Source organism: Medicago sativa, chromosome 5 (assembly GCF_051527215.1).
Source record: "Medicago sativa cultivar Bolivia chromosome 5, Bolivia_mono, whole genome shotgun sequence".
Classification (NCBI taxonomy): Eukaryota; Viridiplantae; Streptophyta; class Magnoliopsida; order Fabales; family Fabaceae; genus Medicago; species Medicago sativa.
The window spans coordinates 21,519,372-21,577,358 of record NC_140753.1 but is presented as its reverse complement, the minus strand read 5'-3'; the positions used below and the strand labels follow the sequence as shown (position 1 = coordinate 21,577,358).

Below are 57,987 nucleotides of genomic sequence, written 5' to 3'. Positions count from 1 at the left end.
AACCTCCAAACACTGAGCAAGCTTTAAAATGGTTATATAAAGCTTCCGAAGGTGGGAATATCCGGGCCCAGTACCAACTTGCTCTCTGTCTTCATCGAGCTAGTGGGAATAGAAGCAATATAAGAGAAGCGGTTAGTGCTCTATTCATTTTCTGTACTACAATTTTTAACTACAAATAATCAGGGAGGGGTTAAAAGCTGGGAAATCTGCATGGTTTAATGTTTGAGAATTGACATATAGTATTGCATATATCTGGTTCTTTTATTATCATAATATTATATTCCTATTTTTTATGTTAACATTTTTTCTCCTGGAATAGGTCAAGTGGTATACGAAAGCTGCAGAAGGCGGGTATATGCGTGCTATGTACAATATATCCTTGTGCTACTCTTTTGGGGAAGGACTGGCTCGCAATCATCAAATAGCAAGAAAGTGGATGAAGCGGGCTGCAGATCGTGGTCATACTAAAGCTCAATTTGAGCATGGACTTGCTCTTTATTCTGTAAGTATTTATCCCTTTGCGCTATACCTCTACTCATAATATGTGCCAGAGAATAGTTCAAACAGTCAAAATGTCTCTTATGAAAACTTGGCATCATGGTATCGTTTTAGAATTTATAATCTTGCCGCACTAATTTGTTTTTTAAGCTTGTTAATTAGAAACTGCGGTCATTTGGCAGTCATTTTTTGTTTGGCTTTCTCGTCTACGTTGGTTCTACTCAATGTTTCTTGGTCGCATCGAACTCTATGTTTCAGACCGTTGTTAAGCTAGTTTTCAATAGATATAGGCATACACTCTGACTAGTGCAAAATCTGATTTTAAGTAGTGCTTATTTATTTGAGGTTATATTTCAATTCAGCATTCAGACATTTGTCGTTCCAAGTTTTGCAATCAGTTGTCTCAGATTTTCTATTGGTTGAATTTATTTTGACAATCTTATCTGGAATTAGGTTATACTATCGGAATAGTTTTCAGCAATAACTAAAAGTTATGGTAATGATTATTGACAACTTAAAGGTTCTAATATTAAGTCTGATACGGGGGACAGTATCTGAGACTTCACTATTTAATGTTAGATTATGATGTCTTTCTAATGGAGGTATTAAATTATATCTGCACAGGAGGGAGACATGATGAAGGCTTTGGTGTACTCGGAACTTGCTAGTCGCGCTGGTGAAAAGGGTGCTGCTCATGTAAAGAATGCAATTGTTCATCGGATTTCTGCTGCTTCACACAGTCATGCCATGCATCTAGCTGATAGTTGGCGTGCTTTGCCATCAAATTGAGCTAAATCTTGTATCATTTGTGAACAAGAAGTTGCATTACTTTTACCGTGCATCATACGGCCGAAGTGGTCTTCCTGTATCTAATGTCTAACTTATAGTTTGTGTTCTGTTCGACAAATATAAATCATAGTGTATCTCAAGATATTCTTCCTTAAAAAAGGCTACATGTATCTATAGATGTTTTATAACATGAACTGTTGACAAATTCTTCTTCAGATCATAATAGAACTGTGCAGAGTAGAATATAAACAGCTTTTTGTCTATCCTTTTCATATATGATTGCAGCTTCTTTATGTTATACAGGGAGGATCATTGCTAATGCTCAACCAACCATGTTCAGTTTTGTTTATGATTGTTAATATTACAAGGAGAATATCTATATTCTGTTGCACAAAAAATAAGATATGACTGACTGATAACCATAAGTCTGTCCCTGCTGTTGGTACATGATTGGGTTTGAGATTTGAATGTCATAAGTTTTAGATTTATGTCCTGTAATGATTTTATTCATCTATTGATGAAGGGTGTTCTTTAGAGGAGGTGAGAATTACGTATTTATGATTTTATAATAGTTGATTGAGATATATATGACTAACAAGGTTCAATAAAATGCATGCAAACAACAATAAATCGAAATATCGAATTCTTTACTCTGGGAAAACGAATGCTACTGGTGATGGTTGTTTGATGAGGGCTGGTAGAGTGACAGTTCATCGTGAATATGGGTAATTTCTCATTCCGCCTTCGTATATTATCCAAATCTGTCAAAATACGCTGCTGAAAGCGTGCTTCCTGTAACTGGGTTTGGCAGCAAAAAGACTTTTCTCCTCCCAGTCTCATGCCTCCTTCAGCACCAAACCATGATCTGGTAGTCTCGCAGCCACTATGGTTGGTGGAGTATATATGGGATTCACATTGTTGGCGTTTCTTTGGGAATGCAATTCTTTAACTTAAAAAAATGATTTTAATTGAAGTAAATTATATCAGAAACAAAATGATATATCTATCCTTATCTAAATATCACAAACTGACACAATATCTCAAAGCATCCCAGTGAAAGTCATGCCTAACACATTCAGCCTAAGACGAAAGAACCTGCAAATCATATATTTCTTATGCCTCCACAAAAGAGCTAATCAAGATTGAGTACACTTACACACAAAAAAAAAAAAAAAAAAAAAAGACACAAAATTTTAATGGTAAGTTAACCAATGAAAATAGTAATTATCTCTTGCCAAATATATTTTCTATAGATATATTTATCTTGCCAATGAAAATAGTGGAAGCAGCATGTATATAATAGCAATTGGAGTATCATAAGCTCCTTAATGCAAACATATTCCAGTAACAAGTACAACCAAAGAACTCTAATAAGTAGGATTTGGAACAATTCTCACTTTCAATGCAATAAAGCAAAATAAAATCAAAAGCATCCAAACAGAATTGTTATCGAGCCACAATGGTAGTCCACCTTAGAATTCATACTAAAGACCACCATCCTCGTTTATTTTACTAGAAGACTAAATGTTCTCCAAACTACCAAACAAAATGGTTGCATATAATTAGAATAGAAACTAATGAAAAACACAAATAATTAGAGTAACTACTTAAATTCAAATGAAAGTTTGCATCCTAGAGAAATTCTTGGGCAGGAGGATAACTCTCCTATAATTTGACTCTTTTCCAAAAGCATCCCATTTGAAGGGTAAGTAGTAATGTTGATTGTCATGTCTTGTAAAAGTCTCGCGTTCTGCAAAATATATGCTGCAAATCGAATATCATTTCCACAGTCTTGAAAGTTTAAAATAGTACATGATCGGAGGTGAGACGAAACACATTCAAGAGACAAACTTGGACATTTCCAATCTCGGGATAAACTTAAGAACCGCTATCAAAGAAGAAGAAAAAATAGCATTTATTAAAATATACGATGCAAATAACAAGCAAACACAAATACAACTCCACAAACCTTTTTTATGAAAAGAATTTCAAGCTTGGGACAATTCTGGAGCAATTCTACTACACCATCCCAGCCATGAAAGATGGAATTAAACTGTAGTTTAATGTAAATTAAGTTTCGAAACACTGAAATGCTTTTGAAAGTATCCATTTCTGTGTGGTTTATGCATAGAAACTCGACATTATCAATTACATTACTCGGAACATCAACCGGATCAATTTCCGCTAACCAATTTAGACAAGGACAAGGATTTAAACTCTTCCAACACATTGTTGTCATCCCGTTTCATAGAGATAAGATAAATATGCAAATCTTCTAGAATATGACAACCGCAAAGAAGTTTCCTGAAATCATTTTGGTTTGTGAAATAAACATCTTTCAAATGTAGGGTTTTAAGTGATGGAAGATCAACACAAAAACTATCACTTGCAACTTGTACCCTCTCAAGTTTGAGAACGACAAGGGTTTGGAAGGTAAAAATATTGGGCGTCAAGATGCTGTAATTTATAGTGAGGTGAAATTCCTCAACACAACGCCGTTTTGCAGCTTCTACCCATGTGTTGAAGATGCAATGATCACCGTGGATGAATAGTCTATAACTATCATCTCTTCTACACGTTAGACGAAACGTTTTGATGGGTTGGTGTTGCACCTTCGGTGAGAGTACAACTTCATCCACACAGTGACGAAAGTGAAGGAATTCATTATGGTTTTCAACGAATTCATCGTCAAAGTTTATAATATTGAGAGAATTGTAGAGGGAAATCCACCTTTTTGAAAGAACACTAGTTGCAAAAGCGATTTTGGTCGGAAGAAAAGTGAGTATGTGACACAGTATATCGTCTGGTAAATCACTTAACCTATCTACTGTCGATGGTTTTGCAAACTTTGACATTTTCTTGAAGGAATATAATTGATTTGCGTGTGGCCAAAAGATAAACAAGTTGTTTGGAATATAATAATTTTTGTTTGGGTCTTTGAGGTTTCATAATAGTCTGGGATATTTGTAGCTTGTAAGACTTGGAGAACAAGTAAAGTGATTGATTTCGAAACAAATCAATTGTTGTTGGCTGATAATTCGCGTGAATTTCGAAACAAATCTTCTATTCATCTTAAAACCAATCTTCATCTTTCGGTTTTATTTTTAGGAATCTTTATCTCTCTCTTTTTTTTTTACAAAATAATAATAATATTCTTCCTTTATAATGATTGTCATATATTAAGATCTCATCTAACTCTACAAAATTGGTCTAGTAGCAAAAAAAAAAAAGTTTTCGAATTTGGAGATTCGAGTTCAAACCTTGCTAATTTTGTTGAAAGAATTTAAATGTAAATCTATTTATGAGTAATTTCTATGAGTCCAAGTTTATTCGTATCTTATATTGTGGCAACTCACGATAAATTTTATTTATCTATACTGTATATAAAGAAAACTACCCCTTTCAACACTTTTGGGTTGAATTTTTATAAAGAAAACTACCCCTTTCAACACTTTTGGGTTGAATTTTTCTTTCCAAAAATGCCCTTTATTTTTAATACAAACACATGTAACAAATAAATAAGAATAAATTTAAATATTTAAATATTAAAATAGAAGTGTAACAAACACAAATGTCCAATTTTTTCTTTTATAATTTAAAAAAGTGTAACAAACTAGATGATTGTATCTATACCTATTTTTTCATTATCCCAATTATACCCTTAAACAACTTTTTTTATAATAGAGATTTTTGTTGGTGTCATTAAAAAAAATAAGCATTTAGATTATTTTTTTTTGTTATATTATTGGTTTCATTGAAATAGACAATCATAGTTAGTTTGATTTGTTATACTTTGAAAACAAAAAACATTTATATTTTTATTTTTAATCTAAATTAAAATTTCATAAAAAAACACCGTTCATAATTTTCAAATGTTTGCGCAGTAAAAAGAGCGGAAAGTCTTTTCGCTAGTTTATAGAAGGTTTAAATATGATTTTCGTCCCTGTAATATAGGCGTGTTTTGATTTTCGTCCCTGTAAAAAAAAAAGTTTGAATTATGTCCCAGTAAAAAAAAATTTGTTTGAAAATGGTCCCTGGCCCCACTGTTCAGCTTACTTGGCATGGTTTTGGCCACGTGGCAGTTGCTGACTGTGCAACTTTTGCCACGTGGCGTGCCCCATAATATTAAATTTTAAAAAAATATTTTAAAAATTCTGAAAATTGTTTTTAAAATTAAAAAATATGAAAATAAATTTAAAAATCATAAAAAAATTCCGAAAAAAAACTGAAAATTATAACAAATTTCCGAAAAATCTGAAAATAAATTTAAAAATCATAAAAAATTTCTGAAAAAAATCTGTAAATTATAAAAAATTTCCGAAAAATCTGAAAATACATTTAAAAATCATAAAAAATTTCTGAGAAAATCTGAAAATTATAAAAAATTTCCGAAAAATCTGAAAATAAATTTTAAAATATTAAAATAATTTTCTGAATTTATTTCTTTGTATAAATTTCAATATAAAATTAATTTTCTTGAATATTATATATTTTGAAATTTCTTAGAAAAATAATTTTTCTTTTAAAATTAGAATTTTCATAAAAGAATAAGAAATTAGATTTTTTTTATTAAATTATAATTTATTTTCAGAAAATACAATTGCCATTGTTTTTGGAAAAAATTTAATATATAATTTTCAAATTAAAAAATCTATTTTTTGAAATTTTTTTCTGATTTTTAAATTTATTTTCAGATTTTTGGGAATTTTTTTATAATTTTCAGATTTTTTTTTTTCGGATTATTTTTATGATTTTTAAATTTATTTTCAGATTTTTTAAATTTAAATAAATAATTTTCAATTTTTTTTTTATTTTTTAATTACGTGGACCGCGCACGTCAGCGCCACGTGGCAAAAGTTGCACAGTCAGCAACTGCCACGTGGCGAATACCATGCCAAGTCAACTGAACAGTGGGGCCAGGGACCATTTTCAAACAAATTTTTTTTTACAGGGACGTAATTCAAACTTTTTTTTTGACAAAGACGAAAATCAAAACACGCCTATATTACAGGGACTAAAATCATATTTAAGCCTTTATAAAATAAAAGAGTATTACCAATTTACTATTTTGGTTTAAATAATTTTTTTATCCCTTTTTTGAGGGAAAGTTTTTTATCCCTGTAAATATCTCAAATTCCGTTTTTAATCTCTCTGAAAATTTTCAACAAATATTAGTCAGCCAAATATTTTCCATCAATACCTTTTTTGCATAATATATTTGCAATAACATTCAGTGCATTATATAAATCTCTCGTAAAAGTTTATTTTTTTTTAACAAGGAATAAATTAAATATAAATTTTGAAGTTTTTAGTGATTAAAACTTCTTATTTAATTCATATTGTTTAAAACATTATAAATCTTTGTGGTAGATATTGTTATAATTGAAAATAAAATAGGTTATCCATATCATAATATCATAGACTAGGAGGATCTACGATATACTTTCTCCCCATCCCTAGTTATAAGCCTCTTTTGAAGAAAGAAAAAAGTTTAGTACCCTTTTTCTCCTAAACATACCTCTAATTAATACTACTAACTTACACTGAAGTATGAAAAGTTAAATTAAATACACATACAAACAAATGACAATTTAGCAAAATTCACACACAAACTAGACACGATAACTACACTGCTATTACCTTTCGAAAAAAGAAAGAAAAAAAAACTACACTACTATTAAGACAGCACAGGTCATTTATCTAGTTGTTTTCTTAAAGAAAATCATTTAAAGTTCTTGAGATCTTGCTATTCCTAGGTTTGAGAATGAAAACACAAGAAAGATCATGAACCTAAGAAGGAAACTGTGTTGGTACACTGAAGCTTTGAGCCTAATAAACATGTTCAAAAGAAAACATAACATGTATAATCCTCAGCCCTTTTGGCAGTGGAATATTATCTAGTCGATTTGTACATACAAACTGTTCTTTTGGTCCAACTTAGGGTCCTTAAGATTACCAGCAACCTAATGAGATTTTTCAGTAAAATGCTACAACAATTATTCAGAGATATAAAATGGACTAAATTTCATATCCATCTCATAATACATCTTAAGAGTATATCTTATGAAAACAAACAAATAAAATGTCCAGGCCAGCTTCAAATTATCTCCATATCTGGCCTTCCCCAAGTTCAGTCTGCATAAAATACATGAAGAAATATAGCACAATACAAGTGAACATAAAGGGAAATGACTGATTCTTGTTTCTGTATAAGTATATACGACGATGCTAATCGTCATCATTTGCATTGGTCAAATAGGCTATTTTAAGGGTTAATTTTTTCTTTCAACATTCAATTCGACAGCTGATGTTTTGACCATTGATTGGAGACATGAGGTCAGAAGTAAACTGGCAAAAATTCTTCAAATGGCGAAGCCGCAATGTACATTCTACGAAGGAATAACACCTCAAACAATTCTATCCTAAGATCAGAATTTAAACTATCAAAAAGTGATGTAGAGAAGATATTTGATGAACAAAATAAGTACACAAACAGCAAAATTTGAATGACTAAGAAAAGTAATTATCCATTATAAATAATCTCTGCACAATCACCACCCCATTAACTAGTTTCATGAGGGGAAAAAGGGATAAAAACCAGCCCAAGCTGAAAAACTAATGTATTTTTTTGAACTATGCTTTGATTCTATATAACAAAACCCCCCACTATCCCAACAAGTGGGCAAAATGCAACCAGCTCAATAATATACTGATGAACCCATTAAAACAAAGGGTCCACAAACTATACGAATTTGTGCTCAGGGCATATATACCAATGGTTGAGAATGACTTCCTGCATGATACAAATTGAGGTGGCCGATTGCTTTGGACACCAAATCTCTTATATGTTGAGGAAGAATTGTTCTATCTGCGCCTTCTAGAGCCAATAACACCCGTGCTTGTTCCAACGACTCGCTGCTGCCAGCATGTAGTGCAAGGTAGCAAAGGAGAGTTAGCGCATGATGCATCTGGTTAACTTCGTTACTCCTCAACAGTTTCATCACTGCCGGAACAGCATCAAATTCGATTATTTTCTTGGAATGCTCAACATATAGGAAATTATCTGGAGAAGCAAACTTGGTAAGAGCAACGGCTGCTTCATCTGCTACATTTATGTCTCTATTACTCAGCTGTGCTACTAGAGGTTCAATTACTCGAGTCTCTCTAGCAGGAAACGTCCTAGCCAACGAACCAATAGACTTAATCGCCGGAATTTGCATCGAAGGACTATCAACCTCTTTTAGTATCCTCAACAGCTGCTCCACAACAGCTTTAGCAGGAGGTGAGTTGGTCTTAAACGCAGCACGTCGAAGATCAGCATTAGATTCAGCCGCAGCCGCTATCTCCATTATAGTCATCAAACAATTCTGCTGCAACTCTCCCTGTTCCTTCTCAACAATCTTAGCCAAACAAAGCATCCCTTTCGTCTCGGTTATCTTCCTACTATTCGACACACTCCCTGCTGCAAGCATCCACAACGCCTCAGCACAACTAATTTTAAGCTGAAGCTTCACAGCAGGATCCTCATTCTCCCTCTCCTTCCTATAATTCCCTCCACGGCTACTCCCCTCGGTATAATAATAAGTACTCGAATACGAATTTGCAAACTGTCGACTACCACTGCCAGTACCAGACCTATCCGTCGTCTTCTTCCCTAACTCCTTATTAACCTGAAAAATAGAATGAATACTCGTCTGCTCATCCACAGCCGTATCAAACGACAAAAGTGTAACAAGCGGTCTAATGGCATTCTCCCTCGCGAAATCCTCTTGAGCAACAGGATCATGTCTAGCCATCCTAGCAACCAAATTAGCCGCCAGCGTTTGAACCCTAATCGGCGAATCAGCAAGAACCTGAACAACAGCAGGTACACCAACTTCATTGACAATAACCCTAACTCTCTCCAAATCATTAGCCAAGTAACACAAACAAGTCGCGGCCGCAATTTGCGCAGCAGGCGAAGAAGCTTCTTTCAAAAGCTTCAAAAGAGGTGGAACACCACCTTCTTCAATAATAATTTTCTTATTCCTATCATTATCTTGTGCTAATGAAGCAAGTTCATTTGTACCTTCAATTTTATCATTCAATTGACCCATTTGAATTGAAGCTATAAAAGACCATACCCATGACAGAATTGGATCATTACTCGCAATCGGTGGAAGAGATAGGTTAATCCCACCACCTCCGCCGCCGGAGCCGTCGACGTCGAGGATACTTAAGAGCCACTTCATATCTCCGACGGAGGCATCAAGGTAAACAAGAACTTTCCGGAAATCAGCGGCGGTGACGATGGTAACAACACGATGGAGTATGCTGCGGCGTTTACACTTGCGAATTAAAGTTAAAGCGCGTTCGAGATTCTTGGCGGCTTCAGCGGCGACACGGCGGACGGGACGTTCGTAAAGAGGCGGAGGAGCGGTGGCGGCGAATCGGACGAGTGTACGGAGCATTTGAAGGAGACGTTCGACGTGTTTCCAGACTTCGGAGCATTCGAGTTTGAAGGAATCGGTTTCTTCTGTGGCGGAGCGAATTCGTTCGGCGATGAGAATTGGATAGGAAAGTTCTTCTTCTAAGCGTTTTGCTTCTGGTGAAGAAGACATGGTTGAAGGGAAGGGACGAGTTGAGTGAGTTGAAATGAGTCAGGTGGGATTCGAGTTGGGAATCGGAATTGGAAGAAGAATATTGGCGTTTTTGTGAGGATTATTGGCAGTGGCACGCATGGTTTTGTTTTGTTTTGTTTTTATGTTTCTTTCGTCAAATTAATGTAAACGTCATCTACGTTAAGTCTTCTTTTTAGTCATGGTCAGCAAATTAGTACATCTAACTTTTCTTTTTTATCAATTTAATTTAAATACAATGTGAGTTACATTATGAGAGAACTGAGAGGAGAAAGGATATTGACGTATATGAATGTTTAAGTAAGTTTTTTTTTATTTTATATAAGACGTGTAGCTTATTTGGAGATGACTTAATGGTTGGTGTATGATCTTGAAGTTTGCTCATATTAAGGTATCAGGTTCGATCGTATCAATTTTGGTGGATAAATTCATACAAAAATTTGTTTTTGCTTTAAATGAAGCTCCGCAAGTGTATGATGGGATTAGATCCCTCGAATTAGTCGGTTCTTGTATAAGATACCGAGTTCTAAAAAAAATGTCACATGTGTTTTAACTCATTTGACAAAAATGTTAAAATTGTTAAGTTGAAAGTTATGATCGGGGTTTGATCCCCGACACCTCCAATTGTGTGTCTAAATTTATAATGGCTTTATCATTTTGTCTATCTAAAAAAAGTCATGAAATTTGACTATATTTATTTAATATCATTATACTAAGGAAAATGCTAACCAGTGACCCAATGAGTATTGATTAAGCATACAAAACAAACAAGTTTTCATCAAAAAGTTGTGTAATCATTACTTGATCAAAAGTAACATCTTATATTTTCAAGACAAATTTTCTATTTGTAGAATCTTTAACCATTTCCTTGAGGGCACTGGTTAGAAAGACCCCATACATTATTTTCTATTTGTAGACATCTTATACTAAAAAGATGTCTTATTAATACTTACATCATCCGGTCATTATTATAAACAAAAGTTCATTCAATAAATGATGTATGTTGTCTATATTATAGACCACATACATTATTTTTTCAATAAACCAAAAATGAAATTTTTTTCCTTATAATTATGACTGGTGGTGTAATTACATAAATTATTTTACACATTTTCAATGCAAAGTTAATGTGATGTTTATTGTAAAGTGAAATTAGAAATTTTATTTATAGATTTGTAAAAAAAAAAAAAAATTTATTTATAGATTGGTTGGATTGAGTAAATCATCTTTTAAATGACTAAATATATTTATTATATTTCCCCGTCATAATCCTAATTAATTTTGCTAATTTCTCTTAGATCATCCACAACAGAGCACCTCAAATTGAGTGCTTAAATATGTCCCTTATGTTCACATCATTAATTTTACGATAATACTTAATAAGCATCAATTTTTTTTCAACCCAACACCTCAACATAAATTATTAAATAGGTCCCCCCCCACAAATAATTCTATATCATTACATTTTAACAAAATTTATTTATTTTATCAAGACTTATTAAATGGGACTCACGAAAAATAAAGAGAGGGTGCTTCCATAGTCATTCTTCTCTATGGACATCAATATAATTATACTCCACAATGGGATGTCTATTTATTGTGGTGCTAAATAGGTGAAACACCGCCATTGTGAATGGTGTAAATGAGAAGGCTGAATACATCTATAAACAAATGATAATGATATTTATTACTACTTGCATTCCTTTTTATATGCATCATATGCATTTGCACATGTATTTTTTTTTAAAGAAGTGGATACTATAAATTTAATGTGTCTATTTTATTTTTTATTTTTTTAAAGAATAGATGTACCTAAAATACTCTTTTTTATTTTTTTTATACTCCTTTTCACATATACTAAAGTGGATGGTAAATTTAATGTGTCTATTTTAATTTTTTTTTTATATTTAGATCTACCTAAAATATTATATTACATATGTGTCTATTTAACCATAATTTCTCATATTTCAAGACATTTTTTCTGGGTAGTGTATATTTCAAGACATTTAGTAATATTAATAAGGGGTTTATTTAGGAAAAAAAATCAATAAATGTATCTATAATTTTAAAAAAGACTCATATTTTGGGATAAACCAAAGTAACCTTTAGGAATTATTGTTGGGTGTCCTCGAATAGGACAACTTTCATGAAACCAGAAGTAAAATAAGATGACACAATCACACAAAGATATTGTTTTGTTTTCAAGAGTTGAAAAAATGAGTTATTTTAGAAGAGTGGTAGAATCAAGAATTTATGTGTTGAAGATGTAGTCGTTGTAGTATAAGATGTCTAGTGTACAAGACAACCATGCAACCCATGCAAAAGCCATAAATTAGTTTTGAATGGTCATTGTAAAAGGTCAAGAATCTCATAAATAGTGTTACTACGATTCTCATTGTTTTAAGTATACCCTTGTTTTTTTATCATCTATTCACTTTAAGTTTCATGTTTTTTCTTTCCAGCATTTTATCATTGCCTTAATTGTGTTCAAAGTTTTCAATTCATTTAAACTTTCGTCAAAGTAGTCTTTGCAAATCCTTTAAACTTTTATGCACCTTACTTTATATATTTTTACTTTAGAAGTTCTTTAAATTTTCAAATCATTTTTACTTTTCGAAATATTCACCTTTTTTTCATTCTTTGCACATTCAAATCTGTATATTTTCCCTACATTTTACATTCACGTTAGTGCTACATTTCTTGTCATTCTTGCATATCACATTTTAATTCACAAATGTCAATAGTAGAGGAAAAAACTTTCTTTTTCCTTGTAGAAATTTCAAAGATCGTTATTAATTCATTCTGTCCTAGCAAGCAATATAGATAATAAAATACACAATTGTGAGTCAACACGTTCATCAAAATATGAAATATTCATATGATAAAAATGTATTACATTAATCATATCATCTTGACATTAATATAGTTTGAAAACCGTACATTTTACATTAGTTATCATACATTACGAAATACTATAAAAATGACATTTGAAGTGACATTAGTATTTTCACATTCATCATTGGTTATCATCAACCCCCTTTTTTTTTTACGTATTCAACCCATCTCTTACAGTAACTCTTGTTAATAGTCATTACAAATAAAACAAACAAAAATTGACTCCTTTGAAATTTGATCCAAGCCTTACACCAATTCCATATTAAGTTTGTGCTTGTGTGGCAATTAGAGTTTGTAATTTCACTCATTAAATCCTACCATGACATTCTCTAGCTTATATGTTCCTCCTTCTTCAACCATTCCTTGAATCGTTGGCACCAGAAACTTATGAACAGTGGCTTGGATCCGTTCTCGCTAAACAAAAAATAACATGTTATTAACATAAACCATAGTATATGTTATCGTAGTGGCAACTTGAAAAATGAATCATTTATTTATACAATTGATTTATATAATATACCTTATCATCAACCAATATCATGTTCATGAAGATGATATCGTCTGGATTTTCCTTATCACGGATCAGCCATATATGGGCCACACAGACAATCAACTTCAAATCCTTCTTTCCACCTGTCACAACTGAAATGGGGGTGAAAATGTTTGCCATATTAGCAAGTGCAAGAAGAGTTATATTTGCTTAAATTTTCTTAAAGTCGAGAATGGTTGTATTAGCACAATTAAGTGGTATTTAAATAGATAATTGGCAATTCTCTTCGTTAGTTTCAAATGTGATTAATCATAGTCTTCTATTGGTAATAATTACTATTCAAAAGTTTTTAATTGCCATTAACTACGTTCTTGATTGCCATTAACACTACGTCATAATTACTATTCAAAATCGAATCAAGCTTGATACGTGTTATTTTTCGAAATAAGTACGTCATAATTGCTTTTAATAGGTAGTAATTGGTAGAGTGGTTAGTGCATAATGCATAAAAGCAATTAAAAGTAATTCCTATACGAAAATATGCGACTTTCAAGTTTTTAATTGTCATTAACGACATTTTCAAGCCATTAACTACGTTCTTAATTGCCTTTAACAGTACGTAATAATTACTATTCAAAATTGAATCAACCTTGATACGTGTTAATATTTGAAATAAGTAGGTCATAATTGCTTTTAATAGGTAGTAAATGGTAGAGTGATTAGTGCATACTTTAGTGGTAAAATTCGAGAGAAATTTCACCTTGAAACGCATATCTTCATATCACTCTATATCGGATAGCACATTATAGTGTAAAAAATGCATGTGTGAAACATTGAAATGTCAGTAGAATAATGTGATAGGAATTAGTGTATGCATGAAACAGTAAAAAATGTATGCGTGAAACATTTTCAATTGCCACTTTCTAAGGGATGTTTATGTTATTTCTGATTAGCAATTAGTGTAGGGGAATTAGTTATTTCTGATTAGCAATTAGTGTAGGGGAATTTTGACCGACTTGATTAGGCTTTAATACGTATTCAATTGCATTAACGAAGTGAGAGAACTTTTTTCAAGTTTGAATAAGCGGATGTAATCAAGTGCTTGAACGGATGAGATTACTCGAGCAATTAGTACATGTTTAGGAGGGAAAAAAGCTAGAGAATTAGGGCAAAGTAGGGAGGATTAGGGCAAACATGATAGCCAAGCAAGTCTAGCTTTTATAATAAAGGATAAAATACACAATTGTGAGTCAACACGTTCATCAAAATAGACAAATAATACTCCATATATTGTTTTATCTTCATTCTTTCCTTTTATTTTTATTTACTCCATATTGTACCATTGAACTTATTATGTGTCCAAAATCCGATATTAAAAAAACATTATGTCGACATGTACTTAATATAAAAAAAAAAAAGGAAAAAGAAACATCATGACATTGGTCCACAAACTGAGACAAATCTAGTGCAATAAAATAGACAAGAATATTAGGGACATAAACACAGCACAACCGGTGGCTCAGATTGTTAGAAAGGTACAGTACAGAGAACAGGACAGCACATACTCTTGGCATTTCACTCATTGCCTAAGTTTTGTGCCAACAAAATTGAACTTAAAACTACAATAGAGGACAGGATAATTTTTTAATAAACAATTTAATTGAACATTTGTTTCGTATTATTTTGATGAATTTTTTTCACATAAACTGGAAGAAAAAAAATGCATGATGTATAACTTATTTTTATAAGTGCAAATCCAAAAAATGGTGTATTTTGTTGATAAATTAATTCATTTTAGGCTAATAATAAATAAGTGATTACTTGGTTGCAAGCAATAAATAGGAAGTTAGAGATTGTAACTGTTTTGAGGTAGTTTGTTTTTTCTGTTTTGATTTTGCTTGTTAAGCAAATTAGCTTCACCACATGATGTATAAACAATTAGTGGATGAGAAATAACAAGAGATGTATTTTGAAGTGAATTCTCCTTCGATCTATCTCAATTTTCTCTCCATTCTCTCTTTTCATTATTCTGTTATTCTTTGTTTCTTCTTTCTCAAAACAAGTGTATCAAGTGAGTGAATGAAAGTGTAAAAATGATTGTTTACACTAACATATTTAACCTTTTGGAATTAAAAAAATTTGTTCTTTTTAATGCAAAATTTGTTCTTTATTTTATTACTTTCTTAACTAGTGCTCTTAAAGCATTTGTTAGGATGATCCATAACTTAAATCTCATTATTTATGCTTTTAAAACTAGAAAAGACACTTCTTAAGTTTGACAACTATGTACCATATACACTTTAGGTTATAGGTTCACCAACATATAATTATTTCGTTTTGTCAAATTATAATCGATATGTCCGTGTTATGGGTCTTCATGTTTGTGACAATCAATAATCTAATAAAACAATATTGACCAATTACATCTTCTTGGTACAATAATGAAAAATGTGATTGATTTTAGTGATTTTGGTTTAAAAGGCACTATATTCAAAAGCTTAAGATAACATCACAGCTTCGGTTGAGAGTTGAGACGATATCATTATCAACAAGATAATGATATTCATGGAAATGCAGTACATAATCTAAAAGGAGGCATTTTTCCTCGTTTTTATGACATCAGGAAAAATGTTTGTTTGGTATCAAAGTGAGTTCGATAAAACCATGGTGATATTGTGATTTTGTCCAATCCACCGTATTACCAAAATGCATGATGTATATATTTATTTCACTTTTACATGAATCAAATTGATTCTAGAGATGTGAAATTGATTTTGAAATGTTTTGATGTTTTTCAGTATAATTGATTTCGCCTCTAGAATGGATTCTATGTTTGGTTTTGTAGCGAGAAAAATTGATCGAGTGAATTGATTCTTGTAAAAATTAAGTTGAATGTAAGTAATTTAATATTGGATACATTCATGTAAAAGTGAATTGAACCGTAAATTTAAGTGCATCTATCAAAAACTAAACATGTCAAAATCAATTTTACATACTCAATTTATGTCATCGCAAAATCAAACACACACTTGGAAGTTACAATTTCTAGCTTCAAGTAAAATCAATTCTAGAGGCAAAATCAAATTTACTATAGAGGAATCCAACCTTTCAAAATCAATTGTACACTTCTGAAATCAATTTTGACTCCTCCAAAAGTGGAACCTTCGAAGTTAAAAAATTTTAGTTTGATTCCAAACGTGATTTTTACCTTCAAATTAATTGTTCAACTCACTTTTAACTGAAATCAATTATACAAAATCAATTCATTCAAAATCATCTTGTCACCGTAGGACCAAACACGTGTATGTTTGGTTCTACGGTGGCAAGAATTGATTTTGAGTGGATTGATTATGTAAAATTGATTCGGACTAAAAGTGAGTTCAAGGTAAAGTGATTTGTATTTGGATACATTCATGTAAAGTGAGTCGAACTATAAATTTGTATGTGAAAACCAAATCTAAAATCAAAAGCTACAAATCCTAATTTCAAGTAGAATCAATTTTAGAAGCAAAATCAATTCTGCTCGAAAACAACCAAACATATTAGAATCAATTTTACACCTTTATATACACTAAGTGTATGTTTTAGTTGGAGGTGGGTTTGGCATAATTAGAGTGTGCCAACATGATTTTGACAAAAATACACTTTAGAATTTCAACAAAATCACAATATCAATATGATTTTTTCAAATTTGTCACGATTCCAGACATGCACCAAGTATTATCATTTTGCAATGTCATCAGATGCATCAGCTAAATACTCTTAAATATCCCCCATGAAACTTAACTTTGAATTAGTTTAACTAGCAAGCAGTAAAATTAAATCAAATTATTGCACTCAATGTGTTCAGTCTCACATTGCATTAAAAATAAGATACGACCTGAAAATCTATTTAATTTTCCAAGTCAATGGGAGACTTCTCTTGCCTTACAAGTCAATTTTGTAGGGTTGAGTTAGGCCGAAACCAAATTTTAATATAGTAATTAGATAAACATAACACCAAATATCTCTACTTTTGGCTCATTCACAGCTTTGCAATCAGCTCATTCTGAATGGGCTTAGCAGGCATTCCATTCTCCTTGTCATCCAAATCACCAGCACTTGGGGGAACATCTACAGCTGGGGAGCAATTGAAAAACCCATGTGGCTGCATTATGAATAGCAGGACCAAATTAATACCAACACTATGAACATAAATCAATATCAGTCTATTACTAAACTGCAATTGCTTCCACATGTGCTTCTAAAACATTCTCCAAGAGACATATGCCTAATTAATTAACATATTGTGGTTTATTTATCAAATTAGAAGAAGTCCAACTTTGGCAAATAATCTCCTGTTTTCAAAGTATTTCGATTTGAATCTCATTTGAAATTTGCACAGAAAGAATGGAAATGAAATAAGTTAATGTTGAGTTGAATACCATAAGCATAAAACCAATACGTTCCACCGGCATAACAGGCCAGTCTTCCAATCGTGGAATGTGTGTCCCTCCAAATACATACCTGCAACATTACATAAGATCGGATAACATCATAATCATCTACATCTACACACACACACACACATAACTTGTATTCAGCTATCAATGCACAGTTTTAAACCAAAGCATATAACCTTCACAGAAATAGAATATAGTGAACTAACCAAAGAACTATATCAGCTTCTTCCAGTGATCTATTCTGCTTAACCCAAGTAGCCAAACCCTCTCCAACACGCGGATTTTGATTAGGGAACTCTCCTCCAGGATGCATTTCATTGTGAACATAAGGAGTGACCCAAAGGTTGTGCTTCAAGAAAGCTGCTCTCCGCAGAAACTTGGCTTCTGAACCAGCTAAAGGTAAACAATTTGAACCAGGTACTAGCCTGTAACCTGTTAGCTGCCCAGTTCGGTTTACAGTCCGCGTGTTTCTAACCTGTGAAACCGAAAATCCACTTGAGCAACTCTGGATGCAAGCTATTAATGAGTATTTCTATTTTTATTTTTTATATAACCAAGTTGAAAAACTTACAATCCAATGACGTGCAGATAAAGGGTTGCAATCGCGCATTGCCTCCAATTCTGATTTAAGCAGTCTTTCCTCGGCATAGAATGCATTGTTGTGAACATTGTTTTTTCCCGGATCTTCAACTTTGACGTCCACCTCAACAACCTGAGCAGGGAGACGTAGGACACCGTAACTACTTTGTCATATTGAAGTGCGAGTCCATCAAAATATTTGTTCAAGCTTTGGCATTGAAGACTTTGTCAACTGTAAAATATTGCAAACTGACCTGATTAAATGCTTCACCGGGCTTGCAATCAACGGCCATGTCCATACGAGCAACAAAAAAGTGTTGGTGGACAGGCGCGTATAATCCAGGTGCAATAGTCGTGCCATATTTTCGAGTTTCACCTGGCTGCAGTGCTCCTAAGCTGAGAATTCCTGTAAGCTTGACCTCAGCTTCTATTTTCCCATCCTAAAAGAAAGAAAGAACAAATAAAGTATTAAAAGACAACCAATCAGTCTTCTGAAGTTTGAACATTGAAAATTGTTGGAATTAAGCATGTATAAATACAACTTAAATACAAAATCAGATAGATGAATCCAGAATACAACTTGCCTGATAAAAGTGCCAGAAAAATCCATATTCGTAGTTAGCTACGGTGCATATAAAAGACACTGTCAACCTTCTAGACCTTCGAACTTCAGCCAAACCAGTTCTCCAATCTTGATGCTTCCACAAAATACCATGATCCTCTTCATGCAAGCAAACACAATTCTCTATTGTTTCAACACCTCCAGTAAAGTTTGTGAAGTGAGCATCAAAGTACTTGATATAGCCTAAACAATCACAACCCTGCAATAATGACATTTTACACAAGAAATTTAATTTCATCTACGCTGAGAAATGAGAATGGAGAAAATTTAAGAAAGACGACATCTTGCGCAATAAATTTAATTTCATCTACGTTGAGAAATGAGAATGGAGAAAAATTTAAGAAAGACTGGATCAAAAGAAAATGCCTTGACCTTTTTGAGAGAATGAGCATTTTTACCAAGGCCATCTTCTCCTGCATCAAATGCATTCTTCCTATAGTGAGGATCGTTTGGATCTCCGTACGGGACCACCATCTCAACGAAACTCAATCTGTGTGCCACTGGTCTTCGGCCTCGACTTCCATCAATATATGCTATTGAATAAATAACTAAACCTTCTCTAGGAGTGAAACCGATACGAAAGTTCCACTACAAAAAAAAGCATTTTACTTACTTTTATGTGTTTACAGTATATCTCGTATGAATGAGATTTTGATAAAATACAGATATAAACAATCACCTTCTGCCATTGAATGAAGTGACCATTGACACGAAAACTTGGACCTTCAGGCTGAATAATCTGTAAGGGTTTCACATCACTTCTATCAACTCCTCCCCGTGTTTCACCGGAAGTATAATTTCTAAGTGGATCAGTAGGTGGAAGAGGGATTAGTTTACGGTCTTCAAACTCGAGAACAACCATATTTTGCATGTCAACAAGTACATAGATTCCTTCAACAGGACGAGCATAGCTATTTTCCATAGGGCAGTCGCTTTCACTTCTACAAAATATTAGTGGTTTAGCAAGCCTGCGGTTTGGAGCATCTGATTCACTGTGATATCCAACACACCATGCATCCACCATTACAAGATCCATATCCTCAATCCCTCTCCTCTTCATAGCTTCTCGAAATGGAGGGAAGTCCTTCACAACAGCTTCACATTCGGCATACTCCATGGCATCCTGAAAGTGTAGGGAGAATAACACAGACCCATGTTGATATCAAACTAATAGATGTAAGGATTAATGGGTGTAAGAAAATAAAATAGTAAGTAATTACCATCGGTGGCTGAACATTTGGCACAACTTGAGAAGAAATGACTTTGCCCCTGTGGGGGCCACCTCGAGTTGCTGCATGAACTTCTCGAAGTTCGACAATCCATACACTTGTCTCATTTGACTTTTTATTGTAAACAACTAGTCGTGCTTTCCTAGTGGGAAGTTTAGTAGGAATCAAAGGTCCTCCTCCTTTCGTCCTCGGGAGCAACGATGGCTGGAAAGGAGGGAAGAAATATGCATCTGCTAATGCAACAACTTGCTTAACTGGTTCCACCAAGACTACTTCAACAAAGCGCATGCTATCCCTCACCTAAATAAGATATTTGAATAACCTCATCAACATACAAACAAATTGCATACAATGTTGAGACTGTCTGAGAGAGCTTATGAAAACAGCTTATGATATCTTGATAAGCTGTTTTCAGCTTACTTCCAAAAGCTCTCCAGGATAGCTTAGGAGAACAGCTTATAGCTTATATGAAAACAGTTTGACTTTGTTTTATCTTTTGTTATAGAAATAGCTAATAAGCATTTATTCTATAATCACTTCATTAAGCTATGTATCCAAACAGTAGTCATATATTTAAGCTTAATCTACATTGAAAAAGTCATTAGAGCAATCTACCTCAGGGGTCGCCCCGGCTGCCCGAACAGTTGCTACAGCTACCGATATTTCAGCGGCAGATAGTGGATCTAAAGGATGGCACGTTTGAGCTCTCATCATGACCGGGATACCTATGAAAGCAAGTGATTAAAACGGAAAATTTGACAGAACATATTGCAATGAAGAACAACTACCGAGGGGATCATAAATCATTAAATCCTTCGAAACAAAAAATACTTACAGGAATAAAGGGTCAACAAATACTGAAAAAGAAACAAGTAATTGTGCTTGAGATATTAAACTAATCGTCCTCTTTCACTTAACACTGACAACTTAAGTTTTAATCTTCTGAATCTCTCTTCAAATTCATGTTAGCAACGTCTGTGAAGCGCGTCTCAAATAAGCCAAAAAAACATATTATGTCTCCATCCCACATCAAAGTCTGAAGGAAAGACACAAGACACACAAAAGGACAGCATAAACTACACATTGCCAAATAAAAAGTCCATTACTTATTCAACCAAATTCTCATAAAGTACAAAGAAAAACTAATCCAGTACATGAAAGAAGACCAAAATAGTAAATACTCCAAATAAATACATAAACTCAAACTCAGTAGTAATTCATCATGAAACTTTCTCATTCTAAAAATAAAACAAAACTTGCCCAAATAACATGTAGTAGAATTTGACATAAAAAAAAAAACTATTTTTTTCAATAAAATGAAGAAATTAAGAGTTAAGTGAGAAGTAGTAATAAGAGGGTAAAGGTTGAACCTTTGGTAGTAGGAGTGGTTTTTGGAGGGAAGGAATCAGTGTTTCGGGTTGGATCCTGAGATGGGTCAGGCGTCGTTTTTTCCTGAGCTGGGGCCATTGTGAAGGGTTAGCAAGCTCACCGTACAAAACTGTACTGTAGTATTCCACTGACATACAGCAAATCCTTCTCTAGTTCTCTTCTCTCTCCAGGAAGAAGAAGAACAAAGAAGAACTCAACAAGTGTTGTATTGTGAAAAATGATTGATCGTCTTTACAGGTAGATATTTATATATTTAATCATATCATTGTATGTTCTATAACACGGACACTTCTAATCAAAAATACAACGCTAAACATGTGATTATATTAAATTATATATATTTTTTTAAAATTTTAGCAGTGTCGACGTGTCTATGGGCCTGTTTGGTTTGGCTTCTGAGAAACAATTCTAGCCCAAAATCAATTCTCTACAGTGCCAAAAGCAATTCTAGCCAAAAACAACGTGTTTGGTTCAGCTTTTCAGAATTGCTTTTGTCCTCCAAAAGCAATTCTCCATGAAGCTACAAATCCTAGCTTCTAGCTTTTCTAGAATCAATTCTCCTTGAACAACGTGTATAGGTTTGTATATTTTATTATTACAACACGTTATTTTACTTTATTGCCTTTTATCAATTCCCATTCTTTATCAATTCTCCTTTAGCTATGTCTATTTTAGTAATTATACATTCAAAAGCAATTCTACATAATTGCATCCAAACATAAATCATTTTGTTTAATCAATTCTACATAATTGTATCCAAACATAAATCAATTCTCTCAGAATCAATTCTGTCAGAATCAATTCTATCAGAATCAATTCTCTCAGAATCAATTATATTCAAAGCTGAACCAAACGGGCACTATGTCAATGATTCATAGATTGTGGTGTATTCAACACATTGAATGAAGAGAAGTTGCAACTCAAGAGAGGAGTCGCTTTTCCGTGAAGATAGAAAGTGATAGAAAGTGGAGTTATAGTTTGTACTCCCTCCGGTCCTATTTATTAGAGAAAATTGAGTCAACAAAAATTGATGTATTTAAACTAAATTTTTAACCAGATACATCAATTTTGTTGACCTAAATTTCTCTTATAAATAGGACCGGAGGGAGGATTTGTTTTTTCCTTTTCAAAATTTTTGCTTTTTTTCTACTGCATGCATTTTGTGAAATTGTACACTTTCGGACATTGTTTTTGCTAATCAGAAACCAACACCTAAGTAGACAGACAAAATCCGAGAGAAGTGGAATATTGTATAATAATGTCATGTGACTCAGCTTCTTCAAGTACTTTTAATAAATTAATTTAGTGCATGTAAAGTTTAACTTAACTTTACTGGAATAAAAAAGAAGTTTAAATTTTAGAGATATTAAAATTGATTTTTAACAAGTAGAATTAATTTTGATATGTTTGGTTGCTTTCAATTAGAACTAATTTTGCCTCCAAAATTGATTTTATTTAGAGTTAAAATTTATGACTTTTGATTTTAGAATTTAGTTTTACACACAAATTATTGTTCAACTCATTTATGTATTCAAACACAAATAGTTCTACCTTCAATTCACTTTTATTTAGAATTAATTCACTTAAAATCAATTTTGATAATAGCAAAATCAACATACTAAGCTATTTTCAATATGAAGATATAAATTTTTATTGAAAATTATACATTTTATTTCTCAAAAAATTTAAATAAAATTCAAAACGTAATTCGTCTCTAAGGCGAGGCTATCCTGCAGTGAGTTGAAAATAGAGTTCTATAGTTGCAATTGCTTCTCCAAAGGATACTATAATTTCTACTTCGTGATTAAAGACTCTGGTAGTCACCAGGGAGGATATGTGACTGAAAGAGTATAAACATTGGTATCATCTTTTCTGTATATTAATCTCTTTACATTTCAGTAGTTTCAACTCAATTCAAAGAAAAATATCACGGTTTTAACTGGGGGCTGTAATATTGGAGAAAATGAATGTGTCGGGAAGATTTAACGGTTGATTTAAATAATAAATTTATCTTAAATATATTACTATAACTAAAAAAAAATTTATATATAAATATATTCAATGTCAATTTTCATTCACAACACATTTCTTACTAAAATTTAAATAGATGGTTTTTTATTCGGGGGTTTTCAGTATTGAATTTGGGATAATGAATAAGGGAAAAAACCAATCACGTGTTCTAAGTTTGTTTTTAACAAGTATTTACAATGGCTAAGTGGCAAGGATGCCAAAATTGTCACGTCAATTTAAAATTGAAGGAAAATAAAGAAAAAAAAGGTGTGGATTACAAAATCAAAAGGGGATAAATGCAGGGCTAAAATCGCTGAAAAGAAATCAGGGAACCCAAATCATATAATTAAAAAATTGGGGACCAAAAACACCATAAAGTCTTGACATTAATATTTGAACACAATAGTGGAGAATGTTGAGTAAAAACATAAAAATAGTCTAGTCATGCAAGTTACCTCATCAAATTACGTCCGATTCACCAACAATTATGTTGAGACCAAATTAAAAGTGTTTTAATCTCTCTAGAAGAGTTAAATACTTCTTTCCAAAAACTAAAATCAAAGTCACCCCTATTTGCATGACATTTTGCATATTTAAGCCTAAAATAAACTACCACATAAGACATTCAAAACAAAAAAAGACATTCAAGTTAAGTACCAGATAGTCTATTAATTACAAAATAACTCAATAGTAAAATAGAACTCAAATCCAAATATCCAATCAACAGTTATGAAACTCACAACCTTTATCAACTTCAGAACAAACTTCTCTTCACCTAATTTATTTCTCTTTTCCTGCATCATGGGAGGAAAACAACTATATCATTTTATACTCAAATATACTATATATACACTTGTGCAAAAATAAACAAAAAAACTAATGAATGTGAAAATTTTACTTTGGTAACGAAACCACTTGCCATGTAATTTAACACAATAATAAGGAGCGATATCAAAGCAGCATACACAGAATAGGACAAACATTCGTTAAAAGATAAAATGATTAAGTACCAAAAGTACATCATAGACATTTATGTGTGAACTAAAATAAATTCCTAGTTTAAAGGGGTTTGCAAAATTCAAAAAGGAAAGAGAACCATTCTAGCTTGAAACTTGAACCAGAAAAGTCTCACAATCCAGCAATAGTTTCAGGTACCCAACAAAGAAGAATAGAAAATATGGAACAATGATTTCTACTAAGTTAAAGAATATAATTAGAAGCTCATATAATAACAAAAGGCAAAAGAGATAAACCCAGCAAACCATGCACATAGTAGAGAATCAACTGTGATATATAAATAACTAAACAAATTATTGGTTATTTAGTTGTCAGCACAAATGAAACCTTTGAAATGTATTTTTCCCTTTTTAAATTTATATATGATTCATATGCATATATGCTTCATGGACAGAACCTGAAGACCAAAGAGCATCATGTATCTCACCCTCAAGTAAATGGCAATAGTAGAAATCATGAAGGTAGAGGGAAAGAAGATGAAAAATAAGTAAATAAGCAACAATGCCTTAAAAAAAATAGTAAACAGGCAACAAGAGCTTGTCAATGAGAGACTTGTAGACATAACTTACATGACTATTCGCCGGCAAGGAGAAAGACTCTCATTCATGGCAGACTCTCGGGATCATCAACTACGGTAGACATTTTCAAATTTAGCATATATTGGAAGAGAAGTTATTGGAGACAACATTAAAGATAAACAACTACATGTAGAAATAGAGCAAGTATGCCAAAGATTATTCCTTATGCAGCTCTTCATTATATGTCATATGAGGAATATCAAAGATAGTTTGTCCTAACTTTTCCAAATGATTAGGAAGACTTCTACCTTAACCTTGTGCCAGGGTCACCAGTCACACTATATTTCTATTACCTTCCAATTATCGATGGCTATTTTATTTCTTAAATCTTAATTCAACAAGCAATGATCAACAAGATATAAACATGATTACATAGGATAGAAAATGGTGTTTGAACTGATTCAACATCACAACAAGCTTATGGAGAAAAAACAAATTAGGTGTGTTACCATTTCTTAAACTATACAGGGAAAATATAAATGAAAAAAAACTCCACTATGGATAGAGGATGTAAATAGCATCTAAATTCTTCTAGGTTATTTGAGAAAATTGACAAAGCACATTATTAACAATGCATTAGAGTTGATTTCATTGGCCACGATAAACATTATGCAGCATAAAAAATGTTTTTAGACATAATCTTGCCATAGTCTAACAGTTGTTTGAATCATCATGGTACAAACACTTGTTTAAGTTAACAAATAAGCTAAGGAATGAACCAAATTCCATTTCAAAATTACATTTATTTCCACTGCCTAATCAACACATCATGAATTGTCAAAAGCGTCAACCATATTCCTTATTCTTAGTTTTGTTGCGGTTTTCCATTTTCTCTCATAATATGATGATATTTTCGCTTCACCTCTGAATATAAATACTACAAGTTTTGAACCTTTTTTTCGTTCATTCATTTCTATTAGACGCGCAATCTCTTCTTCACACAACAAAAATAGATAACTAATTATAACATAGTAACAACAAGAAGCAGGCTACAAAAGATTCATAGCATCAAACTTATTCATTTTCATCTTTATGCATATTGTATAGTGAAGGCTGAACCAAACAACAACATTAACGCCAACAACAACATAAACAGCATCATCATCAGTTTAGTTATTTGTTCAAGATTGATAATCAACTCCAGTTAGAAACATGAATCAGTAAAAGACTTGTCAAGTATAACAGAGCAATATAAAAACAGAGGATAAATGTTTATATTGCCATTTTCTATCATTTCTGGAGTCGAAAAACAAGTAATTGGAACATTTCCCTTTTGTAAATTTTCTTCCTCAAAGGGATCCAAATCTGCACCTCAACTCCACAAAGAAAATCAATTAAAAACAGGATGTGGAAATACCAGTGGATCCAGTGCTTGGAACATCAGCTCTAGACGTGCCTTCCTGACCCTGCTCTACTTCCTGCAGTTAGCAGATCCATTGGACAAAACAAAATTCAAAGGGTTACTCAGTACACCAGTCTGTTGAATGACATAAAGTGAAGGTTAATTTGTATGATTGACAGATCCAATGGACAAAACTAGATCCAAAAGGTAGAAGAATTACTAACTATATTTGTTCTACTAGGACTTTACTCATTTCTCTCCGGCGACACTTCACAAAAGGAAAAGATTTGGTGAAACCAGGCTTAACTCCCTTTGCAACATCAAACTTAACTTTAAGGTGTTTTCATGACAACAAGGGGTCTTTGATTAGAATGTTTTCAAGTGACCAGTGGAAGACCAGCAAGTTTGCAAGGTCGATGGATGGAAAATTGGTCAAGGATGTGGTTTTGGACATGAATTTATGCCTTATGGATAGGTATTGTAAATGGTTTGAAGGGTACAGGTCAGCTAATCCAAGTGCTTCAAATGGTTACTTCATATGATAGAATCAAAGAACCAAAATCAAGCCCATGTTGGTTCAACCACGCATGGGCCGCATAGCTTTTGCTCAGGTTTATCATAGCATTTGATATGATAGAATCTGAAGGCTGACCTGACTAAAGCTCATGTTGGTTCCTCGACTGTAGATTTCTCCAATGACTTGAAGACCCTGAATTGAAAAGAATATCATTTAGCATACAATATTTGTTAAATTTCAAATTACAAATTAGGAAAGAAGGACACCGTGGCATATAGAGATAAGTATTGTCTTAGAGTCCATATTAACATATGATGACAACCAAACTTGTTGTCGTTAGAAAAATAAAAATAGAGAACAAAGTATGAGATAGAACAACACCTTGACATCTGTTCTATAAGATCTTGACAAAAATCTGGACGTCGTCGAAGGTTCCAGTCGCTCCTAATGAATATTTATAAAACAACATCAGACCATTATCTAAAAAGGAAAATACAAGAGATAACATCAAAGGTGTTGGGCATTGTTACTTAAAAGTCAGATATAAGGGCCTGTTTGGTTTCCGCTTCTGTTTTTTACTTCCGTTTCTTGTTTTCAGTTTTAATTACAAATACTTATACCACATTTTAATCACTTAGTTTTCTGAAACAATGTTGTTCCCACAGTTGACTTAAAATATATTTCAAGTTTGTTGCATACAAGAGGATGGCTGGAGTCGAAGAGTCGGGCACAATGAGTAGGAAAAAACTTGTGACTAAACTAGGTTTTTTAGTATTATTATACGAATTGGCACAACCTAACACGGGTTGGCAAGTAATGAGCTAACGAGCTAGTCTTGTAAGGTCAGTAAAACCAAATGTATAGTGTTTAAACTCGCACACACACACAAGGAGACACTTATCCGGCAAATGCTAAAGAAAGTTGTCTCTATGTGTGCGCCTAAACACTAGCTCTGAGCATCCACAAGCACAAGCAAGCAGATTGTTACCTGAGCAGCAACATCGGTAGTGGGAGTGATAGCATGTCGAGCAATAGCACGTCCAGAAGATGGCAATCCATTGTTCCACCGCTACGATCAAAACAATAAATAAATAAATAAATAATAACAGTGTTAGTTCAAAATTATAATAATAATAATAATAATCCATGTTAATGGAAGTTATGAGAGGTAAAGGAATTGAATTAAAAGGAAAATTGTTCCACCCTAATACCTGGTAAATTAGGATGGCGTTTTTTAAGAGTATGAGGCCAAAGCAACCTAGAAAAAGAAAGAGATACATGAGTAATAACATCCTCTGGTGTATCTGGTCTATATTATAAACGAGATACATAAATTATTCAATGAATCTGATATTTACAAGTAAGTAAAATGGATGAAGAAAGAAAGAGTAGCTACCGGCGAAAAACATTTTGAAGAAAGGAACAAATGGTTCGAAGATACCGTCGACAAATTCAGAAATGCCGGCATTGAAGAGGCGGTTGATATCGGTTTCGGAGAGGTGAGAGATGAGGTGAGTTATCTCGGAGGTGGAGAGGCGAGCTATCTCGATTTCAGAGAGGGAAGAGGTTTTAGTTGCAATGTAGTTGGCGAGAAAGCGGAAGAGCGGCTGAGCTATATCGTCGGTGTCTGTGAGAGAGTCGGTGAGAGGGCGGGAGAGCTTAAGGCCGGGCCACCCGAAGTCGGTGTCGGAGTCGGGGCTACGCATCCTGTGTGCTGTGCTGTTTGTGTTAGCTGAGTGAGTGGGTGTGGGTGGTAGATTTTTCAAATTCTGATATACAACATTTTACTACTATTTCACCCTGGATTGGTTCACATTTGATTAACTTCAGTTGCCAAATTAGTTAAAACATGTATTAAATCAACATGTTTGAATTATCAAACATATTTAGTGTATGTTTTGCAAAACGGGAGTTTGATATAAATCACTCCAAAAAAAAAAAAACCACGTTAATCACGGTAAAAATGTATCGGGAAGTGTTTAGACGTGTTTTTGTGTATTGCAAACGAGAAACCAAACACACGTTTAGCCGTGTGTGGTGTGAAAAATTGATTTTGATAGAATTGATTATGTACAATTAATTTTGATTAAAAGTGGTTTGTGTTTAGATACATCTTTATAAAAGTGAGTTTAACTATAAATATGTATGTGAAAATCAATTCTAAAATTAGAAACTACAAATCCGCTTCAAGTAGAATCGATTTTGGAGACTATTCATGATTCTAATATTGCAGAATTGTTATTCGTTGTGTAACTCACTTGGTGATTTGAGACTCTTCATAGTTCTAATATTGTAGAAGTCATGGGTTTAAACTAGCCCTCTTTCTTGCTCGTGACATTTTTTTTTTACATGTGTTGTCTTTGAAGAGTTCTATTTCAATGTCGTCCGAGGAATGTATACAAAATCCAATGATTTTCTCCTATTTTGGTTTGGTAATTATTGATTGTTAGAAGATTAGTAGTCTTTTCCTTTCTTTACTTTAAATAATGTTAAACGTTCTGCTAACGTTCCTACCCATCAATTAGCTGTTAGAAGAAATTCATTTTTTTTTTCTCCAAAAAAAACGTAAACATTATTTATATCAATTTTCAAAAGATTGTATTTTAAAAAATACATAATAGTTAGATGGCAAATATGGATCCGTGAGGTGTTACTTTAATGATATAAGTTTTATAATAATACATATACATTGAGTATTACACATTATCCTACATTGAGTATGACACTTTAGTGACATAACATTATCCTTGCAACAATCTTATGGTAATTTGTAGCAGCTCATAATGTAATTTGGGATAGCTCGTGCAACTAATTTAATCAATGCTGCCTTGTCCACCTATGATAGGAATTTTTTTTCCACCATTTCACTTTCCAGACTCTTTCTTTGAGAAATGAAAATAAATCTTTCTTAGATCTTCTAAAAACCAGCAATGGACTCATATATCTACAAAGAGATGTCACGGCCATTATGTTTATCTGTTGACAGGTCATATATTCATAATAATTAGGCACACTTCGATTATATGACCCTTCAAATTTGTCCGGACTAACCACCTGACCCGAGGAGGCCTGATAGGATTCCAGCACTTTCATAATTGCGGCTGCCTCATTAGGATTTTGCTCTAGCAAACAGGAGGTCATCATCTGCAAAGAGGAGACGATCTTTGGTGCTTTTCTTTCCATTTGAATACCATGCATTTTATTGCGATTGACTTGATTTTTCAAAGACCCATAGCTAACATTAGCACATTTATTTGATATAACATTGTTAATTATCCTTTATAAATGTGTTAAAATTTCATATTCATCAAGTTAAAAAGTTAAACAGCTTGATCAATACAAAAGTGAAAATGGAAACCAAATCAACTTGGTACCAATTTTTGACTTTGCATGTCACTCATAAGTGTTGCATCACAACTACACGAATTATAGTGTGTTCTTTTGCAGATTGAAATTTAAATCTAAAATTGCTTTAGAAGTTAGAACTATTGCAGCAGCCCTATACAAAATGTCAGGCTTGTTTGAACTATTGATATACATGCTCCTACAAAACAAAAAAAGTAATTACATTCTACAACTAGTCTTCTCCCCCTCAACTGAATTAATTAGTATCTCACAATTTGACAAATAATCTTCTAATTCTTGTTCATTTAAGCTATTTGGCGATTCTAAAGTAAACTTTCATACCCACAAGTTGCTAAGGCATTCTTAAAATTCTTCATCTGCAACATTTCATAAAAATAAGGTCAGAAATTGGCATGAGGGATACACACTACATTTTGATGAAAATCGCAAAGAATGACAAAAAATTGCATAGCAGATCGAGAAACAAAAAAAAATACGAAGGAAATAAATTCCTAAATTCACACTATAGGACAGAGTACTTTTGTGTAGAGATTGTTGTGGTATGTGAATTGGATGAAAGAGTTATGTTGATCAACATATAAATGAGAATGACCCATAACTTAATGTTTTAAGTTTTGGGTGAAGATATGGTGTTCAATCTCAATTGTGTTGTTGGTCTTAACTCAATACAATGATTCAACCTAATGAGGAAAAGCTTTGGAATTTTTAACACTTCATGTTGAAATAAAATTAAAATTAGAGGAACACATCCAACCTCTTCCATTTTCTTCCAATATTTTAAACCGCAAAATAAAAGTTTATTAAAAACTCCTTACTCTGTTCCGGGTGCTTCATTTCACATAATCCCAATGTTTATTACTTATGGCTATGGAAATTTGTTACTAACAAAACGATTTTTATTAAGGTTTTTCCTTTTATTAATGAATTTGGGATAATGGGGTACCACATCACTGAAAATTGTCACCTAAACGTAAAATTGGAGAAAAATATATGTGGATTACAAAATTAGAAAGGGAGTAAATGTGAGGCTAAAATCCCTCAATAAAAATAGCTGACTAAAATTGCACAATTGAAAATCTTAGAAGATCAAAAATGCAATTTAAGTCTAACCTTAATATTTGAACAATATTGGAGAATGTTGAGTAAAGATAAAAAAAAAAGTCTAGCCATGCAAGTCACCCCATCAAACTATGTCCACTTCAGCAAATATTATATTGAGAGACCAAACTAATGTTTTATTAGGAAACAAGGAACACTAAATAGTAGCTAAGTAAAACTAAAGCTAAGTAGCTTGGGCAACAAGTAAAGACTTATCACAATTCTCTTCTTTCTCTTGATTATGTAATATGTCCATTTGTAAGACATTTTGCATATTCTTCAAAAAAAAAGACATTTTGCATATTAAAGCCTAAAATAAACTACCACATAAGACATTCAAGTTAAGTACCACATTGTATTAGTTACAAAATAACTCAATAGTAAAATAGAACTCAAATCCAATCAACAGTTATGAAAGACACAACCTTGATGAATCTTTCCTTTATTAACTTCAGAACAAACTTCTCTTCACCTAATTTGTTTCTCTTTGCCTGCATCATGGTAGGGAAACAATTATATCATTTTAACTCAAATATATTATATACACCACAAATACAAAAAAAAATAACTGATGCATGTGAAAAATTTACTCTGGTAAGGAACCACTTTCCATACTAATTAACACAATAATAAGGAGCAAGATCGCATACACAGAATAAGACAAACATTCATTAAAATATAAAATGATCAAATACCAAAAATTCATCATTGACATTTATGTGTGAACTAAAATAAATTCCTAGTTTAAAGGGGTTTGCAAAATTCAAAAAGGAAAGAGAACCCTTCTAGCTTGAAACTTGAAACCGGAAAAGTCACAATCCAGCACTAGTTTCAGGTACCCAACAAAGAAGAATGGAAAATATGGAGCAATGGTTTCTACCAAGTTAAAGAATATAATTACAAGCTCATATTATAACAAAAGGCAAAAGAGATAAACCCTGCAAACCATGCACAAAGTAGAGAATCAACTATGATATAAATAACTAAACAAATTATTGGTTATTTAGCTGTCAGCACAAATGAAACCTTTGTAATGTATTTTTCCCCTTTTCAATCTATATATGATTCATATGCATATAGGCTTCATGGACAGAATGTGAAGACCAAAGAGCATCATGTATCTCACCCTCAAGTAAAGGGCAATAGTAGAAATCATGAAGCTAGAGGGAGAGAAGATGAAAAATAAGTAAATAAGCAACAATGCCTCAAAAAAAAAAAAAGTAAACATGCAACAAGAGCTTGTCAATTAAAAACTTGTAGACATAACTTACATGGAGTATATGCTGGCAAGGAGGAAGACTCCCCTTCATGGCAGACTCTCCGGATCATTAACTACAGCAGACATTTTCAATTTTAGCATAAATAAAATATAATGGCAGAGAAGTTATTGGGGCCAACATTATACATAAACAGCTACATGTAAAAATAGAGCAAGAATGCCAAAGATTATTCCTTATGCAGCTCAGTGTACTCAGGATCGAGTGCTGGTTCGTAGGATCGTAAGATCCCACATCCCATGGCACCTCAATCGTGCTTTGACTTTACTTGGTTTTGTTTTTGCTCTGTTTTCCTCTGTTTTTCCTCTATTTTCTCTACTTTTTTGCTTATTTCCTGTTTTTCCTCTATTTCTGTTTTTTTTTCTTGGTTCCTATGTTTTTCCACTATTTGTTGTTTTTTTCTCTTAACTGTATCAACAACCTACCAATACCATTCCTACTTCCAAATCGTGTTACGACCCACGTGTTTACGATCTTTTACCAGCCTACCAATCCAACTTAAAAACTTGAACCTGACTACATTGCTCAAATATAATAAACAAATTAGGCGTGTTACCATTTCTAAAATTATATAGGGAAAATATAAATGAAAAAAAACTCCACTCCAGCTATAGGATGCAAATGTCATATAAATTCTTCTAGGCTAATTCAGAAAATTGACAGAGCACAATACTAAAAATGGATACGAACTAACGCCAGAGGACACAATAAACATTATGCAGCATACAAAATGTTTAGATATAATTTTACCACAGTGTAACACTTGTTTGAATCATCATGGTATCAACACTTGTTTAAGTTAACAAATAAGCTAAGGAATGAACCATATTCCGCTTCAAAATGTCATTCAATTCAACTGTCTGATCAATACCTCATGAATTATCAAAGGTGTCAACCATATTCCTTATTCTTAGTCTTGTTGCTGTTTCCCATTTTCTTTCAACATATGATGATATTTTCTCTTCAACTCCCAATATAAATACTTACAAGTTTTGAACCTTTTTTTTAGTCATTCATTTCTATTATATATTCGCTCTCTTCTTCACGCAACACAACAGAGATAACTAATTAATACATAGTAACAACAAGAAGCAGGAAACAAAAGATTCATAGCATCAAACTAATTTATTTTTATCTTTTTGCATATTGTATAGTATTAGTGAAGGCTAAACCAAACAACAACAACATCAACAGTATCATCATTAGTTTAGTTATTTGTTCAAGATCGATAATCAACTCCAGTTAGAAAAATGGCACAGTAAGAGATTCATACAACAAGTACTCCCTCCGGTCACTATTATAAGCAAAACTCCACTTTTTTAAATACATTGAATAATTAATGTATCCAGTCTATCTAAAAAGTGAATTTTTGCTTATAATAGTGACCGGAGGGAGTACAACAAAGCATTATAATCACACATACAGTGTACCTTTGAGTTATGAACAGCAAAAGGGTACATGTTTATATTGCCATTTTCTAGAATTTCTGTAGTCGAATAACAAGCAATTGAAACACTTCCCTTTTGCAAGTTTTCTTAGAGGGATCCAAACTTTCTTCCTTAAAGGGATCCAAATCTGCACCTCAACGCCACAAAGAAAAGTAATTAAAAAAAAAAAAAAACAGGATGTGCAAATACCAGTAGATTCAGTGCTTGAAACGCCAGATGTGCCTTCCTCATTCTGCTCTACTTCCTGCAGTTGGCGGATTCATTGGACAAAACAAAATTCAAAGGGTTACTCAGTAGACCAGTCTGTTGAATGACATAAAGTGAAGGTTAATTTGTATAATTGGCACATCCAATGGACAATACTAGATCCAAAAGGTAGAAGAATTACAGACTATATTTGTTTTAATAGGAATTTTCTCATTTCTCTCCTGCGACACTTCACAAAAGGAAAAGATTTGGTGAAAGCTTAATTCCCTTTGCAACATCGTACTTAACTTTAAGGTGTTTTCATGACAACGAGGGGTCTAATTCCCTTTGCAACATCGTACTTAAAATTACATGCTAATTCAATTTATTCTATACTTTAGCTAGTTGCCTATATGGAACATCATATGGATTGCACATGTCGCAAGCTGATTTTTTAACCCAGAACTGTATTATGCTCCTAATTTTAAAGTTAAAAAGGGTCTAATGGGTTCTATAGAGAGGATGGTGAGTGATCCAGAAGAACAAACTTCTATTGATCTTCAACTTGAACATATCAAGTTGCAACAAAACCACTACATTACATGGCATTGGTCGCATATCCGCTGAACCACACTTTGGTTCTATAAGCCTGATATTCAAACCACTTGCTCAAAGAACCAAAATCAAGGCCATGTTGGTTCAACCACGCATGAGCCGCATAGCTTTTACTCAGGTTTATAGCATTTGATATGATTGAACCCGGAGCTGACATGTCCAAAGCTCATCTTAGGTCAACGAATTGGCACAACCTAACACCGGTTGGCAAGTAACAATCTAACAAGCAAGTCTTGTAAGGTCAGAAGACCAAATGTATAGTTTTTAGGCGCGCGCGCACACATAAAGAGACACTTATCCGCAAAATGTTAAATCAATTTTTATTTATTGTGGAAAAAAAAAAGTAGCTATGAGCTAACAAGAAGCAGTTTGTTACCTCAAAAGCAACATTGGTAAAGAAGATGACAGCATGTCGGGTATGTCCAGCATGCCGAGAAGTTGGCAATCTTCTGTTCCACCCCTGGTACCCAAAAAAACAAAGATAATAAAGAAATAACAACATTAGCTCAAAAAAGAAAAAGAAAAAATGTTAACACCAAAATTGTTTGTAAGGTGAGAAATGATTGAAAAGGAATAATGTGAAACCCTAATACCCGGTAAATGAAGAAGCCGCAACTTAGTAGTGTGAGGCCAAAGCAACCTAAAACAAAAGAATGAGATGAAATGAAATGAGCTTAAGAAACATAAAATGGATGAAGAAAGAGTGATGAGTGTGAAGTTACCAGCGAAAAACATGGTCAAGTAAGGAGCGATTTGTTCGGTGACACCGGCGAAAAACTCAGAAACGCCAGCGTTGAGGATGCGGTTGATCTCGGGTTCAGGGAGTTGAGAGATGAGGTTATTTATCTCGGCGGTGGTGAGGCGAGCTATCTCGGCTTCGGTGAGGGAAGAGGTTTTTGTTGCAATGTAGTTTGCGAGGAAGCGGTAGAGAGGCTGAGTTATCTTGTCGGTGTCGGAGAGATAGTCGGTGAGAGGGCGGGAGAGTTGAATATTGGGCCAGCAGCCGTCGGAGTCGGAGGGACGCATTTCGTACTGTATGTACTATGTTGTGCTGCTTGCTTTGTTTGGCTCTGGGTGAGTGGTGGCTTTTTAAAATTTAGATATCCAACATTTGACTATTTGACCCTAATATTTTGGACTATCTAAGGATGTGTTTGGATTGAGAGTTTAAGAGGAAAGGAAGATGAAGATTTACTTTTTATTTTTAAATTATGAATTATATAACATGTTTTTCTAAAATAAATTAAGTATGATTAAAGTATTATATGATCGTTTATCATGTTAATATGTTACTCCCTCCGTCGCGTAATAGATGACCCATTTGAAAATTTGGAATTTTGACCTAACTTACTTTGACCATATTTTTCTACTAATATACAAAGATAAATAATATCATATAAAATGTCGTTAGATTCGTCTCGATGAATATTTTCAAAATATCAAATTTTCATAATTTTTTCTAACATATTATTCAAGATATTTAAGCTCAAAATTATGCATTAGTATGCGTAATAGGGTCAACTGTGTCATGTATTATGGGACGTCGGGGGTAACATTTTAAAAAACATTTCATAGTGTTCATAATATCATTTCTTCAATATAGTAAAATATTAAGTTTGACATATGCGGGCCGATGTTAAAAATTTGTATTGAAAATATAAATGTTTAAACTTTTACAATATTGAATACACAATTTCCAATTTGTGCCCTTAGAAAAGACACAAATTATCATTTTCCTTTGTTTTATTATTAAAAAAGTTGTCTCTGTGTTGGTGTGTGTCTAAGCACTAGCTTTGAGACTCTGTTACACTGACACTTCTGACTAAAGGCTCGTCCCGATGTCGAACATGTGTTGTGTCTAACACTAACACTTGTGATTACATTGAATTATGTCATTTTTCTCAAAAATTTATTATGTCAATGTCGTATGCGGTGTGTCAGTGTTTGTGCTTCATAGCTATGAAATAACAACTAAATGGGGTGGACCGACCCATCCATAAGCAAGCAATTTGTTTTATGAGCGACAACGTGATGTCGAGAAGATTGTAATCTGTTATGTTCCACTGCTAGGATCAAAACAAAGATAATAATAAAAAAACATCGTTAATCGAAGTTATGAGTAGAAAATTGAGAGGCAAAGGAATTAGAAAGAATATCGTGAAACCCTAATACGTAGAAAAGTTGAAAGAAGTCGCGTACATTGTGTAAGAGTACGTACCAAAAACAAACTAAGAAAAGAAAAAAGAAAAAGAAAGATATGAGTAATTAACATAAAATAAATGAAGAAAGAAAGAGTGAGGGAGTCACAATGAGATACATTTGGTAAGCTTTTTGAAGAAAGGAAGAAATTGCTGTAGGAAAATATTATTGAAAAGTTCAATTATGGCAGCATCACGGAGGCAGTTAATTTCGGGTTCAAGGAGGCAATTTATTCGGGCGGTGGATAGGCGGGCTATCTCGACTTCGGTGAGGGTAATGATTTTGGAAGCGATGTGGTTGGCTAGGAAGCAATAGAGAGGCTGAGAAATGTTGTTGGTGTCAGCAAGAGATTCGGTGAAAGGTCAAGAGAGTTGCATGTTGGACCGGTCTGAGTCAGAGTCGGAGGAGCTACACATCTTGGGTGAGAAATTTGTTTAATTTTTTTAGTAATTTTTCTGAATAGGAATAAATAGGCAAACACCTCCGAAATTTTAACGACAGTAAAAAGTTAGGAGTAATTAGGCAAACACCTATGAAATTGAAAAATCTTGCAACTACCCCCCGAAATTTGAGAAAGGCAAATACCCCTCAAATTGTAAATTGTCAAGCAAGTTAGTCCCTCCGTCCATTACCTCTGTTAAAGTTGATGACATGTCCGTTAAATGACCAAGTTGCACTGACACATGTCAGATGGATAGTGACCAGGGGTATTTGCCCATAATTTCTAGGGGTATTTCCCCATTTTTTGAAAATCCAAGGGGTATTTGCCAATTTTTTTAAATTCTAAGGGGCATTTGCCCATTTTTTGAATTCATCAATTTTTTTATGAAATTAGATTTTACAACTGATACTTTTTTCCCACCATATAACCTCACTTCATATAAATGAGTATGTATGCATTTTCGGTATAAAATGATTATGTATGCTTATTATTTGGAGTATATACAAGATTGTTGTGTATTTTCTTTCTTTTGAACCACTAGTGCAGAAAACACTTTTTAAATCAGGTGAATATGACTTTTTAAATCGGGTGAACATCCGATTTATAGGTGGCCGATTTAAAAAGTGTATTTGATTTTAAGTCAGCCCCCTTTACCCGATTTAAAATCGTTTAATTTAAATCGGTTGAAGCCATCTAAAATCTTTTAATTTAAATCGGTTGAACCCATTTAAAAAAGGCTAACAAGAGTCAAAAATCTTTGAATTTAAATCGGTTCACCCCATTTAAATTCTCTCTATATTTTAATTTTTTTTTGATACACGATTATGGTACTGAATATAATATGAAATATCATATGATCAATGAAGGTATAAAACAATAATATTAATTTACTAAAACTTAATGTGTGCTTACTAGTACATGTCAAATTACAAAATAATTTTGGACCACAATGTCTCGTCATGTAAACATAAAAAATAAGAGAAATATTGTTCATCTAACAAAATAAGCTATTAACATGACATGGACAAGCTTACCAGAAGAGTATTTACATTTGGACCATATTGTTTAATAAACCATTCGGATGCGCTCTGATTTGATGCTTCAAACATAGTCTTCTCAATACCAAGGCGTCCTATGATCTTCGCAATAACATCCGCGCGCATATTTTCAGCATGCTTGGAGACATCATCAGCATCAATCATTATCATGTCTGCACCTGCTTCTAAACACCTCTCAGCTCTCCTAATCAAGAGATCCACATCTTCTACTAACTCTGTCAATACAAGGAAAATCTTCAGTACATTGATATCTTATGTAGCAGCCAGTAACCAGTACCTTCAGGGTGTCTTAAGCCCCGTTTGAAACAGAAAAAGAGGTTCAACAAAATACGTCAATCTCTTAATAAATACATACCTCATAGATGCATCTTCCCCCTATCTTAATAAACAGTACCATATAATCAAAATTGATATATAACAGGTTCTTCATAGATGATTATAACAGACATTAGCCATATTTCACATATTAGTGAATCCTCTACAACATTACATCACTATATTAATGTTTGAAACAATGAACATATTAAGATATGCCTGTACCAAGGACCTGACTAGATCCACATATATGCCTATTCTTCAACCACATTGCATCACTTGTTTAATGTTTTATTAGTCCAATTCAGAAGATAGCATTTATCAGAATGCCTAAATATGTTCAAATCCACCTCAAACAGAGACAGGAAAATGCATGCACAAACAATGAAGAACAAGAGAAAGAGAGAGTGAAATATCTTTACCATATGATCTATGTGCTGGAGGAATAAAAGCCCCATAAGCTCTATCACCACCTCTAGGAATATCAGACTCATTGAACTTAACTTCAAAATGAGGCTTAGCTTTCATACCGCCAGTTTTAACCAAGCGAACAAATCTCAAAAGGGTTTCTTCAGGAACTCAAAGGGAGCCCACATTCAGCTCAATTGTGTCAAACCCCAACTGCTTACATTCCTGTAACAAAATGTCATACATTAATCATGTCACACTAACTAAGCCACTCTTTCAGCAATAGTAGATCTTGATGGCGTCAACATAGTTGAAATGTCATCAAGCCATAATAATGTCCTTGCCATTTTAATTTTTCTTAATAAAAAGATTAAAAAATAAAATTTAAATAAAATATATTAGGTCCCAATATGTATATTGGACCGGCCCTTGTGACATACTATAAGATGGTGACGAACTTACTAAATGAGTTGATGATGTTATTGTTTTGTCACAAGTTGATGTTGTTTCTTCTTCAAAACTTATGTCATTACCCTGCTAAATATTAAAAGGATGTTTAACATTGTAGTATAATTCAATTACTGCATTGAAAATGTGTCAAACAGAATACTAGGAAAATAAGGGATATGCCTTTTGTTTAGGAGCAACTAATTGTATAGGTGGCTCATCGATTTTTTCTATGTTTGTTGGTAATGTTGCTACTGATTTCTACCTCAGGTGTTTGTTTCATTTTTATGTGCACAGAAAACAATGTGTTTGATTCGAAGACATTTTCATGGTAATTTTATTCAGGTGTGGTTAGCTTGGATAATTAAAATAGTATGGACCAGTGAAGAAGTCAACTTGTGCCTTGATGCTGATTCCGCTTCAATCCAGGCTGCAAATTCTTTAGTGATTTGTGCACTTTGATTTTCATTACCATTACTGTGACCCTTAGAAACTTCTTGAAATTGTCGATATAAACTCTCCATATGCAGATAGAAATCAAAATCTATATATAGTAAAAAAATTATATAGATTAGCACCATTCTATGTAAATGTTGAAATTGGGTTCTTATTGAATTAGTTAATAAAAACAATGTTCATTGAAAATAAATTGAAGCTATAAAATAACTTTCGAAGGAATTAAAGGAAACTGAGATGCAATAGGAGATATGATGCTGGGAGAGGGTTTTGATTTGGAAATTATTTCATCATCCATAGGAAACTGCTCCTTAATATTAGGGCTTAGAGAAACTGAACATGTGTAAAATCATAATATCAAAAGGATGATGAGGTAACATAAGAAAATAAAATGATCCAAAAAGTCTTCACCTTGATTGTTATTAGTCTGAGTTGTTTCCTGAGAGGCTTCATTATCAATATTTTCAAAATTTAGCCTGACAGTCTGCACAAAATGAAAAAGATATTTAAGTGGGTAGCATAATTCAATTCCTATGTTGAAAAAGATACAAAAGAATAAAAAGGGAAAATACCTTTTGTTGAGGGGGAAAAAATTGACTATCTTGGTCATTCTTTGTTCCTGACGTAGAACCCTCTTGAAAGCTTAGATCCTGAAAATGTAAATAAGTTGCAGCATATACCTAAAATGATTATCCATTTATGCAAAGCAATAAAGCTGTAATAGAAGCAAGGCAAGGGAAGTGAAGGTACTGTGAATAATATTCAGAGGAAGAGGTAGAAGAATCCAGAGAAGGAAGAGCTACAATTTATTCATCATAATTTTCGTATTTCTAACTTAATTGATCTTTTCACTTTATAACAGTCACTTACGTATTTTCTGATTTACATTCTACATTTTCTTTCCTTATTTATGAGTTTTATCTAGAATTGTAATAATATGAATAGTTAGGTAATATTACATTGTTTACCAGAAAAGGTTTGACGATAGTATCAATTTCTCCAGGTAGATGTCGTTCATCCATCAAACATTGTTGACTCTTTGATTGTTCATTCAACAACTCCTGTAATAAGAACAGATGAATTAGGGATACAAAACTATTAATTATATCCATTATTAACTAAGGGACTAATGAACAAGTTTCATATATAAGAAGAATATCTAAGCAAGGGACATGGCTTGAAAATTACTTCTGAATTTGTTGGTTAATATGCTACTGAAGGTTTATCTAAACCAGGAATGTTTACAACAATTTCTGACCGACTCAATGCTATGGTAATTTCAAGTACATAAAATAAACTCGCCTGTGAAGATGAACTGAGTAATTTTGAATGAGTTAATGCAGTTACTTCTTCAACAGTTATCTCGACACCCTGCTTAAAATTAAAGGATGTTTCAGTTTGTAGTATATATAATTCAATTTCTGCATTGGAAAAGTGTCAGAATGAATACGAGCAAAATAGAGGAAATCAAATTAACCATTTCACAATCTGAAATATGCAGGGAAAAACAAATTAAAAAAAACATTTCACAATCTGAAAAACAAAATCACCAGATTTCACATCCAAATCACAGATCCACAACACATAAGTAATAAGATCTAACAGCAAAATTCAAATCCATAACCTAAAATTACTGAAAAAAAATTAACAAAAAAATAGTACTAGGGTTAGTTAGATCTACGAATCGGAGATGAGAGAGAGAGAGAGAGAGAGAGAGAGAGATGGAGATTATACCTTCGGAAATAGCGTTTTGGATTTCAGCACATTTGAGAACAACGTTATGGTCGTTGATACCTTCTTCTTCTTCGATGCGAGAATCGTTGTAACCATTTTTCCCAGGAGCTTCAGCAGAAGAGTCTCTTCCAGCAGTGAGCTTGACTTTGGAAACGAGAAGCCATTGGAAAAGAGCAAAAGCGATTCCATGGAAAAGAGCAAAAAACGAGAAGATGGGTGTCAGCGAGGAGGAGAGGATGAGAAATTTGGGTTTGTTTTGAGTTTGAGAAATTTGGGTTTCTTTTATTTTTATTTTTATTTTAATATAAAATAGTTTATAAATGGGGTTAACCCATTTAATATGTATTGTAGTTAAAATCAATCTTCTGGTTGTAGTTTTTAAGTCAGGTGGATAGCATCACATTTAAAATCTCTGAGCTAATAAGTGTTTTTTGTACTAGTGAACAAATTATTTGGGTCACACTAAGTATGTATGCATTGTTGGTCTAAAATGATTGTGTATCATTGAATGGAAATAAATGTATGGGGTGATGATTGCAAGATTTTACAATTTTGAGGGTATTTGTCTATTTAGTCATAAAGTTAGTCAAAAACAATAAATGTATACTATTTTTTTTTTATTACAACAATTTTTTGACCAAAGTTAATGTTGTAATTTTTTAACTCTTTTTTTTTTTTTTACAAATCTTTTACCTATTACTCCATCCGTTTCAAGTTATATGACGTTTTTGGGGAAAAAAATTGTCTCAAATTATACGTCGCTTTACAATACCAATAAAGGATTAATGTTATTTTTTTCTATTATATCCTTACCTATAAAAAACTTATTTTAAAAATATAAACAATTACTTTTAATCAAGTAATTAATACACCACTTTTTAATAAAATTTTACTTATTTTAACTAGTTAACCAATGCCTTTATTCTCCATTACTTTATAATAATAATATCAATGGCAATGGTTTTGCTTTAGGAAATTGCAAAGGTAAAACATTTGCATATATGGATTAGGGAGAGGTAATAAATAAACATGGGGTCACAGTCCTCGTGAGCTTAACTCAATTAATATGAACAATGCATAATATATGCAAGGTCCGAGATTCAAACTCCGACCACCAAAAAAAAAAAAAATATGGGGTCGCAGTACCATGTGACCTTATTTTATACTTTAATGCTATTAACTTATAATGTCCCATGTGACCTTATTTTATATTGACTGCTAGTAACATCTACTGTATTAACAAAAGTCTTGCTTTTCTTACTAAGAATGTCCCACAGCATTAGATTTTAAAATTAAAAAAAAAACATTAATTTTTAATGTATTGAATATATTTTTTTTTATAAAACTAATTATTTAATGTCATTTTTCCGTTAACATTCATCAATTATAACATAGGGTCTTGCTAACGAATGCATTCAGAACACTCTTTTAAGCATTCCTAATCAAGAAGTTATTCTTTAAAAAAAAAAGTAAAGAATTTAATTTCTTTTTTTTTTCCGACAGAAAAAGAATTTAATTTCTAATACAATAAAGGCACAAACTTTTATAAAATTTTACCATTTTGAATGCTTAAAGATAACCTCGAAAACACGGGTTAACATTCCAATAATATATATGCACATCAATCTGTTCTATATCTCTACTGATTTTTTACGAATCTTTCCCACTTGCACCAAACTATCTTCCTTCTTGTGCAACATTCATGGATGACTCAACACAGCCACTTCTCACACCCAAATCAAAAGAACAACGCCATGAAATCAACACAAACTTTCCCTTACCCAACTCACCACCTTCTAACACCGCAATATTCACCGCCGCAGCCCCCGACATGGACCTGATCACAAGCCCCAAAGACTTCTTCAAACAATTCATCGTTGAGTCGAAGATGCTGTGGTACCTTGCCGGGCCTGCTATCTTCTCCTTCGTCTCCAAATATTCCCTTGGAGCCGTTACTCAAATCTTCGCCGGTCATGTTAGTACCATCGATCTCGCTGCTGTCTCCGTCGAAAACTCCCTCATCGCTGGTTTCTCCTTTGGCTTGATGGTATAATAGTCACTCGATGGATAATAGTTTTTTTTACATGGAGTATATATATTCTCTTCTTCATCATTTGAGTTTTTAAGAAAAAAATGTTTATTGCGAGAAAACATCAATATATGATTGTTTCTAGCATATGTATTATCATTAGAAGAAAAAATAGGAAAAGATTAGAAGAAAAAAAATTAGCAAAGAAAATTTGAAGAAAAAAGTTCCTCTATTAATTTTTTCATCTCTAATTTGGAAAAGTATTTCATAGTTTTTCTCTCAATTATTCCCATGCTTTTTAACTTTTTTATCGTAGTGTTTTGTAGCCAATCTAGTAAAAATAAAGTTGTTTGATTTCGGTCAAAGATAGCATTCAATGATGATTTTCTCTCAAAAAAATTTGTACTTTGTGATTAAATTTCTTTGTATCAAATAACATAACTTTTTTTAATCGCAAATGTTAGTAATTAATTATGGTGATTAGTAATAATAATGTAAAATTCGAGCTCACTTCATCTTCCTTGATTTGAATTTCGAACAGCTTGGGATGGGAAGTGCGCTCGAAACACTATGTGGACAAGCAGTAGGAGCAGGGAAACTTGACATGTTAGGAATATACATGCAAAGATCATGGGTGATACTATTTTCCATGGCATTTCCGCTATGCCTTTTATACATCTTCGCCGGATCCATTCTAAAATTCATAGGACAAACAACTGAAATATCCGAGGCTGCAGGAACATTTGCTTTATACATGATTCCACAATTATTCGCTTACGCGCTGAATTTTCCTGTCGCGAAATTTCTACAAGCGCAAAGTATGGTGATTGTCATCGCGGTTATATCGGGGGTAGCTATGGTGTTGCATCCGATTTTTAGTTGGTTGTTAATGGTGAGATTTGGGTGGGGATTGGTGGGTGCTGCGGTGGTTCTTAATGGATCGTGGTGGTTTATTGTGGTGGCTCAATTAGGGTATGTGTTTAGTGGGAAATGTGGTATAGCTTGGAATGGATTTTCTTTTGAAGCATTTAGGAATCTTTGGGGATTCTTTCGTCTTTCTTTGGCTTCTGCTGTGATGTTATGGTTAGTTAACTCCTAAACTTGAAACTCCTTTTTTGATTTTGAATTTTTTATAATTTTCATGAGTTTAATATGTCGGTAAGTTTTATTTGCATCTAAAAAAAATTGTTATGACATTTAATATGATGGAGATTGGAGGCATGGAGATTTGAGACAACTTTTGATGACAACTTTTTTTTTTCTCTCTTTTCATTGGTTAAAAACAATGGAGAAAGAAAAAGGAAGAGAGAAAATAAGAAGATAATGTAAGTATGAGAGATAAAGTTGTCAAAAAGTTGTCACAAAATGGTTGTACAAATATCATTTCTCAAAAATATAATATCTAACCAGAGACCAATCATTTACTTTATTGAATGGGTTGGTGGGAGAGAAAAAACAATTACTACCTCCGTCTCGGTTTAATTGACCTACTTTGGTTTTTCACACAGATTAAGAAAAGTGTATAAATAAATGGGAAAGTGGAATATATTGTATTGGGAATGATAAAAGTAGTATTATTTAGTGTTATATTGTATTGGGAATGATGAAAGTTGTATTGAAAATTGAAATGAGTCAGTTATTTTGGGACACTTTTTTTTAGAAAATGGGTCAGTTATTCTGGGACGGTGGGAGTATAAATTTTCACCTAATCCTATAGATAGATGTTCGTGCAAGTTGCAACTTCTTTTGCTTGAATATATAATGGAGTAGTATTATGGTTTTTATCTTGTTTGTATAGTTTAGAGATACAGTTGTTTTTGATGTGGTATTTGTAATTGTTATCTTTGTAATTTTACGATCCTAATGCTCCTTACTCTGAAGCCCGGATACAAGATACGATACGGATACGATACTGCACCGATACGCCGATACGGAAAAATTTCAAAAATCAAGATACGATACGGCTGGGATACGTTAATAAAAAAAATTATATAATTAAATGTACAATATAATTATAACCATTTTTTTAATATGCAAATATATTAACAAACACAAGAAACCAGACTCGTAACACATTAACATAAATATAAATAATATTGACGATTAAGAGAGTGGTCATTAGTCAATTACATATGCAATATATACCAAAGTCGTCCGATACCAAGACTTCGACGGTGGCCAAAGTGGACGGCGACCACTTTGAAAGAAAAAGTTGAAACCCTAATTTCTTAGAAAGGGAAAGATGCAATTGTTTGTGTGGTGTGGTGTGGGTCGTACTGGCACCAAAGAAAGATAAAGGAAATGTATATATATTATAGTAATATAATGTTTTTATTCTTATTTTTAAAAAAAAAACAGAAATCAAAATAATATAAAAAAACACAAGTATCCGTGTGTATCGGGACGTATCGGAAAGTATCGGATAATTAATTTTTAAAAAAATAAAATTTAATATTTGGATACTCTCCGGATACGTATCGGGAAGTATCGGGCAGGTATCGGTGCAGGATACACAGGGGATACGGTACGTCATCCATTTTGAAGTATCGGGGCTTCACAGGCTCCTTATGATATGATTGTGTTTTTTAATTTATTATCTTTTTGGTCTTTCAAAACAAAAACAAAAATAGTATTTTCCTTTGTAATTTCCGTACCAGCAGATTTTTGTTTTGATTCGACTCTTCCCATTTAAGATTCTTTCACTTTTTTTTTTTGAAGGAAGATTCTTTCACTTTTAATTCTTAGATGAAATTCGATACTTTTTTTTTTAGATTTGTAGTTAACAAACATGTTTTATGTTCATCATTTTCGCTTTCATTCTGAAGATCCGTAGTGTTGTTGTAAACTATTCAATTCAAGTTTTTAGATTTGGCTAATTTTTTGTAGAAAAATCAATTTTTTTAGATAGAAAAAAATGAGAACGATCATTAAAAACTCACGCACAAGTAGAAGATTTGTGGTTTGAACTGTTGCTTACTGTATACGGTCTAGTAGTTTTGGCAATGTTTACTAGTTTTATGTGTTTTGGTTCCACCATATATATATATATATATATATATATATATATATATATATATATATATATATATATATATATATATATATATATTCCATGCAACTTGGAGGACATAAAGCTAATAAAATAGATTGAATATCTTGAACTAATTAGCCATGGCTTATTAATTTTGGAGTCTCGAATTTGTGGGTTGGATAGAGAAACACTTTGGAGTTGGATCGGTTGGATTGATTTGAATGTTTTAGGTTTATGTGAAGATAATGATGTTAGAGTTGATGAATGAAAGGGAAGGGGGAAGGGGGAAGGAAATGATTTTTTTTTTTATTGTACATGAAATGAATCATTTTATTTAATTAATGAGGACATTATTTAAAAACATCATATAATTGAAAAAATTAATCTTGCCAATTATTTGGTTGGACACATCAACATGTCGCATCATTTGGTTTTTGGTTCTTAAATTAAAAGTGGAAGAACTTCATTCAAAATAAAAATAAAAATGGAAGAACCTTAAATTTGAGAACCTCATTCAAACAAGTGGAAGAATCTATTTAAAGAAAACAGTGGGGGAACCATAAATGATAGGGTTGATTCCTAAAAAAAAAATAAGGATTATAATCATATTGTTTCAATATTAGAGAGAGAAAAAACACTAACATAAAGAAAAAAAATTAGCAAACTTGCTCAAAAAACTAAATTAGCAAACAATTTTTTATGGAGACAAATTTCTAGGATTATTAGAAAACTTAACACAATTTTTTATAATATTAATAAGTAATATATTTTCATTCAAAAAAAATAAGTAAGATATTTATAATAATAATTTTTTTCATATCTAAAAATTTGTCAAAAAATTTTTTGCAAAGAAATTTACATTTAGAGACAAACAAATGTTTCAAATGGATCTTATGATTAACAGTAGATGGAGTATATTATTTATTATTTATGGTTTAATTGAATTCAAATGTTCAATAAAGCATTCTTAATTATTTTTAATCAAATAACCGTTGATTTTGCAAGTTGTAGATGTCTAAAACGGATAGCATTTGGGTGACATAGAGTTGGGTGACATTGTGACATTGGCCAATCACAATGTCACAATGCTTGTGAAAGAGAGAGAAACACAAGCATTGTGACATTGTGATTGGTCAATATCACCAATATCACCCAACTCTATGTCACCCAAGTGCTACCCGTCTAAAACAAAGTATCAAAAGTTATCCTTTTCTTGACATTTCTTGCATTATATTATAAATATTATTCTGACAGAACTTTAAGGGGAATTAGTCACTTTAGTCCCTAAATCGGAAGGGATTCGTCACTTTAGTCCCTGAATGCAGATAAATTGAAAAATAGTCCCCGAATGTAGACTTTGTTAGTCAATTTAGTCCCTGAATGCAAACTTCGTTAGTCAATTTAGTCCCTGAATGTAGAATCCGTTAGTCACTTTAGTCCCTGAAATTGACCATGCAGGGACTGTTTTGCAATTTCTCTTCGTTCAGGGACTAAAGTGACGAATCCTCTCCCATTCAGGGACTAAAGTGACTAATTCCCCGAACTTTAATTATCCTTTAAAATAAGAAGTCATTTTTTTTAAAGAAAATAAGAAGTCATTTGAAAAGAGCAAAATATGTAAACAGCATGTGGTGGGATTAGAAGTTGAATAGTTCACTACCAAAAGACAAGAAGTGAACCAACCGATCTACTGTAGTATGTTAGATCTAACTTAGACCAGATTATTATTATTTTTAAATTGAGAAGGTTGAAACTTTGTTTGAGGTCTATTTAATTAAAAGGGTCAGACAATATGTCTTTAAAATATTTCTTTTAGACTTATTAATCCAGTCTACTAAAGTAAATATGCATATAATCTTTTATTATTATTATTATTATTATTATTATTATTATTATTATTATTATTATTTATTTATTTATTTATTTATTTTTTGACAAAAGTAAACGATATTCATTCATTTAAATTGATAGAGTACATCGATACAATACAAATCCAAATTCGCTAAAAACAAAAAGGATGAATCTGTGAACAAACTCACAACATCCATGTTAATAGCATAAAACGGCAAAGTATCTATGCCTACAAATATGACTAATATGACTATATTCAAGTCTCCGGAATACTCATGTCTCCGGATCTACAACGTTGACGACGCCAAAGTCATTGTCATTGATCGGATCTACTCTTGCTCAAAGCTAATCTTTCAACCTGAATCAAATAAACACCGCACTAAGACGGGAAATCAAAAACACACCGTACAAAGACGGAAAATCAAAACAGAGTCGTTCAAAGACGACGAAATCACAAAAACAAATGAAAGAAATCAGAAAATATGTGAAATCACTTATTTAATTAAGATAGAATGAAAAACAATTTGGAGGGGTGATTCTTGGGTCAAAATTGACCTTAAATCACCCCTCTAATAAGAAGAGGAAGAAGAAAAAAGGGGTGACGGCTAGGGTTTGAGAAGGAGAGAAGAGACAGGGGAAGAAAGGGTTGCACATGTTGTTGTTGTTGTTGTTATTATTATTATTATTATTATTATTATTATTATTATTATTATTATTATTATCTTAAACTTTGTAATTTGAATTAGAATATGTAAACAAAAATAAAAGAATTAGAATATGATATCATGTATGGTCCAATCCTATAAGACGTCTTGTTAGATATCAGTTGAATTTAGCTTATTGCTCTATTAGGGTGTAAGTATATTTATGTATAGACTACATCACTTATTAAAATATACTTATATGAAATACATTTTAAATAGGTTAACAAGTCATACGAAAAATATCATAATATGACCTAAAAACAATCGAATATATGATAAGTTACAAGTCAAACTTTAGTCTTAAAATGTTTATCAAACAAAGTTTAGGCTTTCTAAAGTCTTGAGATGCCCAATTTATTCTGACCACTAGTTGGGATAAGGTAACAACATCTAACTAATATAGTTTATTTCCCCTCATAAATTCTATTAACTTGTCACAATCCTAAAAAATAGATAAATTATAAAATTAACATGTCATAAATTAACTATATATTAAATTACTAGATTTGATTGCCAACTAATTTAATATATAACATCATCATATTGCACTGACAATTATGAAACACAAACATTATAATTAATATAGTGTGAAACTGAACTCGAAACTGAAAGGATTTTGTATTAATTTTGTGTATGTATGGATGCGTTTGATTTGTTAAACAGTAATTATTGGGCTAAACAATATAAGATATGATACAATATATAGAAGAAATGATATGATATGAAGCTGGATAGAGACAAAATATAATATTGAATATGATAAATATTAATCATATAATATGTTTGATGTGCACATGATATCATTTTAATTAAATGAAAAAATTACTCTCATAGTTAAATAAATATTGTAAAAATGGCATATAATAACAAATACATGATATCATTATTTTAAAAGTGACAACATTTTAATTTTAAAAATGACAGAATATCATGATAATAAAATAGGAATGATTCTCTAACCCAACATATATTCAGGTTAAAACTTACAAATGAAAGCCAAGATATGATAGAAAACTGATTTATTTTATCATATCTTTTTGGTGTATCAAACATAAAATTTAAGCAGGATATGGTTAATATATCATATTATGTCTCCCTATCTTGATCATCAAATATAAAAATGTTTACACTATCAACCAATAACAAATTATCATTTCTATGACTATTAAAATAGATATGATTACAACTGATTGATTGTGTAAGAAAACTTTAAATTGTCAATTATATCATAAGTATATTGCACATAATCTCCCTGTATGTAGAGAATTCATAACTCTTTTATTTATTTATTTTAAAGAAAAATGTATATTAAGCGAGTCACACTCTCCAGGGCCGTTCCTATGAAATAGGAGGCTCGGTTCTATTTTTAAAATAGGTCCCAGTAAAATCAAAACACAATTCTTTTTGTGTAGCTAAGCTTCATTAAAAAAATCAGAATCAGAAGAACTTTTAAACACGAAACAAAACAAAATAAAATTAAGTGAAAGAGATGTGAAATTTACCTAACGGTGTCGTTTGGAATGTCACTCTTACGTCGTAGGAAAGGGGAAAACGAATGGTTTATGCGAAAAAGAAATAATTGTTGTGATTCTTTCAATGGGGGTGAGCATTATAATTTTTTTTAGGCCCATAGTTTTTAGAGGCTCGGTTCGGTAGGGCTTCTTGCACCCCCAAGGTCCGGCCCTGACACTCTCATACAAGTAAGCATGACAAAATAATTTGTGTCCGCTCGAATCTAGTCGACTCCATCCTAACTTTGACATAGAAGTTCCTCTTTGATCGAGTGTTAGTGAGTTTTCTCTAGTATTCAAAGTCGGGGTTAGGACGGGGTTCAAATTTCAATCACTGATGGGTGGGGTTTTTCGTGAGGATCCAAAGGTGAGGGTAAGAGAGGAAAAACTTGTCTTCACACGGTTGCCATACTTACATACATCCAGGATCATAGAGAGTCATCCACCTCATTTTGAGTTTATAATATAGTTTATGTATAACTTATTACATTGAAAAGTTGTGATGCCTTTCAATCTTTTTTTTTTCACATGTGTAATAATATATTCTTAACATTTACGATGAGATATTTTACTAATAAATATTAGTTGTTAGTTTGTTAGTGATGAGAGTTAAATTCACAACCTCTTTTACCACTTCAATCCTTAATATATCCCTCTCCCAAAGCACCAATTCACCACCTAAGTCCATATTCAGGCCTAATAATTTTCAATAACAGATAAGGCCTAAAATAAGTTTTAGAATATAATGAATTTTTTGTCAGGATATATGGTCTTTTGTTCTTAAAATTTAATTAAAAACAATTTTTTAGGTAAGTCCAAAACAAGGATCTTAATATTTTTACCTTGATGTCAACCGTGTCCAATCTTACATGTGCATATAAATTAGGAAAAATACTTAGTTAGTCGTAACTATTTAGGCATTCTCTTTTTTTTGGTAGCTAGTGATTTAGGCATTCTCTTTTGACACACACGTATAATTGATAAAAAGTAGGGAAACAAATAATTAAATAATATGTTTTTTTCAAATAATTAATTGATATGTGTTTTTATGTTTATGTTTAAGTGATGTGCCCAAATGCTGGTGACAATGTAAGATTTTCTCTATAAAGTAGGGTAAAGAATAATGAGTGTTTAACACTAAAACATTCATCACTCTTAATTTTTTTTGGTTGATATCTTTCTTTATGATGCTATAGTCAAGTTTGAGTATTTGAGTCAAGAACTCCTGCACTTTATTTTAAAGGTTATAAAGTTAAACTCTTGCCACTAAAATTTCATGAACACATTCCCTTGTATTCGATGCTAAAACGAAGAAATATTTAACAATTGCATAATTATAAATATTTTATTTCATGCAGCTTAGAAACATGGTACTTTATGGCATTGATTCTGTTTGCTGGATATCTCAAGAATGCAGAAATCTCAGTAGACGCCTTCTCTATATGGTAAGGTACCTAAAGGTGTAAATAACAACATAGAAGAATTTGGATCCTCAACATTGAAAATTGAGAAAGAAAAAAACAAACACATATTCATAATTTTATCAATTTTCTTTGCAGCATGAATATATTGGGCTGGACCATCATGGTGTCATTTGGAATGAACGTCGCCGTAAGGTTTGCTTCTGCATTATATAAAACATTCATCTGGAAAAAATTATAAACCATGCTTATGTTAAATGTTAAATTCAATGGATTAAATGTTGCAGTGTGAGAGTCTCAAATGAACTAGGAGCAGTTCACCCAAGAACAGCAAGATTTTCATTGGTGGTAGCCGTGATTACATCGATTTTAATCGGAATATTATTGGCTCTTGTTTTGATTATTTCACGGGACAAGTACCCTGCCTATTTTACCAATGATAAAGAAGTGCAAGATTTAGTCAAGGATCTCACACCTTTGTTGGCATTATGTGTTGTCATTAATAATGTTCAACCTGTTCTTTCAGGTAACACAGTCTTGTGTTACCCTAATTAAAATATTCAATTTGATTAATCTAACTCATATTCACTAGGAAAATTTGAATTATTGACAAAAATATGAAACTGATTATAATTTCATGCTAATTTTAATTATATGCAGGGGTGGCCATTGGGGCAGGATGGCAAGCTGCTGTGGCCTATGTTAACATTGCATGCTACTACCTATTTGGAATTCCTGTGGGTCTTATATTGGGTTACAAGGTTGACTTGGGAGTCAAGGTAAGTCATTGTCCCCTTCGTTTACAATTTAAACTTTTGAATTTGATGTAGTGTAAGGAACAGTTTTTTTTGTTATTCAATGATTATTACAAAAGAATATATCATCATGCTAGAGGCTTTTTTTGGTTATTCAATGATTTAATTCAATATTTTGTTCATGAGTAAATTTTAATCAAGTTTTCAATAAAAATAGAAAGAGACCCTTGTAATCCTCATAACCATGAAACCCAACTAACTCAATGTCAAACATATGCCACATCTTTTAATTTTTTTTTTTTGAAGGGTCTTGTAATTTATAATATCTCTTGCTTCTTAGAAATTTACTACAATGATGACAATGATATTAAAAACAATTGTCATTGTTATATTTTCAGGGAATTTGGTGTGGAATGATGTCAGGGACTATATTGCAGACATGTGTTCTTTTGCTAATGGTTTACAAAACTAACTGGAACAAAGAGGTAAAAGATTATTTAGTAGTAGTATATTCATTCATTTTTATTCACAAAATTCAAGTCAATATATTTTTCAAACTGCATAAAATTCTATTAAGTGATGATATTGACATTTCACATAACTGCAGGCCTCCCTAGCTGAAGATAGAATAAGGAATTGGGGTGGACCCCGAAAAGTGACTGAAGCCAAAGAAGAAAACATACAAGAGACATGAAATTAAAGTAGAAGAAAATAGAGACATCTCTTGACAAAAAATTAAATAAAATAGTGATATTTGAATTGTGGAAAAGTATACTTTGTTCTTTTAAGAGACACTTTTGGAGAGCTATTTTTCAATCTACTTGTATGTTATTTTGTCCGTTGATAGCAAACCTTTTCGACAGAAATGGTTTAATGTTGTTTGATGTAGTTGTATGTTAAATTTTTTACTAATTTTAATGAAGTTAATGATACAAGTTACTACTATAAACATGAAACCGTGGATGTTGGAGTAATTGGTTTCAACAAGCGTGTATTTTCTTGGAACACTCACAAAAGAAGAGATCAAGCTAAACATTTGAATCATGCTTTTTACTTTTACAACAACAACAACGCCTTATCCCACTAAGTGGGGTCGGCTACATGGATCAAATGCCGCCATAATGTTCTATCAAAGACCATATTTGGATCCAACTCATTGACCTCTAAATCTTTTCTAATGGTTTCTCTAATAGTTTTCTTAGGTCTTCCTCTACCTCTTTTAACCTGACTCTCCTCCATTTGATCTACTCTTCTTACCACGGCGTCTACGGGTCTTCTCTCTACATGTCCAAACCATCTAAGCCTATTTTCTACCAACTTTTCTACTATAGGTGCTACCCATACTCTCTCTCTAATGATGTCATTCCTAATCCTATCATGGCTAGTCTTACCACTCATCCAACGCAACATCCTCATCTCCGCTACGCTTACTTTACTCTCGTGTTGGCTCTTAACCGCCCAACACTCCGTACCATACAACATTGCCGGTCTGACTGCTGTCCGATAGAACTTTCCTTTCAGCTTAAGTGGTACTTTCTTATCGCACAAAACACCTGAGGCTCTTCTCCATTTCAGCCACCCAGCTTGAATACGATGATGTACATCAGCTTCTATTTCTCCGTCATTTTGTACTATGGACCCAAGATATCTAAACCGTGTAACTTGGGGTATGATATGATCTCCAACTTTCACCTCTAAGGTAGACCCACTTCTCCTTTTACTGAAGTTACATTCCATATATTCCGTCTTGTTTCTACTCAGGCGGAAACCGTACGCTTCTAAGGCTTGCCTCCAAGTCTCTAGCCTCCCGTTTAACTCCTCCCTCGACTCACCAAGCAAGACTACATCATCTGCAAAAAGCATACATCTCGGTGCTAACTCTTGGATGTGTTCCGTCAGTACATCCAAAACTAAAGTAAAAAGATAAGGACTTAGGGTTGACCCTTGGTGCAGTCCTATTGTTATGGGAAAATCTCCGGTATCCCCATCCTGCGTCCTCACACTAGTCGAAGCCCCCTCATACATATCCTGGATAGCTCTAATATAGGCAATCCTCACCCCTTTCTTCTCCAGGGCTTTCCACAAAATCTCTCTAGGTACTCTATCATACGCCTTCTCCAAATCAATGAAAACTAAGTGCAAGTCTTTTTTATCCGTCCGATATCGCTCCATCACGCGTCGAAGTAAGTAGATCGCTTCCATAGTCGACCTCCCAGGCATAAAACCAAATTGGTTATCCGTAACGTGAGTCTCTTTTCTTAGTCTTCGCTCAATTACCCTTTCCCATAACTTCATGGTATGACTCATTAGCTTAATTCCCCTATAATTCGCGCAATCTTGTATATCCCCCTTGTTCTTATAGATTGGAATTAAGGTGCTTCTTCTCCACTCGTCCGGCATTTTCTTCGTCCTCATAATCTCGTTGAAAAGTTTTGTGAGCCACCCAATTTCTCTATCGCCAAGACTTTTCCACACTTCGATAGGTATGTTGTCCGGCCCAACTGACTTTTACTTTTAGCTCTAGGAATTAATTAGTACAAGAGTTATCAGTAGATTGTTCTGTAAGCAAATGAAGATACTAAGGAGTTTCTTATGGTAAGTGTATTGTCCTAAGAATACAGTAGGATCCATTGATTGTGTTGAGCACAGGTCAGCAAAGACACTTGGTAAATTTTGTTGAATATATGCTTTTGTGCACTGGATATTACCAGCGAACAACATAAATTGTCCAAGCTAACTCAGGACAGAAAAAAAAAATACCCTAAATATATGTTGCATTCGATCATGACTATCTTTTAGCACTTGTTTATTTTTGGAGTTCTCTGGACATCTCAGAAAGTTAATAGTCATGATCACAGAGAATTTGAGACAAGGGGCTGAAGTTATCTATGGCAACCATTAGCTCGTGACTGCTAAGCATGAGTTCCTAGCTTAGACTTCATGTTGCTCAATCCAAATTGGGGTGAAAGGTCAACTTGGAGCAATCGAAGTAAATGGAGTGCAACAATTACGTCAAGGTCATGAACATTCGTTTTTTATAATTGCATTGAACCTACTAACCTAAACACAAGCAACTTATCTCATCATTGAAGCCCTCAGGCAAAGGAGACAAATTGACTTAGCACTTTTTTGTTTATGCAGCTAACAACAATATCACAACACAGTTCACGGCTGGATGCACTTCTACTATTTGGTGCTCTAGAAAGTAAGCTTTGTGCAAACATGAGACACAAGAATGACCATCACACCCATTAACAAACATGAAATTGGCTACTCTGTCAGTGGTGAAATGCAACATGAAAAACACATGCACAAATCTAAAGGGAGGAGACCTCACTACTGTCGTATTCAAGGAGGCAAGTAAACTCAACCCCATAAGGGGTTCATACCTTCCACAAAACAACATTGACAATTGAATCACCTCAATTATAAATGAACTCTTTTAATAGGCAATATAAAAAATTATAAAATTGAAAATCATATCAGGTAACAACATTGGTAAAAACACCAGCATCAAGGACAAAACCACAATGTTATGTTCTAGTGGCACAAGTCTAAAAAATGTTCTTTATATTTTATTTGGACCATAAATGACAAGCCTCTTTTGCTGAAAAAAAGAAAAAGATAAAGAAATGGGGCAGATGTAAAGATTCTGAAGTGAGTTGAAGAGAACGATCAAGAAACATGAAAATGTTTATAACTCTAAGAATGAAATTTATGCAAGATATACTTTCTACAAATATTAACTTTCTTATAAATTCATAAAACAATAAAATTAATAGTTCATAACCTAAACTTCATTTTGCTCTATCCCAAAAAGGTTGTTGAATCTAAAAAAAAGGTAAGATTAAAGCATGTCAACAAGCAATTAGAGTGCCACACATGCTGAAAGACATGAACCAAGATGTTTTGTGATTGAATTGAACCTACCAACCTAGCCATGTGGGACCTATCTCATCATTGCAACACTCAAGCAAAGGAGACTTAGCACTTGTTTGTTTCGGCAGCAATTGCCGCACTTTAACCCATATAACCAAACATTGGTACGGAAAAGCATCACCCCATATAACCAAACATGACACTAGTTTCTCTTTGCCAATGATGAAATGCAACAAGAACTACATTATTGAACCTAAAGAAGGACCTCAAACAGTATTGACAATTGAAATACAACACTCAACATTGAACTCTGTCAATAGGCAATATAAAACATTATAACAGTGAAAATCATATCAGGGATCAACGCTGCTAAAATCAACAGCATCAAAGACAAAGTACGTGTTTGTTGCAGCGGTACGGTGGAAGTGGAGAAAAAAAAAAAACACCGTTTACACATAAGCTACAAAAGGCAGCTTCTTTATTTTCACGTTCAAAATGCCTCGGGACGCGAGAAAGGCCAATACACCACTATTCCAAACAGGTACAAATACATCAATATTATTTTCCTATGACAGGGCAAACAATAGTGTAACCCCGCATCAATCAGTATAGCATGAAACAGAGTAAAATGGAATGAGACAACACACATTTTTTAAAATCTGACCAACCTATCGCATTTCATTTAACTCTATTCTACTGCATATCTTCAATTAAAATTTTATATCATAGAACACATGCTTTT

At 32.8% G+C, this 57,987-nt stretch overlaps 7 protein-coding genes and 2 pseudogenes across 10 annotated transcripts in view; 2 read left to right on the top strand and 7 right to left on the bottom strand.

The window, feature by feature from the left end:
• LOC146920987 (F-box family protein) overlaps positions 1 to 1,536 on the top strand; it is a 3,202-nt gene extending 1,666 nt beyond the window's left edge. The window contains exons 2-4 of the mRNA XM_085714395.1: positions 1 to 131; positions 320 to 502; positions 1,123 to 1,536. The exon at positions 1 to 131 is cut by the window's left edge and continues 3 nt beyond it. Coding sequence (XP_085570521.1) covers positions 1 to 131; positions 320 to 502; positions 1,123 to 1,287 — 479 coding nt within the window. The 3' untranslated portion in view covers positions 1,288 to 1,536. The remainder of the gene's footprint in view (positions 132 to 319; positions 503 to 1,122) is intronic.
• Positions 1,537 to 2,582: 1,046 nt separating this feature from the next.
• LOC146920986 (FBD-associated F-box protein At4g10400-like) lies at positions 2,583 to 4,192 on the bottom strand (annotated as a pseudogene). The gene is made up of 2 exons (XR_015011969.1): positions 3,257 to 4,192; positions 2,583 to 3,175 (listed from the first exon to the last, which is right to left on the bottom strand). The product of XR_015011969.1 is annotated as an FBD-associated F-box protein At4g10400-like (transcript).
• A 3,596-nt stretch (positions 4,193 to 7,788) lies between these two features.
• Positions 7,789 to 9,997, bottom strand: ARO4 (armadillo repeat only 4). Its single transcript, XM_085714393.1, has one exon. It carries the CDS (start codon positions 9,885 to 9,887, stop codon positions 8,046 to 8,048), a length of 1,842 nt encoding a protein of 613 aa, XP_085570519.1. The 5' UTR covers positions 9,888 to 9,997; the 3' UTR covers positions 7,789 to 8,045.
• Positions 9,998 to 17,167: 7,170 nt separating this feature from the next.
• LOC146920984 (spermidine copper dependent amine oxidase 1-like) lies at positions 17,168 to 21,770 on the bottom strand. Its single transcript, XM_085714392.1, has 11 exons — positions 21,533 to 21,770; positions 20,778 to 20,887; positions 20,154 to 20,462; positions 19,613 to 20,056; positions 19,306 to 19,521; positions 18,896 to 19,132; positions 18,566 to 18,751; positions 18,304 to 18,444; positions 17,939 to 18,207; positions 17,715 to 17,796; positions 17,168 to 17,437 (listed from the first exon to the last, which is right to left on the bottom strand). Exons 1-11 carry the CDS (start codon positions 21,627 to 21,629, stop codon positions 17,315 to 17,317), a joined length of 2,214 nt encoding a protein of 737 aa, XP_085570518.1. The 5' UTR covers positions 21,630 to 21,770; the 3' UTR covers positions 17,168 to 17,314.
• A 2,230-nt stretch (positions 21,771 to 24,000) lies between these two features.
• On the bottom strand, positions 24,001 to 28,761 carry LOC146920983 (uncharacterized). Of its 2 annotated transcripts, XM_085714390.1 has the most exons (8): positions 28,412 to 28,761; positions 28,227 to 28,273; positions 28,004 to 28,084; positions 27,397 to 27,459; positions 27,151 to 27,207; positions 26,514 to 26,574; positions 25,148 to 25,207; positions 24,001 to 24,355 (listed from the first exon to the last, which is right to left on the bottom strand). In XM_085714390.1, the coding sequence occupies exons 1-7, from the start codon at positions 28,719 to 28,721 to the stop codon at positions 25,182 to 25,184; spliced, it is 645 nt and encodes a 214-aa protein (XP_085570516.1). In that variant the 5' UTR covers positions 28,722 to 28,761; the 3' UTR covers positions 24,001 to 24,355; positions 25,148 to 25,181. The 2 variants fall into 2 exon arrangements, with proteins under 2 accessions (XP_085570516.1, XP_085570517.1); XM_085714391.1 differs by lacking the exon at positions 27,397 to 27,459.
• A 2,809-nt stretch (positions 28,762 to 31,570) lies between these two features.
• On the bottom strand, positions 31,571 to 36,102 carry LOC146920982 (uncharacterized). Of its 2 annotated transcripts, none has more exons than XR_015011968.1 (6): positions 35,728 to 36,102; positions 35,599 to 35,645; positions 35,382 to 35,465; positions 34,187 to 34,448; positions 32,751 to 32,811; positions 31,571 to 31,970 (listed from the first exon to the last, which is right to left on the bottom strand). XR_015011968.1 is itself a non-coding variant. In XM_085714388.1 (6 exons), the coding sequence occupies exons 1-5, from the start codon at positions 36,029 to 36,031 to the stop codon at positions 32,786 to 32,788; spliced, it is 516 nt and encodes a 171-aa protein (XP_085570514.1). In that variant the 5' UTR covers positions 36,032 to 36,096; the 3' UTR covers positions 31,571 to 31,970; positions 32,751 to 32,785. The 2 variants fall into 2 exon arrangements, 1 of the variants encoding a protein (XP_085570514.1); XM_085714388.1 differs by having other exon boundaries at positions 34,394 to 34,448; positions 35,728 to 36,096.
• Positions 36,103 to 38,656: 2,554 nt separating this feature from the next.
• On the bottom strand, positions 38,657 to 39,547 carry LOC146920981 (protein HEAT-STRESS-ASSOCIATED 32 pseudogene; annotated as a pseudogene).
• A 420-nt stretch (positions 39,548 to 39,967) lies between these two features.
• Positions 39,968 to 42,317, bottom strand: LOC146920980 (uncharacterized). Its single transcript, XM_085714389.1, has 8 exons — positions 42,065 to 42,317; positions 41,633 to 41,701; positions 41,290 to 41,391; positions 40,903 to 40,980; positions 40,742 to 40,814; positions 40,543 to 40,663; positions 40,231 to 40,420; positions 39,968 to 40,135 (listed from the first exon to the last, which is right to left on the bottom strand). The coding sequence occupies exons 1-8, from the start codon at positions 42,251 to 42,253 to the stop codon at positions 40,037 to 40,039; spliced, it is 921 nt and encodes a 306-aa protein (XP_085570515.1). The 5' UTR covers positions 42,254 to 42,317; the 3' UTR covers positions 39,968 to 40,036.
• A 1,388-nt stretch (positions 42,318 to 43,705) lies between these two features.
• LOC146920979 (protein DETOXIFICATION 29-like) lies at positions 43,706 to 54,322 on the top strand. Its single transcript, XM_085714385.1, has 8 exons — positions 43,706 to 44,111; positions 44,635 to 45,176; positions 52,549 to 52,635; positions 52,750 to 52,806; positions 52,899 to 53,137; positions 53,272 to 53,390; positions 53,765 to 53,851; positions 53,974 to 54,322. Exons 1-8 carry the CDS (start codon positions 43,767 to 43,769, stop codon positions 54,058 to 54,060), a joined length of 1,563 nt encoding a protein of 520 aa, XP_085570511.1. The 5' UTR covers positions 43,706 to 43,766; the 3' UTR covers positions 54,061 to 54,322.
• Positions 54,323 to 57,987: the final 3,665 nt, after the last annotated feature.

Excerpts from the sequence above, each read along its gene's own strand:
- ARO4 (XM_085714393.1), bottom strand. The coding sequence starts at position 9,887 with ATGTCTTCTTCACCAGAAGCAAAACGCTTAGAAGAAGAACTTTCCTAT.
- LOC146920984 (XM_085714392.1), bottom strand. The coding sequence starts at position 21,629 with ATGGCCCCAGCTCAGGAAAAAACGACGCCTGACCCATCTCAGGATCCA. Across the intron at positions 18,445-18,565 it reads CCGGTGAAGCATTTAATCAG|GTTGTTGAGGTGGACGTCAA; the intron begins GTCAGTTTGCAA and ends CTCCCTGCTCAG. Across the intron at positions 17,438-17,714 it reads GTATTGGTTTTATGCTTATG|CCACATGGGTTTTTCAATTG; the intron begins GTATTCAACTCA and ends TTCATAATGCAG.
- LOC146920983 (XM_085714390.1), bottom strand. The coding sequence starts at position 28,721 with ATGCGTAGCCCCGACTCCGACACCGACTTCGGGTGGCCCGGCCTTAAG. Across the intron at positions 27,460-28,003 it reads CTACCGATGTTGCTGCTCAG|GAGCGACTGGAACCTTCGAC; the intron begins GTAACAATCTGC and ends AATATTCATTAG. Across the intron at positions 26,575-27,150 it reads CCAACATGAGCTTTAGTCAG|GAAGTAGAGCAGGGTCAGGA; the intron begins GTCAGCCTTCAG and ends TGCTAACTGCAG.
- LOC146920982 (XM_085714388.1), bottom strand. The coding sequence starts at position 36,031 with ATGCGTCCCTCCGACTCCGACGGCTGCTGGCCCAATATTCAACTCTCC. Across the intron at positions 35,466-35,598 it reads GCGGCTTCTTCATTTACCGG|GGGTGGAACAGAAGATTGCC; the intron begins GTATTAGGGTTT and ends TTTGGGTACCAG. Across the intron at positions 32,812-34,393 it reads TTCAAGCACTGAATCTACTG|TTAATGATCCGGAGAGTCTG; the intron begins GTATTTGCACAT and ends TGTCTGCTGTAG.
- LOC146920980 (XM_085714389.1), bottom strand. The coding sequence starts at position 42,253 with ATGGAATCGCTTTTGCTCTTTTCCAATGGCTTCTCGTTTCCAAAGTCA. Across the intron at positions 41,702-42,064 it reads CCAAAACGCTATTTCCGAAG|GGTGTCGAGATAACTGTTGA; the intron begins GTATAATCTCCA and ends AATTTTAAGCAG. Across the intron at positions 40,136-40,230 it reads ATACTATTTTAATTATCCAA|AAATCAGTAGCAACATTACC; the intron begins GCTAACCACACC and ends CACCTGAGGTAG.
- LOC146920979 (XM_085714385.1), top strand. The coding sequence starts at position 43,767 with ATGGATGACTCAACACAGCCACTTCTCACACCCAAATCAAAAGAACAA. Across the intron at positions 44,112-44,634 it reads GTTTCTCCTTTGGCTTGATG|CTTGGGATGGGAAGTGCGCT; the intron begins GTATAATAGTCA and ends AATTTCGAACAG. Across the intron at positions 45,177-52,548 it reads GCTTCTGCTGTGATGTTATG|CTTAGAAACATGGTACTTTA; the intron begins GTTAGTTAACTC and ends TATTTCATGCAG.